General features: G+C 41.0%; 2 protein-coding genes across 13 annotated transcripts; both read right to left on the bottom strand.

The window, feature by feature from the left end:
• Positions 1-240: 240 nt before the first annotated feature.
• Positions 241-20,467, bottom strand: uckl1b (uridine-cytidine kinase 1-like 1b). Of its 10 annotated transcripts, none has more exons than XM_030733647.1 (15): positions 20,326-20,467; positions 13,355-13,548; positions 9,552-9,658; positions 8,298-8,468; positions 7,838-7,909; positions 6,941-7,130; positions 6,697-6,758; positions 5,409-5,425; positions 3,465-3,563; positions 3,250-3,343; positions 2,680-2,742; positions 2,405-2,527; positions 2,042-2,149; positions 1,791-1,947; positions 241-1,672 (listed from the first exon to the last, which is right to left on the bottom strand). In XM_030733647.1, exons 3-15 carry the CDS (start codon positions 9,567-9,569, stop codon positions 1,593-1,595), a joined length of 1,254 nt encoding a protein of 417 aa, XP_030589507.1. In that variant the 5' UTR covers positions 9,570-9,658; positions 13,355-13,548; positions 20,326-20,467; the 3' UTR covers positions 241-1,592. The 10 variants fall into 10 exon arrangements, with proteins under 10 accessions (XP_030589507.1, XP_030589503.1, XP_030589500.1 ...); XM_030733643.1 differs by lacking the exon at positions 20,326-20,467 and adding an exon at positions 18,555-18,745 and having other exon boundaries at positions 13,466-13,548; XM_030733640.1 differs by lacking the exon at positions 20,326-20,467 and adding an exon at positions 18,555-18,744.
• A 4,851-nt stretch (positions 20,468-25,318) lies between these two features.
• znf512b (zinc finger protein 512B) lies at positions 25,319-53,001 on the bottom strand. 3 transcript variants are annotated; one of them, XM_030733636.1, is made up of 18 exons: positions 52,567-53,001; positions 51,843-52,311; positions 50,346-50,480; positions 41,987-42,066; positions 41,706-41,834; positions 41,218-41,393; positions 40,849-41,132; positions 40,674-40,745; positions 36,384-36,518; positions 35,394-35,521; positions 34,336-34,428; positions 31,644-31,742; positions 30,769-31,026; positions 30,291-30,632; positions 29,927-30,028; positions 29,721-29,783; positions 28,531-28,629; positions 25,319-27,408 (listed from the first exon to the last, which is right to left on the bottom strand). In XM_030733636.1, exons 3-18 carry the CDS (start codon positions 50,476-50,478, stop codon positions 27,067-27,069), a joined length of 2,535 nt encoding a protein of 844 aa, XP_030589496.1. In that variant the 5' UTR covers positions 50,479-50,480; positions 51,843-52,311; positions 52,567-53,001; the 3' UTR covers positions 25,319-27,066. The 3 variants fall into 3 exon arrangements, with proteins under 3 accessions (XP_030589496.1, XP_030589497.1, XP_030589498.1); XM_030733637.1 differs by having other exon boundaries at positions 30,769-30,924; positions 51,843-53,001; XM_030733638.1 differs by lacking the exon at positions 41,706-41,834 and having other exon boundaries at positions 51,843-53,001.
• Positions 53,002-55,431: the final 2,430 nt, after the last annotated feature.

A 55,431-nucleotide genomic window follows, 5' to 3' on the forward strand; every position in this document is an offset into this window, starting at 1 on the left:
ACCATGTGCTCGCAGGTTTATTTTAATCAGCCAGACTGGAGAATATTTTCAGAAAAGTCGTGAGAGCTGGCAGAATACTAGATTATGAAATTCACATAAATGAACTGTGAGCAGTTTAAAAGCTGTATTGCACTTTTATTAAATGTGTAAAAAAAAAAAAGAAAAGCCCCCAAAAAGAAACAACAAAAAAAAAAAAGTGTGTAACCCAAACAAACCAGTGAGGCTACATAACACAATCAGTTCATTCCTGCACAGAGCAACTGTATTCAGCAACACACATTTAGCATACAGTGACACAGGATCAAAATTTAAAGGTAATTCAGAGGCAACAAAAGCAACTCGCTGCTGTCACAGAAAAACTGAATGTCATGTTTTTTTTCCTTTTATTGTTTTATGATTCTTTTCCTCAAAAAAGCAAATAACCGGTTCTGAAATTCTATAAAATGTAAATCAAAATAAATACTGTATAACGGTATGTGTGTACTTTTTCAGAACAGTACAAGTTTATACACAACTTTCCTCATTGTCTAGGACTCATACACCCACATGGATGAAGAAGCGAAGTGCCTCATGTCCGGCAAAGGGAACAGTTTTCAACAAGAGCGAAGGAATCTTAAGCAGACGGTGACTTTAACAGATCTTGTTCACTTTCAGCGTGAAGGTTAATCGATCAGGCACTACCAGGACTCTGTGACCTGTGGATATTTTGAGTTTGTGTGTCCGCAACTCAGCAGCCCTTTTTTAACAAACAACCTGATGTGCTGCATTAAAAAAAAAAAAAAAAAAAGTGGAGGGATAAATTCAGCTCTGAGAGACTAAAATAAACACTTCACATAAATGAAGACGACCCATTTTCACTGTAACACAAAGGCATACGAGTTGCCTGCTGACTGGTCAGGACCATCCATAGTAAAAAACTATGTAAATGAGCGACATTCTGCATAAATACGAGTACGTCCTTAAAGCCGTATAATGAAAACTGCTTTTCAACATCCTTTTCAACTGATTAGGTCAGCATCCACAGAGAAGGAAAAGAGTGAACCAGTGAGCTAAAAAAAAAGACAAAAAAAAAAAGATACACCTACACATTTTCCGATTGAATGGTCCTTCAAAAAGTGCTCATGGCGATGGAAGTTGAGCAACATGAGTTCATGTTCTGATTTTACTTTTGTGAAAGTTGTGAGAAAGGTGTGTGGTTAAAAAAAAAATATAACCTTTAAAAGTTTACTTCTTTTTTTCCTTTTATGTCACGATCTCACATTCAGCTGTGTCGTCCACAGTACGTGGCTTAAGGCTAGAGAAATCTTTTCATAACATTTCTGCAAATTTCAATAGAGATTGTCACAATTTAAGCACTAACAGACTTTGATCATATTACATTCTGTACAAATAAAAATATATTGGACACAAAATTAAATAATATAAAAAAATGATACAAAGTAACTGCACATAATATATTTTCCTGTTTTTAGCTTCTTTTCAGGGCTCTACTGTCTGTGCATTAAAGGATGCATGTTAACGGCCATGCAGAGCCAAACGGTACGTCTTCATATTGTGCAGGAGCGCAGCCCCCGAATCCCTTAAACAGTAATTTAGTAACTGGGCTCATCCATGTCTTCATCACTCCAGTCAGGCGGTGCATCTGTTCCAAAATATCGATCCCCAAAGTTTCCTTAAACACAACAAAAATGAAATCAGTAAAAAAAAATGTAAATACAGTGCAACAATGTTTTTTTTTTGTTTACATTTTAAATGACTTAAAAGCCTCCTGGTTTCCCAGCATTACTCACCTATGCCGGGTATGATGTGAAAAAGATCATTGACCTTCTTGTCGACAGCTGTGGTGATGATTTTGACCTGTGGGAATGCGTAAGCCACTGAATGGACTCCCATTTCAGCCATGAGCAAAGAAACCAGCAGGATCTTGTCTTCTTGCACGTCATGATCCTGAAAATGAAAACACACCCATGAAAAATCATCTGCACGTGGAATGCAATTCATTGCAGGCGAGGTGGATTTGTGAACAACTGGGCGCACCCACCAGCAGGACTCGTACGGCCATCATGGCAGCAGCTCCAGTGGACACTGTGCAGTCCATTAGAATCACATGGTCTTCACTGATGTCTTTCGGTAGACGTAGATAATGGAGCTAAAAATGTGCACAGACAGGATGTGGGTTCACACTAAAATGTTACACACATGACCTGCTATATGTAGATGCAAAAATCCTCCAATATTACAAACAGCTGCTGGCAAGCCAGGTCCAGCTAACTGTGAAAACATGTTGAAGTAAACATTTGTTTAGCCAAAATTATTTTTCCCACGAGTGAGCATGTGGAGGACATGCTCTCGGTGTAAAATATTTTACACAGTTCTAGCTCGTGTGTGAATTTTAGCTTTGTACCTCTGGCTCTCCTGTGTCCTGGTTGGTCTGGATGAGGATCTTGCCAATGCGGACGTCTTTGCAGACGGCCCTCAAAGCCGGCTCCATGGTCTCCCCGGCTCTCAGGATGGACACGCCTGTGATCTAAAGAAAACAAAGAGGGGAAAAAAATGAAGCAGAGGTTAATTGCATCAATTTAGGCAGAGACAAAACTCTTCTGAATGTTTTTTTTTTTCTTCTTTTAATTAAAAATAAAGCACGGAGAATACAGCAGGAAGTAAATGGAGTTCACTCACCCTCTTCCCGTGGAAAGTCCTGCCTTCATAATCCTCTCCCTGGGGGGTCTGGACTACGTGGACCTGAGATAATATTAGAAATCATAACAGCTTTAGCACAGTGCTATACTCTACCACAGTAAGGAAAATATATTGTGACAAGCTACAGTGAATGATGAACTGTCACGTGCATTTGTGTAATGCACACTGTATGTTATGATAAAGATATGGAAACTTTCCACTGTGGTAACTTGATAAGTTTCCATACTCGTGCGGCAGGCCAGTACAGTATGTCTATCTGATTTTCTTTTGAGAAAATAGATGGAGAGATTTTTTTTCCATTCAACTGTGTCTTTTCAGACTTCTCCCCATTTCAAGGCCACATACTATACCTCACTCTCTTTGTGTGACTTGTCAGCATCTTTCTATTGAGTGGTTTTCTCATGCTTTCTTTCAGCTCTCCATCTGTGGCAGTTATCTAATTGTTTAATGCCCTAGTTCATATAAAGAACTACCTTAATTAACAAAAATAATTAAGAAGAAGTGCCATGCAATACTACAATTAAAACAGTGTAGCTTTGTGTTTGGGACCTGTGAGGGGAGGAAGGAGAGGGCTCGCTCGATCAACAGGCGCATCAACCTCTTAGAGTAAAAGATGAACTCGTCGCGACTGGTCTCCTTGTTTCTAGATGTGATTGAATGGGAAAAGGAGGACAGAAGATTTATTCTGCAGCTTTCTGCAGTGCGTGTTTGCATGAAAACAAATGCAGTTATTAATGGAACAAATGCGCTTTCTTAGCTTTTACCTGATGATTGTATGCATGCCCCTGACTTGAGGTGTGCTCTCCAGAACGCTGAGGGTCTGGGGGAGGGGTTGGGCCTGGTGTGCAGAAGCCAGGGCTGCCCTGTAACCACGGCAACAAATAGCAGCACGGGGGTGGTACACGACGAGTGCAGCGGAAAGAGAAAAGATGGACAGGCGCGTGAGTACAATGCATGTGAAAGCAAGTGCAATTAAGACTGCTTTGCACGCATGTGTACAGTATGTGCAAGGTCTCACACGCGTGTGCAATTATGCACTGTAACACACTATATGTGCATGCAAAAAAACATTAAAAAATAAACAAATAAAATTAAAAAATACCCCCAATAAACCCACACAAATAAATTTTCAAAAGCAGTTAGTGCAAAGTTGATAATGGTAGTGTACCCACTGGAAGGAGAGCGCTTGGGAAGACACACACACACACACACACACACACAAAATTGCAGAGCACACAGGGCCAGTGTTGGGTATTTCAGTGGGAAATAACAACACCACAGAGACCGTGATAATGGAAAAATAGATTAATTTCAAAATTATAATTATACACATACAAATAAAAAATTTAACTGTATGATATAAACACATGCATAATTAGTTTGCCATGATGGGTCTCTACTTATAATATTCCCCATGTTTGCATGAACAAATATTAGTTCTGAATGTCTTGTTAGCCTCGCTCTCCCTTGGACTTCAGGGGAACAGACACACTGTTGCAAATCCTCAATGATGCGGTGTTGTTCACACTACAGAATCGGCAGTGCCACTGAGATACACATTAGCCAGATGCAAAGAAAAGAGAAATCATAGCATGTCTGCTCACATATCCCAGCGAAGTTTCCTCTATGGGGAGGGGGGGTTTTCGATGAAATACAACAATCACGACAGAGGGGACACAGATAGACAAAAACAAACAACAACAACAGATAAGAGGAAGAAAAATGAGAAGAGACACAAAAACAGGTGGATGAAGGGATGAAGGGATTATCAGGCACAGTGAAAAGTGTGACAGCCGGAACTGCAAATGTCTATAAGACATAAAAATGTAATAATAATAATCATAAAAAATACAATGTGAAAAAGAAAGCAACCAAGTTTTGGCTCAGATTTTGATAACTATACCCATGCATCCCTTGCGAGTACGCGTGGGAGGTGCACAAGCTATCGTGTGGCTGTCACTCTTACATTGTGTAGAACAGTAGAGGTTGGTATTTCAGCTCACAGGCCCCAGCACATCCTGTGTCTAAAGACAGACACCAAGCTCACTTCCTCTCGCTCTCTGTCTCAGATACTGTGGCCGACATTCAATGGAAAAACTCAGCTCTTTGTAGTAGGGTATTGGAAACTTTCTCTGTGGCTGAGGCATGCAATAGTCAACAATAGCTGTAGCAAGAGCTTCCTCTCTCTCGTTTTCAGTTGTAGTCACTCTCTCTCTCATTCTTGCTGCTGCTGAAAGGAGGGGTCAGTGACTTGACTCATTGGTGTATTTTTAGACACAGAAGGCAGGAAGAGTGTGAGTTGCCATTTCTTTAAAAGGTAGAGTGAAGGAAAACCAACACCTTTACACTGAATGCTGGCTGCACCACGCCACCTTCAAACGTCTGATCCGAGAGCAGATTTTAAAGGTTGACAGCAGTTTGTTTGGTCTACTCGTCCTTATTCTATGCTGGTGTGGACCAAGGCTCAAATGTGTATTATGTCCCTACTGACGGAACACTAATTAGCCATATTTGGTTCAAGATACAAGAATGCTGCCTGGTGACGTGTCACGGCAGCCAGCACATCAGTGGAAGGTAGAGGCTGGTTTTGCTCTTTGCTGATTTGACATATGGCATTTATTCTCGCTCTCCGAGTACAAAGCTGGAGCAGTAGGGGAACTGGGCAGATGTTGAGGAGAGAACGATATAAAGGATAAAGGCCACTCTACCTGACGCTGAGTTCCCGCTGTAAGCAATGGAGGGATTTGGTGGGGGTGGGGTGAGAGAGGAGTCCATCAGCAGCATATGTGTTAGAGAGTGTGTATATTGTGAGGGAACAAAGCAAACTGCACTGTAGGACAAAATGCTCAGACAGGCAAGAGCGTGCCTTTGGTGACCAGTGATTAGTGCATGTTGCACAATAAATCCAAAAGTGCGAGAGGCCACGAACTGACATCATGAACTATGAAGACGGGACGTTTTTTAGGGCTGCGCAACTAATGCTGCATAATTATGTATTAGGATGTAATGTTGCCACAGTGATTAAATGTATTCCTAAACTAAACACCTGGAGATGAATTTGGTTTGAATTGATGCGGGAAAATAACCACAGCAAGAGGTTAATATTGTTAAAACAGTGTTTGATTTTAAAATCTGATGTGTAGAAACTGCTAATTGATGCAAATAACTTCTGCTTATTTCTGTCAGCCAGCTTCTCTTTGCATATATTCCATATGTGAAAAAACGACTTTCAGCTGCTCCCTTATTCACAAGAGGTCACCACAGCTGGGAGCGCCGCACTACCTCAGTCTGATGCAACCCCAAAGGGATTTGTGTCTCCTCCCAGGATTGAACCAGGGAATCATTTGCTTGTTAGGTGAATGTATAAACCACTGCACTTATGTATGAAATGATAAGCAAAGAGAAACAGAAACCCTGCTTTGATAGACCACATTTCAGAAAAATTTCATTCAACCTTCGTCTTAAAAAGTGCTTTGGCATCAGATTCAGAAAATGACTAATAATTAAACACTTGTAGTTTTTTTTTTATATGATGTCAAGTTTTTTGAGTGTGCCACATAAGCACAAAAAAAGGAGGGAAAAAACAAAGTATCTAAAAGAAGTAAAATAGCATTATGTTCTTGACCCAAATAACTATAATCAATAATTGTTACAAGAAAGGTTTGCCAAATAACGAGTTTCTAACAGTTTTTCCACTGAGGATTAATGGTTACACTTTCCCCATTCAGCCTTTTTTAACGCTGTGCAGTACATTTTCCATCCACCAGAGGTCGCGATTTTGCTTGGAATTAGAGGCACGAACTGAAGGGCAACCTGCACCTACACCCTCATGAATGCAATAAGATGACTAGATGTAGTGAGTCAGGCACCATTAAAAAAAAAAAAAAAAAAAAAAAAAAAAAAACGAATGAAAGCTTATAATTCTCTATTGAAATGTATGTGGCATGACAGATTTTCAGCGCGTGTGTTTGTGTTTACATCTGTAAGCTCTCTTACCTCCTCCAGCTGACTGTGAACATGTTGTACAATCAAATCGATTGCCACCATGTTGCCGCCACCTGACAGGATAAAAAACAAAGCATAAAAATGCTGCTGAGCAAAAGTCCAGAGTGCAACAACAGTAGATTAAATGTTTTATACTGAAATTAAAGTTTACATTTTTTTGAGGATTGTTGCTGTTATAGTAATGGTTATGTTATACCGATCCTTTACATGTAAATATGTTGGTATATACACTCACCACGTGGCACCACAATATCAGCCAGGCGCATGGTAGGCTCAATGTATTGTTCAAAAGCTGGCTTAACAAACTTGTTGTACTGCTTGATGACCCCCTCGATATCTCGGCCCCTTTCTGTGATGTCCCTCCGCAATCGGCGCACCAGACGGATGTCAGAGTCTGTGTCCACAAAGATCTTCATGTCCAGCAACTGAAAAAACATAACACAGGGAAAAAAATGATTAGCTAAGCAATAAGCTCTATAACACACATTCACACACAGATGACATGAAGATGGCCAGTTTAACAAACCACACAATCAAATTTTTATAATTAAGTGATAGTTTTCAAACTTTGGCAGTATCAGTATCAATTCTGAAAACCAGTCAGACATTCTAGAAAATGTCTGAATGAATGAGCTGACTGCAAAAATCATCTCTGGCAATGGCAATGTAGCTATAGATGAAAAATGAATAAATATTGGATGATAATTACTGAAAATGTTTGTTTCTGCCTTGCTTATAATTATGATTTTAACAAATCTTTAAAGAATAAAATACATTAACTGCACTGCAGTTAATTAAAATACCATAATTAAGAAGCAATGATTCAGAATCATTTATGTTAAATTGATGACATTTTACAAGTGAAAAACAAGCCTGTCAGCGCCCTCAAGTGGACAAACAATGTAATGGAGATCCACTTCCTTTAAATCAGTATTTATTTTCTCTGCATGTATTAGCTGACATACAGTACATACACACAAATTAGGCTTTTCAATTTGTTTACTAATCAGGGACTAATATGCATATACCGTATATATTAAAAAAATGGCTAAACTCTTACTTCTGACTTCATAAAGCATAGCACCTTAATTTGTTCAGCTCAACATGTCAGAGGCTAATGACCTTGCCTTACCTGCAACAGTTCTTTATCTGCAAAGGCCATGATTCCCTCAAAGATGATAACACTGGCTCCATACACTGTTTTCTGTGGCAGACACACATGCATGTAATAACATGATAAAATTTATATACAAACATAAAATTTATATACAAACAATGCCACTGAAGGCTGGAAAACAGTACACATAAAGTATACAGATATATTGCAGCAATCATCATAAACTGCCAGGCCTATGTGAATGTCTGTGGCAGGCAGTAAATAAAAAATAAATACAAGTAGAACAAATTCACAATAGCGGTCTGTCGGAGACCATCTGGAGATGTACAGCTTTACAATATAGCTAAATCTATAGAAGGAAGGATTAAAACCCTCTTAGGTAAATAAGAAACAGGGATTAGTTGCAAAAGGGACACGCTACTCAATAATTTCAAAATACAAAGCCAAATGTTTGGGCATGTGCATTCATCCTTACCCAGTCCTTTTGTCTCCCATGAGTTGTAAAGTCATACACAGGGATTTTCACACTCTTGCCCAGTTTGAGTTTGCGCAGGGTGTGTGTAAGCAAATCAAAGTCAAAGGCATCTGGGTGGTCAAAGTTATAGTCGTTACTGGCAGCCAGTGTCTGCTGGTCTGGGGACAGGACCTGAGGATCGCCACAATACTGAAGTTAGAGTCTCTCACCACAGCATGTTGTTTTTCAGAAACATACATTAATGTTTGCGTATCAGAATTTTTAAAAAAGTGCAGTCAAACCTAGATACATTCTCAAATATTACTACATAACCAACAATGGGTGGTGCAAAAACACTTTGGCACAGATCACCGATCAAGAGCGGTTGAAGTTAGGGGACCTAAATTTAGGAGAACATCATGTGCCACTGTGACGTCTGTAAGAGGTGGTATGTGCACGCGTATGTCTGTCCTTAGGGTGGCTGAGCATTAAAAACCCAGTCCTGGTATTTGGCAGTTAATGAGCAGCAACACCCCCTTCTCAAATGAACTGATAACACACTTATGCAATAAACCCATGTTACAGATTCTGTACAGGCTTAAGCATCCCCCACTGAAGAAAGAATATAAAAATGCATAAATTAAATAAAAATAAATGGCAACCTTTTGTAATGTGGTGAGCAGACCAGCACTCGCTGAGGGCTACAGTAGCACTGGTCACTGGTAAATCCCTCCTACTCTGCACAGTCTGAGCTGCCGCTGTCAGATTTTGACAGGATTACACAACCAGAGAGTGGGTGGAGGTGTAGAGGGGCAGGAATGATGGCTCTTGCTATCCTGCTCTCTACATCTCTTTTTTTCTCCCCATAACACACATCCCCGTGCCTTGCTTTCAGCACTGCCTCCTTATATTTTATCTACTCTGTCTCTTCGCTCTCTAGCCAAACCTCTTTTTCTCATTTTCCCTCTGGGATCCAAAGGAAATCTTTTCTTCTCTCTTTCACACTGTCTTCTGCACTCAGTCTCACTCTTTTTTAACCTTCCTTTAGGCCCCTGGGTGGTTAACAGCCATACAAGACAGATATAAAGTGATAATAGAAGAGTTTCTTGGAGTTATCACATTTCATCTCTTGGAACTATAAACACTGATTTTGGCATGCAGCAACATTTAAAAATTCAGATAACCTTTAATAAGCTTAAACAGATGTATCATTGCATGCAAAAGGACACACACATGGTTTAGTATGTACCACACACAGAGGGTGAACATCCATACCTTGTAAAAAGAGTCCATTGAGAGTAGTACAACCCAGGGAACATCTAAAGCTTCAATGATTTTCCTTGCTACAGTTGTCTTTCCTGAAGCGCTGCCGCCACACAGACCTAAAATTGAAAATTGACAAACAGCCACTGAGTACCATTTCCTGCATGTTTCATTATACAATTCAAAGCATAGTCACAGTCAAGACGACCTGCAGAAGTTCAAAAAGTTCATCAGAACAGGGAAGAAAGGTGAAGTGACCTCAATGTGGTGTGGCCAGATGGGCTGGTCAGAGTATTTCACAAACTGCTGATCTATTAGGATTTTTCCACACAACTATCTCTTAAGAGAATGGTCCAAAAAAAAAAGAGGCAATATTCAGCGAGCGGCGGTTCTCTTGGAGAAAAGAGGAGAATGGCCAAACTGCTTTGAGCTGACAGGGAGGCAAACATAACTCAAATAACTACTCATTACAGCCAAAGTAAGCTGAATGCACAACACGTGGAGCCTTGAAGCCGATGGGCTACAGCAGCAGACGAGACATGGACAAGCATGGATCCGATCAGTCAGACATGCTTGACTTCCAGTTACAGCTCACAGACGCGCAGCTTAAAGCAGATAACCCGTCCTACCAAGTCCTACCATTAAGCAATGCTTTAATCTTAAATATGATCAGTCTATCTCTATTAATGGGCTGCGTGCAATAGGCTTTTAAGGTAGCAGTAATTAAACCATCACAAAGCTATCACTTGAACCAGTTGTCTTAGCTGAGACGAGTGATGGCATGTCTCCAGCCAATCTCCAGCCTTCCTTTTATCTGAAAAAATCTTGAAACAGTATTTGTAAAACAGCCAACTGATCATCTCCAGAGGAATTTGAAGAGTTTCAGTCAGGATTCAGAATTCATCACAGTACAGAAACAGCATTAGTGAAGGTTACAAATGATCTTGGAGCCACCACTAGGGACAAACAGAGACTACAGCGCGTTGTGCACTCTGCTGAGAAGGTGATTGGCTGTAACCTCCCATCTCTCCAGGACCTGTACACCTCCAGGACACTGGGGCGTGCAGGTCGGATCACAGCCGACCACTCTCACCCTGGGCACAGACTTTTTGACCCTCTCCCCTCAGGCAGGAGGCTACGGTCCATACGGACCAGAACCTCCCGCCATAAGAACAGTTTCTTCCCCTCTGCTGTTGGACTCATGAACAATTACCCTAAGACTGTTACCACCACCCTCCACAAACGCTGATGACCCTATGTCTATGCACCTGTCTGACTGCACTGATGTACATATTAGTGGAATATAGTCTACATTCTTTTATCTTTTAATTAGTCTCTGCACTGTATATTTTGTAATTTTGTAATATTGTGCTATAGTTATAGCTCTAATATCTCTGTATATTTGCAATTTGTATACTTGTATATTGTCTTATAGTTTTTATACTTATTTGTTTTTTTCTGTAAGCACGAAGTACCGCAGCAATTTCCTAATGCTGTGAACCTGTTCACCCATATGGCAATAAAAACCTTCTGATTCTGATTCTGATTCTGATCTTCTCATGGCCTCTGACAGTGGACTCATCTCTGTGCTTGTCCTGTTAGACCTCAAGTGCAGCTTTTGATACTGTTGACCATAACAATTTATTACAGAGATTAGAGCATACCATAGGTATTAAAGGTATGGCCCTGCAGTGGTTTGAATCATATTTATTTAATAGATGCCAATTTGTTCACGTAAATGGGGAGTATTCACACACTAAGGTTAATTATGGAGTTCCACAAGGTTCTGTGCTGGGACCAATTTTATTTACATTATACATGTATATGTAAATTAGAAAGCATTGTTAGATTATTATTAGAAAGCATTGCATACATTTTCATTGTTATGCAGACGATACCCAGTTTATCCATCCATGAAGCCAGATGACATACATCAATTAGTTAAACTGCAGGAATGACATAAAGGTCTGGATGACCTCTAATTTCCTGCTTCTAAATTCAGATAAAACTGAGGTTAATGAACTCGGCCCTACAAACCTTAGAAACACAGTGTCTGACCAGATACTTACTCTGGATGGCACTACCTTGGCCTCCAGTAACACCGTGAGGAGTCATTTTTGACCAGGATTTGTCCTTCAATGCACATATTAAACAAATATGTAGGACTGCTTTCTTGCATTTGTGTAATATCTATAAAATTAGAAACATCCTTTCTCAGAGTGATGCTCTGAGAAAGTTCATACATGTATTATTTCTATGCTGGGCTACTGTAATTTATTATCAGGCTGTCCTAAAAGCTCCCTGAAAAGCCTTCAGTTAATCCAAAATGCTGCATTAAGAGCACTGACAGGGACTAGTAAGAGAGAGCAGATTTCTCCCATATTGGCTTCTTCACTGGCTCCCTGTTAAAGCCAGAATTTAATTTAAAATCCTTCTTCTCACATAAAAGGTCTTAAATAATCAGGCCCCATCTTATTTTAAAGACCTCATAGTACCATATCACCTCAATAGAACACTTTGCTCTCAGACTGCTGGCTTACTTGTGGTTCCTAGGATATTCAAAATTAGAATGGGAGGCAGAGCCTTCAGCTTTCAGGCCCCTCTTCTGTGGAACCAGCTCCCAGCTTGGATTCGGCAGACAGACACCCTCTCTACTTTTAAGATGAGGCTTAAAACTTTCCTATTTGATCAAGCTTATAGTTACGGCGTATCAGGTGACCCTGATCCCTCCCTTAGTTACACTGCAATAGGCCTAGGCTGCTGGGGGGGGGCTTCCCAAGATGCAATGAGTGTTTCTTTTTTACTCACCTTTTTTTCACTCTCCATGTGTTCACTCTGCATTTAATCATTAGGTATTTGCATCATAGACGTGCAGCCGACAAATCTACAGCAACTGTGTGATGCTATCATGTATGGACCAAAATCTCTGAGGAATCTTTCCAGCACCTTGCTGAATGCCATGAATAATTAAGCCAGTTCCAAAGTCAAAAGGAGATCCAACCTGGTACCAGCAAGGTGTACCTAATAAAGTGTCTGGTAAGTGTACCTTCAACTAGTGCAGTGCAAACATGCTAGCACTAGTTTGACAAAACATGCTTCAGTGTATGCTGAGGTTGCTTTAGGCTAATGAACAGAGGCATGCAGAAACAGTCAACAGCATTCTTCATAAATATTCCCAGTAACAGGTTAACCTATTTTTCAGAAGCTGTCTTGCACAGAAGAATCCAATACTTCCTGGAAGCAAAGCAGACCCATCTTTAACTTAGTTAAAACAGCCACACTTCACCCAATGAGGAACATGTCAGTTAATCCCCTTTATCACTAGTATAGCAGGGGTTTCCTGCATTTCAAAACAACTCTGGCAACAACCAAACAAGAAAAGTAAACTCTCCTGTAACCAGTGTATACAGGGTTTAGGTTATTCAAGCTTACATATATTTTTTGTTCATAAATATGGCCAAAAATATCAAGAAAATGGATTGATTTCTGTTAAGTAAGGTAATATAGACCACAGGCCTGCTTGAAGTCAGGAAAAGCCTGATCGCTTACTTTTCCAAACACTATATATTTGCACTTACACAAAGTATAAGCTAGTGTAGTTTATGTTAAATTATAAGCTTCCTAAATTCAAAAGTAGAACACTAAGGTACTCAACTCTGTAACTGAAACCTTAGACTCATTACTTAATCTAATCTAGGGCTGTTCAGAGAATTCACTCAAAGTTCATAGATAGTATTTTTTATGAGGCAAAGATAAAAGTAAATCAAAGAAAGTTAGTGTTGTGACATTGCATGCATCCAACCCCAGTTTCTTACCAATGACAAAAGCCTCTTTGGACTGTGCTCCATGTTCATTGTACCAGGGTGGGCGACCAGCAGTGTAGATGGTTCGTTTGGAGGTGCGTAGCAGAGGAGGCTCTGACTTACACTGGCTGGTGGTCCTCTTCCTGGGTGAAAGGCCTGGGCTTAGTGACGGGAGAAGCCGGTCGAGCGATCCATCACCGCCTCCACTGCAAATCAAGAAACACACAAGAGGACAGCACATTACTGCCTGGAACAAAAAAAAAAAAAGCAACTTTCCTTTTTGTCAATGCATGTTTCTGAATTTTATAAAAACTTATGATTTTGTGTAAAAGCGTAACTCCAACATTCTCTATGTTGGAAATCTCTTACTTAATAAAGCCTGTTAGTTGTACCCCTTGTATCTAACGCACGCTGACACGTCAGACACACATATACAGTAAAGGCACTGTTTGTGGAATGTAACCATGGAGTGAACAGATTGACTAAAGAAAGGTGATCCAGTTAGTTAACAGTAAACAACAGTAGTCCTTCCTGTTTATGCTTCAATCTGTCAACTTTGGTCTTTTCTAGTATAACTGCTGCAGGCACTCATGTACAGACTATATAACATATAACATTTGGAGCTTCCCATAACTGTGTGAGAACTTTGTAGAGCCAAGGTGATAAATTATGCTTTGCTATTCCATTGTATTTAACTACTTGCAAGGATCGCATGTATGCCACTGAAAAACAGGTAGTTACTGTAGCTAAAAACACTTACTTACAGTATATGTTAGCAGTGGAGAAATGCTGAGTCATCTAAGTGAATACAGTTTTGTGATCGTTTTTTATAAGTGAAAAACTCGCTGTAATAATGTGTCATCACAGCTATCATAATAAAAAGGCCCTCATAAACAAATGACAACAAGCTAATTCAAAGCAGGTACAAGGTGCAGAGAATGAATTTGCAATGACTATTCAAACTAAACACGATGTCTCTCATCTGTTCTGCGAGACAGAGTAACAATAATGTTCCACTACACCCACTGCAAGAGATTTGTGTCTAAATACTAAACAGCTGTACATAAGGGCTACTGTAATAGCTTTTTAACTCTTGTAAATGTTACTTAACCTATACTGAATGTGAGTTTAATTTTGTGCCTTTACAAACACAAAGAATGAGCGTCGCCATTCAGCTGGTAGTTGTAACTAATTAAGATTCAGAGCAGAAAACAAAGTAGGTACAAAGAACTAGTCTTAACACATTGCTCAGTCACCTCTCTATTACTTCCTCTAAAACAACAACTTCACTTCTCTTACAGAACTCTAGTTTGCCAGTGTCTCAAGAATCTGCTGTGCCTCAGACTTTCGAAAAACAAAACATTACAGTGTTACGAAAAAGCCACTCGAATATCATTAGTTAAGCAATCAAAAGTAGCTCCAAGATTACCACCCAAAATCGGTCATTGTTTAACAAATACAACATAACATCTGTGAGTGATACGTCTAAGTAACAGTTGCAACACTTACTGCATAATCCGAGACATCCACACTTCACCCAGTGAGGACTGAAAAAACCCAGATGCCATTGCATATAACAGTCTGTGTAAAAAACAAGTCCTAGATGTTCCGCTGTTGTCCAGTCAACTGTCAGCCTCCACACCTTTATTTAGGCCATATACCTACCCAGGTGGACTGTCAGCAGCTCAGAAGAGGAGCAAACAAGAGAGAAAGATTTATCTTATCTCACTGGGGTCACCTGAGCTTAGATGGAGCCGGGGAGTGGAGTGGGAGACTGCATGAATATGGGGCATAGCTCACTCAAGTTGGGTTTATCAGTTAAAACCCAACCAGTGTGCAATAAAAGATTAGCCTAGTTGACTGTGCTGAATCACACCCTTGTTCTGTGGTTTCACTCATTGTACTCAACACTCCAAAACATTACATGAATGCTGCACCTTTGTGACAAGAAGTTATAGTGTAGGGTACCTGAGAAGGCACTTACGAAGCAGACATCTAAGCCCAGCAGATTGAGGGTTAATATTAGCACCAAATGAAGACACAATGTCACATCTAATGCCAGTATGCTACATATTTTTCTTTGGTTTCTGCACAGTGGCTGACACAAACTGTAAATTCACTCAACCGAACCTTACAAACTGGCTAATATTTGACATCAGATTTTTAATTTATGAAAGAAGATTTCATAAAATGATAACATGTAATACTAGCACAATACGATTGTTTCTCAACATAAAAAAAAATTGTTATTGTCATGCACATCAAATTTGCACACGACAGATACCACAGTTCCTAAAGTATTTCCTAAAGACAAAAACAAAAACCAAGAGAGCTTCAGTTCAGAGTTGTCTTTCCTGTTTATCCACACTGAAAAGAAAAACTGCAGACACTTATAACTACATACAGCCAAATGTTGTCCAGGTCACCTGAGAAGGAGAAGTATATTAAAAGAAATAAAATGCACTTACCTGCCATCAGCTCTTAGTGTCCAACAGCCAGATATTCTAGCTCCTGAGTAAGCTGGTAGAGCATTCATGACTGGAGAAAATACGAGGGAAACTTCCAGTGTGTGTACTCCAAAAAGTTGTGCTTTAATCCTGTACTACTGCCAACGGCTATGCTCAGCATTTATGTTCATATGCACTCAAACACACACTTAACAGCGCTCCCCTCTGGAACATCACACCCAGAGAGATGGCGATAGAAGGTGGTTAATGTACAGGGGAATCAGCTTGGATGAGAAACGAAACTTTAAACATCTGCTTAGCTTTCTGTTTCTTCCATTCTCTCAACAGAGCGAGAGAGAGAGAAGGCACTGCAGCTTGACAGAGGAGGCGCACTCAGTGTGAAACTACAGCTCTTCCCTCCTCTTTCACTAACTCTCTGCTCCTCCCATTAGTCGCCCAGCCAACAAACGTAAGAGGATAACCTGCCCTCCAGATTATGTTCATTAGGGTGTATTAATAGCATCAGGTTAGAACTAGACCTCGCCACTCCTGGTACACGAGCGCACACACACACACACACACCCACACCCACATATGTAAACACACACAGACACATGCCAAGCTTGGGTCATCTGTCTTTGGCAGTCGGTGCTGCAGTATGTGGCTGGAGGTGAAAGAGGGACCAGAAGAGAGCGACAAAGATACAAAGAAACAAACTGGGGGGGAGGGGGGGGACTGTGGAGCAGTCACACAGCCAGCAATTATTCTCCTCTGATGTTGACGCAGTTGGCTGAATTCACAACAGAGACACCTCAGGCTGTGTTGGGGAGGTGAAGAGAAGGAGAGAGAAAGGAGAAATAGAGGGGCGGGGTGGGGTGGGAGGTTGACAGAGAGGAAGGGCAGTGGGGAGCTGATGTGCTTTTACCCTGTGGGGACGTGCAGTGTCTCTGTGTGTCTTATACCAAGTCTAGAGATGTCAGCAGCACCACAGCAAACACACACACACACACACACACACACACACACACACACACACACACACACACACACACACACACACACACACACACACACACACACATGCCTGAAGAGCAATGTCCCCTCCCTGTCTTCACTCACAGTGAAGACTAGGGAATAAACAGCATGATGAAACCCAACACTACCTCTGCCGCTCTATCAGCTGACAGTCTTAGGAACAGCCCTGGGAAACACAAGCACACACGCACGCCCTTACACTCCTCCCGAGCCACAACTCCTGCAGACAAACAAATCATTATGCTCCGAGTTCAGAGGAGAGGGACTAATTGTTTTCCAGTGCACAGAAAAACAAGTCAAAAAGCTGTGGAGTCCACCATACGCTTAGAGCAGCTGCTAGATATAATTTAAATATGAAAGCATTTCCAAATATTTGGGGGCATAGATTTGACCAGCCCTCATTTCTGTTTACTCACTTATTAATGCTACAAAGAGACGGAGGGGAATTCAGTGTTCTCCTCTAATCTGAACTGTAATGTTTTGGGACTGTTACTGTTGCTTTAATCTTCACTGAGAGGACAGCTGCAAAGCAAGAAAGCCACATTGAAACAAGAAGCCTGAACTGGTTGCTATGCCAAACACTGAGCCATCTCTCTATGGCCCCAGAGACGACACACAGCAGGGTTACAAGGCCTTGGCTTCACTAACACTAAACCTAAAACTAATACTGTAAGCACGCTATGAGAAACATATTAATAACAGCATGTAATGCTGACTTTGCTCATGATTAATTTAAACTTCAATAATTTAATATTTAAAAATCAAATGTATTTCTCTTGAAGAGATCTTGATTGGTACTGTCTAAATAAATACGGTGTTTTTGTGTTGGATTATATTCTGGTCACCAACTAAGTGCTTTCATGCTGTCATTGTAGTGTGTGTGTGTGTGTGTGTGTGTGTTTTGCAGCTATATTAAGATGTAATAATGTGAGTATAACTTTAAAGCCTGAGTTTTGTGTCTACAAAACAGGAACTGGAACAGTGAACAGTCCAATGCAATAACGCCCTCTTGCGGATTGGTGAAGTATCCAACTGCAGCGTGATCTCACGCAGACCAGCAGCTGACCAACAACTGGGCCAACTGCTTCAGCTAGAGTCTTAGTTACCTACCCCAATGTTATTCTATTCTGTTACCTTATATATCCCATAGTAAGCTGACATTTGTCAGAAATGGGCGCTTTACTCATGCCGCAGTGCCTTCAGAAAACACCAAGGCGCTTTGATTTCCCCCTCTGTTAAATGAAAGCTCTCTTACTTCACTTTCTCTGCTTTAGCCTAGCTGTTTAATTCTCTCTAGCCATTCGCCTTATTCCTTTAGGTAAGTGAGCATATTTCCGTTAGCGTTAACTGTGTTTTAAGAGTGTGTTTGGGGGTGATTTCTTGGGTTCATAAGATTACAATTAGGTAACGGTAGGAGACAACCTCGTGTAAAGTAAGATGACAGATCGTAAAGTCAAGAGAGAGATAGTGGACAAAACGACGGATTCAAAAAGTAGGCCTCGGTTTTATGGTATATATAATAAGCTAACAATCACAAGACAATGTAATTTCCAGGCTGTTATATTATATTAGTTACACTACCATTAGGGGCGTACAGCGTAACAGGTCGTGTTTCCGTAAAGATGCTTAATACAACTGCAAGAGGAAAATGAAAAAATATATCTACCGCCAGAATAATATACTATAATGTCAACGGTTTCGAGGCAATCCCCAAACTCTAAGCGTTATACCTGCTCGGTATAGAGGAAGTTCTCTCTTCGCTGTCCATCGCTGAGCGCCTGTCTTCCACGCTAACTACAGACATCGCAGCCCTGTTGGTGATCAGGTGTTGAGAGCGCAGTCACGTCTGAGGCATCATGGGACTTGTATTTCATCAGTGTGATCGATATCAGCTTCCCGCCAGCAGATGGACTTCAAGCCCCAGAATACATGTGACCAGTTTTTGTATGTACAATATTTTAAGCATACAGGACCGTTTACAAGCCACGTGTAGGTCGGAATGATGATTTATTTTTTAAAATTATTTTAGTGTTACATTATTCAATTTATATTTATTTTATTTTCATATAATTTATATATAAATTTACAGTGCAGTGCAAAAGTCTCGAGCCACCCCTCGTTTCTTTACAGGCTTTCTTGCCACTTTTTAAAGTGGTCTTGAACAATAATTCAACAGGATTTATGAAGGTCATTCAATGTTTTTCTTTGAACATTGGCTGCTTTTTCAGTTATTTTCAGTCCACTCCTTGTAACTGCCCATTTTTAGAAGAACGTTATTTTGTTTGTTAAGCCATTTAACACTGGCCTATAAATCTTTCAAGCATAAAAAAATGCACCTAACTAATGAAATCTACCAGTGTTGTGTGTACACATAACAGAAAACTTGGCAAAGAATTAATTTTAAATTTTGTCTTTAGTATTTAGTGGTGTTGGTGTCTTATCAAAATTGTTGGAGTTATGAATGTAGAAAAGTACCAGTAAATTTTGATCCCAAAAACATTACACATGTAGTAAAAGCATATCGAAATAGAAAGCATATAATGGAACACTTTAAGTGGCCTCCCCAGAACGCAGACCTCAACATTACTGAAGCAGTGTGGGATCATCTTGACAGAAAGCAGAACAAAAGGAAGCCAACATCCAAAGAAGAGCTTTGAATGTCCTTCAAGAAGCCTGAACTATTCCTGAAGTGGTTTGCCAGTGGCTGCAGTCTTTCTTAATAACAACAATGATGAAGTTTTTCAGTCTGCCTTTAATTTGCGTCACAGTACAGAATCTGCTCGCTTAACAGTTTTTAATTACCTTATATGTATTGTTGGTGCTGATGACTCTGCTGTACTTGCACCATGACCTTGATTTCACATCTTGAGCAGTGTATCAGTATTTGTGGCACTGCCCTGAACTGGTTCAAATCTTACATAACTAATAGGTCCTTTTCTGTCAATACTGGCAACTAACACCGCCCCCTTAACCTGTGGCGTAACTCAAGGTTCCATTCTGGGTACAATTCTGTTTTCAGTGTATATTCCACAATTTCGGTCTATATTTAACGTAAATACCTTTGTAGAAAGGCGCTTTGTGACGTTCAGTCCATTCACTTGTATTAGTTCACAGCGCAGCAGGCGCCTACGTATATATGTCACATGACCTCTTTAAAGTCATGTGACAACCTAATTTGCATATGGAATGTTCACTTTAAAAAACTGTTACATTAGACTATTTGATGTCTTTGATGTTTAACCTATAAGTAGGGAAGCGATACAGTTTAGAAGTCAGTCTGTTTGCAGCTTCTATGTTCACAGCATTCGATACTTCAGCACCAACTAAGCGAGATTTGAAAATATTTGAATTGTTATCAGCCATCAAATCAAGATAACAAAATGTCTAAATGCTCAGGAAAGAGAACTAACACCGACCTCTCTGACAGGAGTGATCAGTTAGAATACCCCCGTAAATGGGATGATTACCCCGTTTACAAGGGTGATTGGGGTGATAGCTCACCTCTTCCCCTCGATCCTGAAGTCGACACTGAATACTGGGGATTTTGTAAAGATGTTTCACTTGACAGTGATGCCAACCCCGATGACCGTGATGATTATCCTGAATCCCTCAGATGTGCATCTGATCACAGTATGCAGGAGGAGGAACATCACGTCGACAAATACAGATTCAGTGATGTGTGCAGCGAGCTCCAAGTCGCAGAGACAAAAATCCAAGAGCTGCAACTAAAGCTGAACGAAACAATGGAAAAAAATGCAGAGATGGTGAAAGAGAAGGATACAAAATACTCAGAGTTAGAGTGCAAGCTCCAAGAAATGGAGAAAAAAAATGCAGAGATGGTGAAAGAGAAGGATACAAAATACTCAGAGTTAGAGTGCAAGCTCCAAGAAATGGAGAAAAAAAATGTAGAGATGGTGAAAGAAAAGGATACAAAATACTCAGAGTTAGAGTGCAAGCTCCAAGAAATGGAGAAAAAAAATAAAGACTTGCAAGAAAAGTTTGATGAAGTCCTGACTAGAAACAAGCAGCTGCTTATACATCCGGAACAACAGCACGCAAAAGGCTCAAAGCTGGAATCAAAGCTGCAAGACATGGAGGAAAAAAATGGCTTGCAAGAAAAGTTTGATGAAGTCCTGGCTAGAAACAAGCAGCTGCTTATACATCAGGAACGACAGCACGCAAAATGCTCAGAGCTGGAATCACAGCTGCAAGACATGGAGGAAAAAAATCAGACCTTGCATGAAATGCTTGATCAAGCATCAGAAAATAAAGCTGTGATTCTGAAAGAGAAGAAAGATTTGAAAATCAAACACACAGACATGAAATCAAAGCTGGAATACAGTGAAAAGAGGTACAGGGAGCTGCAGGCCACAGTAGAACACCTGAAGAAACAAATTAAAAGCCTACAAGGATTGCTTACTAAAGCCCAGCAAGGTAATACATCTGTGGTCAAAGAAAAGGAGGCTAAATACAGAGAGATTCTCCTAAAGATGGAAGCAAAGATGCAGTGCAAGCTTCATGAAGTCGAGGACAAAAATGTCCAAGTGCTTAAGGAGAAAGAACAACTGGCCAGATCTCAGGGAAAGCTCCAAGATGTTCTCCAAGACTCTAAAAAGAGAAACAGAGAACTCGAGGAGAAAAACAAAAACCTGGAGCATTGCAAGGATCAGTTGGAGAAAATGTGTGCAGAGATGCAGGGCAGGATGGACGCTATGATGAGTAAAAATGCACAACTGGAAGAGCTGTGTAAGAACGCCCATCACAAAATAACGGAACTGCACGACGAGAAGCAGCACCAAGACTTGCAGTGCAGGCTTCAACAAGTGCAGAGTCGAAGTCAGGTACTAGAAGACATGCATGGCCACTTACTGCAGTGCAATAAAGACATGCAGGAAGCTCAGGAAATCCTGCAAATGAAATATACACAACTGGAACAAAGGCATGCAGAAAAGAATGGAAAAATTGAAGATCTCGAGCTAAAGTGCAAGGAACTCAAAGAGGAGAATGCAGAAGCTCTCAGTGATCTGCACACCATCACACTGCAGTACGAAGAGCTGCAGGAGCGCTACCTCAGGAAAAAGAATCGCTTCAAGCGCCTTTTCTGCTTCTTCGGCTGAAACACAGCTCGCCTCGTCTGCCACCATCTTTGATCGATCTCCTGGACCGTGACCTCGCCTCGTCCATCCTCCAGCCATCCTCTCTATCCCTTTCTTCTCTCTCCCTCCTTATTCTTTTCCTTGCACCCCCCCAACCAGCCTCGGCAGATAGCTGCCCCTCCCTGAGCCTGGTTCTGCCGGAGGTTTCTTCCTGCTTAAAGGGAGTTTTTCCTCCCCACCGTTGCCGAGTGCTTGCTCACAGGGGATTGTTGGGGGTTCTCTATCCCTTTCCTCTCTCTCCCTCCTTTCTCTCTCTTTTTTTTTTTGTAATTTAATTGGATAATCTAAATTTTAAAAAAGGTCATATTGCAAATTCCTTAACCTGCTGTTTAGCTGAGGTTAAAACTTGGTTCTCATCCCACTCATCAACTGGCAGTTACACTTTCCATTACTACTTCAGATCTCAATCCCCTGGCAACATATCTTAAACGTCAGGTAAAAACAAAACTAAATCTTGATGTCTTAAATTTGACTTACAGTTGTTAAAACCAACTCTTTTCAATGAACACTTTTGACTAAACTATTTCAATTAATGACCTAGAGAAAGTCATGCATGCTTTTATTATGTCTGGACTGGATTACTGCAATTTGTTATATGGTGGACTGAGAAAACACTAATATCGTGCTTGCAATTGGGTCAAAATGCTGCTGCTAGGCCGTGACAGGTACATGGAAGCATGTCATATTTCTCCCATTCATAAATCATTGCACTGGCTTCCTGCATGGGCTTGTTCCAGATTATCTATCAGATCTTTTACAATTGTATATCCCATGCCGCTCATTTTGGTCCGTTGGCTTATACAGGTGACCGAGCACTCGCAGTCGCAGCTCTGAAACTCTGGAATCGTCTCCCTCCTCAGATTAGGTCATCTACAACATCACTAACAGTATCCCAGTTGAAAACATATCTCTTATCATTAGCTTTCTCCACTTCAGAGTAGTTTCAGCTTACTGTGTCATTTCCCCCAGTGCATTGCTTCTATAATTATTATGTTTATTTATTGTTAAAATTTTTATTGTTCTTAAATTATTTGTAGTTGTTTAATCATTTTTATTTGCTGTGCAGCACTTTGGTCAGTATCTGTTGTGTTTAAATGTGCTATATATTAAACTGACTTGACTTTTGCTACATAAAGAAATTAGAAAACTTATTTAAACACTTTCTACACTCCTATAAACATAATGATGAAGATGATGATTTATGTAGCTGTGCAGTACTGATGGCGATGAGATGAATGTACAGTACTACACAGCCAAGAAGAGCATTGCAGCTCTTCTGAAGGCAAAACTTCATCAGGCACTTCATCAGGTGGTGCAGTATCTTCACCCTCCCTCCGCCCTATTTCCGCTAAAGGCGTAGGCGCAAAATCCTGCAATATAGCGAAAAGTCCGCGAAACAACATTTTATATTATATATATATATGTATATATATGAAACTGTGATACAGTGAAGCCACAATAAGTGAACCGTGATGACTGAATAGAATGTCTCTATTGTCATTATACATTCATCATCTTTAAATACAGTCTACAATCCATTGAAATATGTGTTACACTGTAACAGATATAAAAAATATATATAAAAACTGACACAGATGACACATGTTTAGTCAACAAACTTTTATTAATTAGTTAAGGGATACTAATGCACAGGTAATACAACAAGTTTGGGAGAAAAAATTGTAACAGTTCAGACTCAAAGGAGGTGTTGAATCCTCCAATGTTAGGTACTATACAGCTTAATTTCAGATATGGAAATCTTTAATACATCATTAGTCTCATTTAATTTGTTACCTATATACCATAAACAGTTATGAGCTACAACATCATCTCTTAAAACTTTCAAAAGTTTCATCACAATGACCCCAACAACAGAGCTGGATGCCATTTCCTGCTTTTGAAGTAGGTAGCATACAAAACAAACCACTGTTGTCAAAATAAAAGGGTAATCTCCTTCAGTTGTCTGGGGAGATTTCTAAAGATTAATCTTGGTTTTGGAAATAACATTGCTGACAAAGGGAAGACACTTGAGCCTGCTGTTTCCCCAGGTACAAAAGTCACACCACACACAGTCCAGGTAAATAGAAAGCTCCAACAACACTCCTATTTCAAGCCTATTTCATGGTATAGTAAGTGCACTAAATACAGAAACAAACACACGTACATATGCCTTGTTGTCCCATACTGAATAGATAATAATAAAGGACTCTCTCAATGAATTTGCCATCATGAAAAAGCTCAATTTATGTGCATCATCAAAATGGATAAAATAACAGTAATAAACAGTGTATGCCAACATACAGGCCTACAATGTTGTTTGTGGTCTAAAGATTTTCTCAACCTTCTTTTGTGTAGATTTCATAATATGTAAAACGCATTTTTTTAAAAAGCAAACTAATAAAAGTAGGGGAGTGGAAAAAAAGCCATACAATTTCGAGAAGACACATCAATATCAAAATAACAGCAAGCCAACAAAATCAGCTAAATATGGTGTATTGCTGTACTCTAAACATGTTGCAGTTAGCTCACACTGCGGGATAGATATGTGTTTTCCACATCATAGGAAGACAGATAGTAAAGGGTGTGATAAAATATAAAATACCCACTGTTAAAAGCAGTGCTAAACTATCATATTGCAACACCAAAGCTCGTCAGGTAAACACAGTCAATGTGACGTCATTAATGAAACGAGTAACAAGCAGCTGATGAACTGATTCTGTGCCACAGCATAACACTCAACAAAAGTGTTACTATTTCTGACATCCAGTCATTACAAAGGTGCTAACTGTTTATTACACACACACGCGCGCGCGCACACACACACACACACACAAAGTCTGGACAACTCATATTGAAAAGGTCCAAGGACCAATCAGTGCTTGTTCATCTTATCCTCTCCATCATCTGAACCTGGATAGAAGATAAAGGTCCATCCCAATAACAGAGACACATGCATAATCATCCCCACCTGAAAAAACTCCATCAGTTGATTAGCAATGGAGGAATTCAGATTGAATCTTTGCTTTACATTATAAAAAGTCACAGCGTAGGAATGACACCGCCTGGAAAAACACACATTTCAAATTCAATGTTTTTTGAAAATGTTCTGCTGACATCAGTGCTTGATTTTAATGATGACATTGATATTTCGGTGCAAAATTTAGAGGACTTGCCGGTAAGGATAATATGGACTTGAGTGAGTTGTGTCAGGCCCTTAAGGTAGAGTGGCAAGTAAAGCACCCTTATTATCTCACCAAAATATCCTCACAACATAAGATATCAGATTGCTATCTAAGATAATACACACAATTGAATATAAAATAGATTTATGATCTGTCTTTTTTTTTTTTTTTAAGCAAGCAAGTCATTATTGTTATGGACGTAAACTTCAAATATAAATCAAATATTCATGGAGTTTACATTTCCTCAAATTGTTAATAAACTGTGGATTCAAGTATCTACTTTAAACATGTTAAAGTGAAAATATTCTCTAATCTTTTAGATTTTGAAAAGTAATTTAATATTTTGTATATATATTTATATATATTTTAAGCTAATCTAACATTAAGTGGCTAAGCAGCCATAAACTTCAATAAGACCAGTTATGGCTTTGTGAGGTGGATCATATGTATACCACTGTGTTGGGTTTCAGATACAATATAGAAAGTGTCAGACATGTTGCTTATTACCCATGTGAAGACAAATTTAGCCTTTCTCCAGTTTACACCAGAGTTAAAAAAAAAAAAAAAAAATCCCACTCCTGTACCAGACTGCCACTAGGTTAGGGTGAATAGTCCTGGAGTGCAAAACTGCAAGGGTTAAAAGTTAAAGTGCAAGGCAATAACTTTGAACGTTCAAGAATTCATTCATTTACATTATTATATGTGAATCTTAATTTGCAGTTTTTCTGTTTAATAAAAGATTATTATCCTCAACCTCTCTATAAAAGATAGTATTTTGTAAAATTCTCTCCTTATCTTTGATTCAAGCAAAAGCAGTAGCCAAAATGTGGCCTCATCATTTGATTGTGCTGCAAAGGTGCAACAAACTTCACACAGAATTCTTCCTTCTGTCAAACATTTAGCTTTGCCAGTCCAAATTTAGAATGCATCACCTTTGTGTTGTTTGTTTAAATCAATTAAACATGTCCTGTTATTTATAATTGCAACAAACTTACAGTATGCCTAGCAGATGAAAATTTCAGTCACTTTTCTGGGTATTCTGCTTATTAACATCAGTGTAAAAAAAAAAAAAATCTGGAAATCATTTCACACTTAATTATGGTTGTCAAAGCAGATGCTGTTCATAGTCATGTGAAAAAAAATATCCTTGAAAGTGACAGCTGTAAAAAATATTGCAAAACATGAAGTGACAAACATTTTAGCTTATATGACATTTGCTTACGTAAAACATGAAAAGCAAGTAACAAAAGTCAGACTAGAAAAAAAATCTATATTAAAACAACATTGCACTAAAGCACGCACACTGCAAAAAATTCTGACTGCTTATGATCCAATTGGATGTGTCAGGCTTGGAAATGACAGATGGCATCATTGCTTTGAGTATATAGATATATAGATATAGATATTGTTCATGTACACAGTACAGTATATCTGTGAAAAAATGTGAAAACACTATTATTAAATGACTTCACCATGCTAATAGAATATCCTTTTTAAAACCTCTCAAACACAACACAAATCTTGCAGAAAAAATGACTCTCCATTGGTATTTAGAATACTACCTCTGTTTAAAAAAATGCTATCTATGTAAAGGTCAGGACTTTGACTTTGATTACTACAGACACCCCTGCTGTGAGTACAGAAATTGAAAAATGTGCCTTAAACAGGAGACAAAAGTGGAATGGGGAAATAAAACATTACTGTTCTGAGTACTGTATATAACAGTATACACATTATCTCGGGGGTTTCAAAACCAAGACTTGAAGACTGTGTTTTACTTCATATTGGTTGATTTGGCTTTCATCTCAGTGCCAAGTTCTTGTGGAGCTAGAAGGGTCTTTTAGCTTCCTGGCAGAAATTTAAAGTAAGAATCCCCTCCGGCTCCTAGGTCAACAAAAGCAGAGCTACTCTGACAGCGACAGCCTCTTGGGTTTGTTTCTTCTGTTGGTGGAGGGAATCGGCTGTCTGTTTTGGCGTGAATTATCACTGTCCGTTGGGTCAGGGAACAGGGTTGGGGGCTGTGCTGTGCCAGATAACAGAGTCACGGCAGGGCTTGAGTTTTGAGTGGAAAGTGCCTCAGTTTTTGTTTGGAGAGGTGCATTCACAGGGGGGCGCTCTTTTGGTTTACGGCCCCTCTTTTTACCAGTTGTGGCGCCGTTCCTCACCTCGGCCTTTATCCCATTGTTCTCTGGGACTTTACTTTTGCTACTGGAGACAACTTGACTGGCAGCTGCACGAAACCAGTTCTAAGAAAAAAAACCCGACAGTGAACAACTCAAGATCCAAAGAAGGCAAAAGAGCACAAATACAACTGTATCTGTATATATTTTCTTCAATACTTAATTGGATAAACCACCAAATCTGAATACAAATGCTAACTGTTAACTGGGGACAAGATGGGCATGTTAAAATGAAAAAAAAATTGCTTATATGTGGTGAAAAAACTAGTATTATCACAAGTTTAATATACCACCTAGCTGGCTTTATCCACGGACAGTATAACAGACGGATGTAGCATCATGATGTCACCCGTTGGTCTGGAAAGTCTTGTTATGAAACCTGAAGTGGGTGTTTTCACCATCACTGATACCTTATGGCTCAGTCTGATGCTCACTTGTTAATGACTTGTGATTGTCAAGTTGTTAGTCAATGAGTGTAATCCTCCTATCTGACTCTGAATCATCATAACTGACTTAATGTTCAATTCAATATGACCTGAAACCAGTGATCGGTTATTGAGGTCAGGGGTCAGGCCATTTTCCCATAGACTTGCTTTACCTTTCAGATAAAAAGAAAATACTTTATTCATCCCATCAGGGAAATTCAGGTATTGCTCACACACAAACAAAAATAAAATAAATAAATATTGAAACAGTAGAAATGGGTCAATTACTGTTACCATGTTGAAAGGTAGAGTGGTGACCTGGTCATGAATCTCCTGTGTTGATAACTACATTATAAAATCTCATGGCAGTAGGAAGAAAAGGTCTTCTAAAGCATTCTGTCCTATAGTGCAGTGCACCAAAATATTATGGAGAGGGTGACTACTGTTGTCAAAGGTGGTCTGTACCTTCTCCTCCATACACCTTTCCACAACAATTCCCAGTGAGTCCACAGTCTTGCCCATTAACAAGCCAGCCTCTTACTGCTCTTATCCATCATACTGCCTCCCCAACACAGTGCAGCAAAAAAAAAAAAAAAAAAAAGTACACTGGCAACAGCGGTCTGACAGAATACATGCAGCATCTAAGATGGACTTTTCAATCTTCTATGCTGTTTATTGATTTATGATATATTAACAGAAATGAGATTCATGTAACAGGATCTGTTCAAGGCAACTTGTACAGTTTATACTGACAGTGACCCACCTGTGAGTGTGTCTTGCTAATATGATACTTGACACCACTCTCTGAGCTAAACTCCTTCTGACAGATCAGACAGGTGTACTTCCCCATTTCGCCACCACCCTGTAACACACACACAAGAAATGTTGCTATTAGCTGGTTGGACACACAAACTTTCCTCTCAGATTTTGGTCTACATTAACATGATGACATTACACACTTATTCCACATTTGTGGACAGCACCTTGGGATGAATCTCTTGCTCCACCACATCCTAAAGGTGCTCTGTTGAAATGAGATCTGGTGACTGTCCACCTGTTTGCCTGTTATGACTGATAAGATATTTGCTTTGACGCACAGTTTTTTTTTTGGGGGGGGGGGGGGGGGGGGGGTTGCCATTTTTGGCCACAGCGGCTTTTATGGGCAGTGGCGAGAGACAGGAAATGGGGGAAGGACGAGCCAGGACTCGAACCTGCGCCGCCCGCATCGCAACGCGGCATGTTTGTGGTCACCAGCTTCACCACTAAGCCACTGTGACGCACAGTTTAAGGTTATTTCATAAGGTGCCTGTTATGAAGGGGATGGTAAAAAATAAAAACTTTTTTCTTTTTAAATATGTTTAAAAAATCAGAGGCAAGCGTCACACTTTGAGACAATATATAATTCTCTCTATATAGGATCATGACCAGAGCGTCAAATGAAGACGTGAAATTACATGCAATTAATGCCAGTGAGCCAAAAACTAAGGCTTTGGACTGCTCTAAACATTTACTGTGCTTCACTCTGTATGATGTCAGTGAGAAAGGATATCCTTAATATGAGCACAGCAGCCCCTCCCACCTGCTGTTTAAATCTTTTTTTTTTTTTTTTACAGAGTGCAGCAAATCTAAAAAGGCTTGGATGAACTGAGGGACAAATAAGAATTATGGTAAATTTTTAATCATGTAAATCTATTCTAGTAGCATCTGAAAAATAATTGAGCATAATAGATCCCCTTTAAGATGCTATTTTTAGAAGTTACACAACATAGTACAGTGATTCTTATACTTCCTACTTCCTCTTTGTTTTATATTTTTATTTGTTTTTATTTTATTTGAACTGTATAATTGTTATGTGTGTTTCATTGTTGTCTCTTGCAGCAATACTGTAAATCGTGGCAGCAGAGAGAAATTGCTTCTCAGACATGGGGTTTTTGCAGCAGTGTGAATTTTTACCTTGCTGCAGTTGGCGAGATGGGCCTTCAGTCCTGACACACTGGAATAGACAGCTTCACAGTTCTAGAATAAAGCAGAAATAATCAAGGATTGAGCACACTGACTTCATTCTCATTTATGCACTCTCAACTTTAAGGCAAATCCCTATTGTTTTACTCGGATATTGAAAGTCATTTTCTGTACATGATATTCTTATATATTCTTACTTCATTTGTGCAGCAGATGAAGCCCTTCTCCTTGACTTGGTTTTTCCAAGCCTCTAGAAGCTCTGGGCTGAAACTGGGGAGGCCAGGGCGGGTGTAATTTAACTATACAGAAAAAAAAAAAATCTATCAGTATTCATATTATCTTCATGTAATTTTACTGTGTAAAAAAGTGCATGTAAACCAAAGGGAACTGAAGGCTTTTTTTTTTTTTTGTGGAGCCCTTGCATGTAAAGGTTGGCTTTTATATGTTTGAACTGTACTAGTAATATACTCTTCATTTGCTTATACAGGAAGTCATCACACATGTCTTTATGTGGTCATCTCTGCATGGAATGTGTATCATGCATCCAGTTTTTGTCCTCACCCTCTTGCTGTCAGGAACCAGGTCGTCCTTGATGCGTCGTTTTGTACCCCAGTCTTTAGCCAGCTCATCCTCAGCTATTTCTTGCAGATGGAACACTGCCACCTGAGCTGACCGCCGCCTCACTCTGCCACTGGGGGTCCTTTCAAAGTCCTCCCCCTGGCTCTCTGTCTGTGCTGCTTTTTGTTGGTTTTGTTCCCTCCCTTTTTCCTTTTCTCTGTCCTTCTCCCTAGCTTCTCTGTCCTTCTCCTTAGGCTGACTGGATGGGGTTCTCTCTTGCCACTCTTTCCTTTCGGTTTGGCTTTGCTCCTTCTTGCCTCCTGATGGACATTCTTCAGAGATCACCTGGAGAAACAGAAAGACCTTTAAGTGAAACTATAGGAAAGCTTTGCATAATTATTCTGCTCATAATTGGCATAGAATGCAAAAAAGTTCTATCTCTTATAATTGTTACTACAACTCTCTTCCAAAATGATCTCACCCTCTCCTTGCCAGTGTTGTTGTTGGTGTCAGTGATACTATCCATGAGGTTGGTGGCGGCTGCAGCTGTCGTTGTGGTGGTGGTGATGGCCGGTGAGTGTTCGGTGCGCACATGGTAGTCTCTGCCAGCCTTGGAGCGGTAGTTTTTTCCACAGTGCTGGCACAGAAACACAGGCTTCGCATCGTCAGAATACTCTCTTCCACAACGTTGCTGGTGATACTGGTAGCCCATCAGACTGGAAAAGTGGGCTGAACAGCCCTGTATTTGTGTACGTGTATGTGTGTGTGTTTGTACACAAAATGTTTGTGTGATTGAGTGACGCCAGTGACAAAAATGAGACAGAATGAAAACAAACATTAAGCAAGAGACTGGGTAAGTGGAACAAAGTGTAGGTTTAATGGAACGCTGCATTTGGTCAATACTTTGTGGTTAACGTTAAAAAGACAGAGAAAACAGGAGGAAGATGCTCATTTTTCAGTGTGAAGACGTCATTGTAGAGTTTATTCTTCACAGCTCTTTTTTATTCTTACTCTCTCTGCCTTTTGCACTCTAGTGTGAGTAATGTGAAGCAGGGTGTTGATGTGGTTTTGGGCAACATGTCAAGAACAAGGCATAAAGGAAAGAGAGAGAGAGAGAGGGGAGAGGGAAGGAAGAAAGAGAGAGAGAGAGACGTAAAAGGAGAAAGACACAAAAGCAGATCCTGAGGACAAGGGAGAAATGAAATCAAAACTGGCAGATGAGGAGGGACATAAATGTGACATAAAAGACATAAAAAATGAGACAAATGGAAATGAAGGACACAGGAAAGCAAGAGTAGTATAGAATGAGAGACAGTAATAGAGGAAAGGACCACGGAAGAAGGAAGAAGTGCATACCTCACTGGGACACTTGATTCTTCCCATCTGTTTGAGCACTCGGCGCAGCCTTTCCCTTTCCTCGTGCTCGTTGCCCGTCTGGCCTTCACTCCCTGAGGGCTGAGGGGGAAAAAAACACACCATCACACCACAACACCCCACGCTTCCTCATGACTTAAAAAAAAAAAAAAATATGATCAAAATGTGTTTTCCATCTCTAATGTTCACACTATGCCAGGATCATTAAATGGTTTCCTGGTGAGGCTGTTACTCAAGGCATGTTTATGACAACTGTCAAACTCATGTTTTCACTTGCATATTGGCTGGTGCCAAACACCAGCCAAGACCAGAACAACAGATGGTAGGGCTGCCAGAAAGGAGAAAGAAATGCAGGGACTAGAGAGAACAAGTAGACTAACTGAGGGATCCCAGTGGAACACACTTCATGTGTTTTCTCATGTGTTAACACACAGAGATGACTGACACACAACACTACAGTAGCTTTCTGTAAAGGAAGGAGGGAGATGCCACTCAAGCACTTCAATAGAACTCCTGCACAAGCCTGTGGGCAGCAGGACAGGCACCAGCCAGCCTCTGATATACAATGACAGGGACAGAAACAATGAAACTACATCAGCTTGTATTCTTAATGCTTCGATCAGAGACAGAGCAAAAAAAGCAAGCATACGAGAAAAAGGCAGCACTATCACAATAGCAACACCAAGGTCAATCTCAGTGGGTGACCCCTGTCCTTCTGTCAGCTTGCTGTGTTTCCCACACTGCATTTGGGCAAAGCCACATGACAACACTGAAAACAGCAGACCGATGGTCAGTGCAATCTCCAAATCATGCAGAAACCAATCACAGTTAACACTGCTTATAGGACACTGAAGTGCAAACCGGTTTAATACAGGAATACTGGTAAACAGTTCAGCAGAAATGGTAATAATACTGGCCACACTAACATATATAAACTTAACAGCGCTAATAAACTGTATCAGGAAAGGCCTTTTTTCATTATATGTTCATCCTTCTATACCCGTGTAAGGACACTGAACATGCTGATTCACAAACACTGGAAAATATAATATTTCAACATTTGCATAAACAGAAGCGCTGCAAATGTGTTCATGGAACGCACGAGTGTAATTCAAAGGCACAAAACACTGGCCTTTTTGATACTTTTGAATGAATAAATGCTTGAACAATATACATTGTATCCAAAAACACATGTAAAATAGCTTTAGCTTTATTGCCTACTTCCTTAAAGATATGACCCTAAAGGCACTACAATGTATAACACCAGCATCAATAAATAACATGATTGATACTGTAGAGAAGTGCATGTCTTACTGTAACACAAAGGAAACATTTGTACCCGAACAGAAAGGGAGCCAAGGGCATGTCACACTTCTAAAGATCCTGTAATTCTAAGCAATGTATTATCTACCCTGATCTTTCAATTTTCTGCCTTTTAAAATTTCACTGGAAAGAAAAGTAAAAAGAGTATGACACTAGTCAAACCCACAAACTAAAACAGCCTTTAATCAGCAACTACATCAAGTCCAGAGCACACTGAAAATGCACCAACACACAAACAGAGTTAACACAATAACGGCTTTCGTACTGTCACAAAAATTTTACTTATCTAGTCAGAAGAAAAGAAACAGCAGAAGTTGAGATGAGTAGTAGTGCTGAGGAAGAGTACCTTGTGCAGCCTTTAAGCATTTTACTCTTAACACACACACACACACACACACGCACACACACACACACATAATGCACTAATGCCTTTTGCTCTACTGGACTGGAATCCTGCCAATAAGGTCAGGGCACAACAGGTCCCCTCTGAAGACAAATGACAGCATCAAACAGTTTAACTTGGCTGACACAGATGGCATGGTCATCTATCAGAGCTCTTAACATTACACAGCCAGCCAAATCTGTCACACACATACACGAGTATGTATTTCATATACTACAAGCAAAAGTGGTCACACAAAAGCACAAATACACATGCTACATGCCACAAGGTTTGCTACTTGTAGATTCATTAATCTTTTATAATACTTTTTGAAACAGGCAGCTTTAAATTATTCAACAAACTTCATAGTGGTACCACTGCTCTAATGCAGGAGTGTCATGATAATATCTTAATGAAGCTCTCTGCTGTCAGAGTTAAGACAGCTGCAGAAAGAAATGTGAGCACTTCACTGACAAGAATACCAATCACCAGTTCAAATGAATGATCACGATCATTTAGAGAGCCTAAGATAAAACTTTGAGAGAAGGGCATAGCATCTGACAATATTTTTGCAACAGATAAGACATATAGGGAAAGATTAACTTTTTGACTTTATATGACATTCTATTCATATGTAGATGCATATAAATAGATGGGCATCTACATAAGGTCAAAAAATGCCTTTCCTTAACAGGCCCAGTGTAAACTGACACTAGCAGAAGTCTTTGTAGGATTTCCATACATACCATCACAAATGCAAGTCAAACTATTAGCACGAATTTGTTCTGTGCTTGTTCCTTGTTGGTGTTGTTTCAAACTAATTACCATGTTTGGTGACAATCTGATCACCCAAAGTATCTGAACTCATAATGAGTCATGGAAAAAATGAGCAAAGATCAGTCACAGGGTGTCATTTTTTTGTTTGACATTTTTGAGGCAGGTTTACAAAGTACAAGATCAGCGATGTACCTTGCTGCTGTGTTCAGCCATGGTGTGGTAGTTGAGGCCAGCCTTGGACCTGAACTGCTTGTGGCACTGCTGGCACTTCAGGGCATCCTGGAGCTGCATGGGTTGAAGGCCACATAAGAAGCTCAAATAACATTTTTCTATGAATGGAAACTAACTGACTCCTGCTGGCTTTGCTCTTTATTGAATCCATCAGTAAAGCAACATTTCATCTGTAACCTAATAAAGTTTATTAGTGCAGGTTCTGGTCAAAATAAAGGACACATCGGGAACCTGAAAAAGCCAATTTATCACACAGTCTTCCTTGTTGTAGGCTTCTCTGCTCGCCTTAGTATTGATTTGGAGACAGAGGTGCCTTGATGGTGAGTGACCCAGTGGTAATGTGGTGATTCTGTCATTGCTTAACAGCAGACTGTCACTTTAATAGAGTCACATAGGCCACTGGGCTAAGGAGCCATTAAAACTGGCTGCAGGAACACTCCCTTTGAGGGCTCAGACTACTGCATTCATCCACTGGAAAAGCTTGATACAGCTGAAATAACCTTTTTTCCACAGTTTAACTCTATTTTATTTATTACTACTAATAACTACAACTGAATGTGCTATGGTTGCAGTAGTGTACAGGACCCTTCCCCTTGATTTATTTCAACTTTCATATCACAGACATTGAATGCGTATTGTACACAAGAAACTGGTTGAGGTCACTCTATTGTATGATTCTGTAGAGCCTTATTATCAATATCTTTACTATAAAGGCTCCCATGCTCTCCAGTTTTAAGGCATAGACTGTGCAATCAACACATATTCAAGGTTTCTTTCCATTTGAGTTTTATACCTCCAGAATTCAGTAGTTAGTACGGGATGGTTTAATATCAGGGACATATTCAGATTTTCAGCAGGCAAACGTCTCTAGAAGCTAAAGCAGCAAAGCAAACTTGTACTGAGGTGTTTGCTACTACTAGCAAAACAGTTTTCCTGGTGTCACTTTTTCCTCTGACGGTAGTTTCGACAGCACAGCCACCCTGCTCCCAGTCTGATGAACAGATGTATCGACTACTGACCTTCTGACAAATCTCCATGTGTTTCTTGAGGCCATGGATTGTTTTCCTAGTGACGATGGAGCAAGTGGGACACACCACCTCACCTCTCTCTGAGATTGTTCGCTGCCACTGAGCGTCAAGAACAACTCCTGAGAAACATACAGAACACAGTATTGCTTCATTATTTAGCTAATTAAATTACACTGGTATGATGGTCTTATGTGCCAATAATTTGGATCATCAGTTAATAACTTCCATCCATCCATCCATCCATTCTCTTCCGCTGACCCTGTTCAGGGTTGCGGGGGGGGGCTGGAGCCTATGCCAGCTGATATAGGGCGACAGGCAGGGTACACCCTGTACAGGTCGCCAGCCTGTCGCAGGGCCAACACAGAGAGACAGGCAACCATTCACACTCACATTCACACCTATGGGCAATTTAGTGACCAATTAACATAACCGCAATAACTGCATGTCTTTGGAATGTGGGAGGAAACCAGAGTAGCCAGAGGAAATCCACGCAAACATGGGGAGAACACGCAAACTCCACACAGAAAGGCAGTTAATAACTTAACTCAAAATCACTAGCTCCTCAAATGTGAGAAATTACTCATTTTCTCATTTTCATATCACTGAAATGAATATCCCTGAGGTTTTGATAGTTTGTTAAACAAAACAATATTTGAAGACATCAGGTGGGTTCTGGTCAGTTGTGAGGTTTCTGACAATTTTGATGTGAAATTATGAAATAATTACATGTAATTGATTAATAATTATGCATGTTCTTGTGTCTGCATAGGGTTTTTCCGGGTACTCTCAGCAGTCCAAAGGCACATATGTTAGGTTAACTGGCAATTCTAAGTTGGCCATAGGGGTGAAGCGAGCGTAAATAGTTTCCTGTCTCTTTGTGTTAGCCTTGCAATTGACTGGTAACCTGTCCAGGGTGTAGTCTTCCTCTCACTCTTGGATAGATGGATGATTAATTCAAAAAAATGTGATCTGTGTATTCACCAGAGCTCGTTGGAGCCGAGTCTTTTTTTGAGGTTTGAACTGATGGAGGTCTTCTCTGAGGCTCCTCAGCAAACCCACTCCCCTCTGTTCTCTTCACCCGGCCTGCCTTCAGCTTCTCCTCTACCTTAGTCATACCTACAACATACATGTACACACAGAGACACACATATACACAGACATAGTTATGCTAGTGATTAATATTCAAACTAAAAGTATTGATGGTAAAGTGAGAGATGCGAGCAGGACAGATGTAGGTCAATGCTGAACAAGAACGTGATACTAAAAACAGAAAGGTGATACTGACTATAAATTGAAAAAAGGAGGCTGAAAATGGAAGTTGTTTTGAACTATACCAAATCAATGACAAGCAGACTAAAAGACAGCAAAAAGAACGCTGACTCCTGCAAGCTGCAGATGGATTGTCTGACAAGTGACAATAAGTAGTTTACAGCCCTCTGTAAGCTGTATCAGTCACTGATCCTTTTCAGCATATATCTGAATGAGACAGAAAGGCTGGAAAAGCTATGTGTATGTAAAGTATGCTTGGTGTATGTCACTGATTCATTTAGCCAGATATGGAACATCTCTACAATTGCCACATTAGCACTGTGTAAAAGACCAGCACCATTGATCAGTGGCAGCAGGGAGTGTTCACACTCACTTACATAACTAATAATGTAATAAAGTTCTTTGGAGTCCCTTTCCCCAGCAGTGGCACATTTGTCCTCTCAAGAACTCAGTATTTAAGTAAATTAGCAAAGGGTTCCTGAGGTCTGCTGTAAAACAGCCAGCATACACATCCATCCATCTATCCATTTTCTTCTGCTTATCCAGGGCCAGGTCGCAGGGGCAGCAGCCTAAGCAGAGAAACCCAGCTGAGAGATATAATCTCTCCAGTGTGTCCTTGGTCTACCCCAGGGCCACCTTTCAGTGGGACATGCCCAGAACACCTCACCCAAGAGATGCCTAGATGGCATCCTAGTCAGAGGCCCAATCTTCACCCTACCTCTTGTATCCGTGATCTCTTTCTTTTGGTCATTACCCAAAATTTGTGACCATAGGTGAGGGTAGGGACATAGATTGACCGGCAAATCAACAGCTTCACTTTTACACACAGCTCTCGCTTCACATAACGGACCGGTGCAGTGTCATCACTGCAGCCGCTGCCCCAATCCTTCTGTCAATCTGCTGCTTTCCTTTCCCCTCACTTGTGAACAAGACCCTGAGATACTTAAACTCCTCCACTTGTGACAGCAAGTTGTCCCTGACCCGGAGTGGGCACTCCACCCTTTTCTGAGTCAGGACCATGACCCCAGACTTGGAGGTGCTAATTCTCATACCCGCTGCTTCACACTCGGCTGCAAACTGCTCCAGTACAAGCTGCTCCAGTGTGAGTTGTCCAGTACAAGCTGGAGGCCACCACCTGATAAAGCCAACAGGACCACATCATCCGCAAAAAGCAAAAATGAGATTCTGAGGTCACCAAGGTGGAAGACTTCTGCCACTTGGCTACGCCTAGAAATTCTGTCCATAAAAATTATAAACAGAATCAGGGATAAAGGGCAGCCCTGGCCGAGTCCAACACTCACTGGAAACAAGTCAGACTTATTGCCGGCAATGCAGACTTTCGCTGCAGCTCTAGATGAACTGAATGGCCTGTAACAACAGGACATACACCCCATACTTCCGCAGCACTGCCCAAAAGAATACCACGAGGGATGTGGAGGATAAAGAGCTGGCCCAGCGTTATGCAACCAGGATGAAAACCCCGTTGTTCTTCCTGTATCTGAGGTTTAACTAATGGATGAACTCTCTCATAGACGTTCCCAAGGAGGCTGAGGAGTGTGATCCCCCAATAGTTGGAGCACACCCTCCGGTCCCCCTTCTTGAAAATGGGGACCACCACCCCAGTCTCCCAGTCCAGAGGGGCCACCACAGATCTATGTGTGACATTGCATAGATGTGTCGACAAAGGCAGCTCTATAGCACCCAGAGCCTTCAGGAACTCAGGGTGAATCTCATCCACCCCAGGCGCCCTGCCACCAACAAATTTTTTTAAGTACCTCAGTGACCTCACCCTCAGTGATGTGTGAATCATCCCCTCATCCCAGAGACTCTGCTTCATCTACAGAAGACGTGTCAGTGGGATTAAGGAGGTCCTCGAAGTATTCCTTCCACTGCCTGACTATATCCTTCAGTCAGCAGTGCCCCACCCACACTATATACCGTTTGAGTAGAGCACTGCTTTCCCCTCCTGCGTCACCTGATGGATTATGGGCTTGACACACGGGGAGCGACGCCGCTCCCTCTCCATTCATTTCCTATGGAACTTGTACAATGAGGCGACAATCGCTTGCCCTCCTCCAGCCAAGCGACCGGGGAAATTCGTGCATGTGAAATTTCGAGCTCGTACATGTAGACGTGCACACGTGGGCAGGTGACGCAACACAGCAAAGTTGAAAACTGTTCAATTTTTGTCGCTGTTGCATGGCACTAAAACCAATCAGCGAGGGTTTCATTGACTGACCAGTGAGCGGAGAGTATGCTACACGCTGCAGTCTGCAACCACTTTCAACATGGAGGAAAGCATCATTTTAGCTGTTTGACTTTCCTATATATTATATGACACTTCACACAGTGATTATTGAGATGCACATAAAAAGACAGCCATATGGAAACTTGTTGGCACCAGGGGGACCTTAAACAGAAGGATAGAGAGGACTTTTGCGATAATATAGGATGAACCCAAGGTTGTCTTTTTCTTTTGTAGAGGAGACTTAACAGCAAGATTTCTGTCAGTTCCAGTAAAATCTTCTGACTCTTCATCTTTATTGACTTGTCTGACACGGACTGCTTTGAAAATGTCAAAATCTCTCCAATTTCATAATCAATCAAATTTCTTGGAGACAAGTAACACGAGAGCACGATTCGCAATGCTGCCGTCGCTATCGCGCCCAGTGTGTTGGGTTTCACCCCAGTGGTGACGAGGGCCATTTGTCGCTCCTCGTGTGTCGAGCACATTAGAAGAATTGCTTCAAGGATGTCCCAAAAGTCTTTTTCCATGGCATCACCAAATTCCTCCTACACAACTGAGTTTTTGCTTCAGCCACTGCCTGAACTGCATTCTGCCTGCCAGTATCCAGTATCCACCAACTGCCTCTGAAGTCCCACAGACTAACCAAGCCCAAGCCCTGGCCACAGATCAGATGATATGATGACAAAATTATCAACGACTTGTAACCTAGGGTGTCCTGGTGCCACATGCACTTATGGACATCCATATGTTTGAATATGGTGTTTGTTATGGACAAACTGATTTGCACAGAAGTCCAATAACAGAATACCACTTGAGTAAAGATCAGTCACGCCATTCCAGGTCTCACTGCCGTTGCCCATGTAAGTGTTCAAGTCTCCCAGCAGGACAACAGAGTCAGTGGATGGAGCACCCTCAAGTACCCCACCCAGCAATTCCAAGAAGACTGGGTACTCTCTTTGGCACATAAGTGCAAACAACAGTCAGGACCAGTTCCCCAGCCTGAAGGTACAGGAGAAATGACCTTCTCGATTGCCAGTAAAAACTCCAACGTACAGGCAGCAAGCCGAGGTGATACAAGGATACCCAACCCAACTTGCTGCTTCTCAGTCCAGCCCCTCTATAGGAGACTGGTTCCAAAGCCCAGGGTGTGGGTTGAGGTGAGCCCAACTATATCTAGCAGGTATCGCTGAACCCCACGCACTATCTCAGAGTGCCCACCAGAGAGGTGACGTTCCATGTCGCAATAGCCAGCCTTGATAGCTGGGGTTCAGTCTGCCAGGGTCTCTGCCCTTGGCCGCTGCCCGACACCACTACAGCACTTCTTGCAAGTGGTGGGCCTACAGGATGGCGGGCCCATGTCTCCTCTTCAGGCTATGCCCGGCTGGGCCCCATGGACTACAGCCTGGCCACAAAGCGCTCTTCCTTGAGCACCCTCCCGAGGCCTGGCACCAGGTTGAGTAAACTAATCCCTTGATTTTCCTCTTAAAACAGTTGTTGGAATAGCCCCTCACTCAGGACCAATTTGCCTTGGGAGACCCTACCAGGTTGCAAACATAGCCCCTGAGATCACTGAGACACACAAACCTCTCCACCATGATAAGTTCACGATTTGCAGCGAGGCCAGCATATACAACGTTGTTTGTCATGATCAAGTTTTGACAAAAAAAAAAAATTTTTTTGTCAAAACTTTCTTTGACAAAAAAAAAAAATTTTTTTGTCAAAACTTTCTTTGACAAAAAAAAAAAAGTATCTACCTTTCAATCCAAATGTTCCAGATATTGAGGGCTGTTCACCAGTAAATTTCTTAGGTGTTTTCTGCTTTCGTCCTAAAGCACGAGAAAAAGAGAGTGAGGAATGGTCATACAAATACACTGGAAGCATATAATTGAGAACATGGAGTAAATTTCAAAAGATATGCTGGAATCTTACTGTGCTTCATTCGCTCTGGGTCTTCATCAGGGAAAGAAGGGGGAAGGCTGCCCCCCTCACTTTCACTTCCCCCTGCATCAGATGACGTGCTTTGGGACTGAGATTGTTGGGACAGAGGCTGGACTGGCTGGGTCTGGTGAATTTGCTGTGAAGGCTGGCTGTGGCTGTGCTGTTTCCTCTCATTTTTCTGGTAAGCCAGCTCCCCATTCTGAGAGGGCGTGGACACTTCATGGGTCTTTTTCACTTTGAAGAACACTGGAGAGGGGGGACTGATCTCCATGGGCCTGAATTCACAAAATGAGACAGGACAGTTTTAAGCAGTAACCTTTACGTGACTGGGTGGGAATTTGAGCTCTGCATCTCACTAACCTTTTCTTAGTGTTGGACTTGACAAAAGTCTTTTGAAGCTTAGGTTGCTCTACCTTGGTTTCTGTATTGGCTCTGTCTGGATGATTCCACAGTTTGTGTTTCTGCAGACGCACCTTTGTAGCAAACACAGCCTCACAGTAGGGACAGCCATGACTCAGCTTCTCAGCTACAGTGGCCTGAATGCAAACATGATAAAAGGAGATTCGGAGTGAGTTCTCTCCTATCCAAAATCTGACGACAGTGGATAGTTGTTACAAAAAAAGACAAACAAACAAACAAACAAACAAACAAAACCTCCAATTGATGAATTTTAGGTTTTTGAAGCCTTACTAATTGTTCAGGTTTGTAATATGATTCTCTGGAGTTAGTAAATAGTCCCTTATCGGATGGTTTTCTCCTATAAAGTGATCCAGTGTTACAAGTCTATTCTGAAGCATAAAAGGTAGAAACAGCCTTGTGGCAGGAAAGAGCAGAGGCTAGTGACTCACCCCCTGGCAGCGCTGATAGTGGTACTTGACGCCATAGATGCTGGGAAACTCTAACCAGCAGCCTGAACGTGGACATTTTACCCTGGAGCGGCGCTTAAACTCATCCTTCCATTGTACTATCATATGGGCCTGATCAGGGGTGAGGAAGAGAGAGTTGAATGCATGCCAGATTTATTGCTATATAGCACTGTATATTGTGCATATTCATGGGGAGCTGCCTACTCTGCAAGAATAATGAAGCCCACTTCAAACACCCACTCATTTCAAAGAGAAATACTCACAGGGATGCTTCTCAGTTCCTGCATTTCTGCTTTAGGACGACCTTTCCTCTTCCCCTCTGCTGGCTCATCACACACTGGACCTGGCAAAATGAGAAAGAAACCCATATTAAAGCTAGAAACAAACTACTGCCAGCACTTCACATCCATGAAATAAAAAATTCTGTAATACCTAAAATCCTTAAGTTTCATTTGTTCTTGATCTAAAACAAGCCTAGTTATATTTGACTTGCTATGTCTAGATATGGTCTTGAAATATCACAAAGCCACACACTCTGAGCTTTAGAAGAACAGGTTTTCAGACTCTAAAACTGCAAAGTAAATATGGACACTAACACTTATGAAGAAAACAAATGCACACAGTTACAGTGGTTAGGCTTAACTGTGACTATAATTCAAATGTTAGTCTCTTATGTCGAGGGGCATAGAGTGCATGTCCATGAATGTGTGTGTAAGTGACAGAAAAGGGAGGCGGTCTGGGCAAAGGCCTCATGTAGAGCCAAATAGATCAGCTATAAATCGCTAGTGCCTGCATGGACCTCTGACACAGCAGACTGCAGACCGACTGCCTCAGCTTTCTATGTGCTCTCTATTGCTCATTCCCTCCATCTCTCATGCTGCTGCTTTTCTTCTTTCTCATCCCATGTCTACTTTTCTCATTTTTCTTCCCTTTCTTTGCTCACACCCTTTCCAATCTTTCTCTACGGTTCCACTGGCTCATCACTGCTCTCTTCTCAGCTGCAAATTAGACCTCCACACTATCAACCCTGCACTCTATTCCCTCTATACACTGCTACTTGAAGAAGGAGAGAGGGAAGGCGGAAAGAGATGATGAGTGTATGCATGTGGAAGAAGGGGATGGGGGTGACAACGGAAGAAGAGGAGAGCAGAGGATGTTGAGGAAGAGGTGGATGACTGAGCAAGCATAACACAGAATGATAGTGCTGCAGGTAGCTGTACTTTGCACTACAGAATGATATATCTTTACAAGTTTTCTCAACTTAAGTCTGCATTAATCTGATAAGACCGGATAGCACTAGCAGAAACAAGCAGGAAACAAAGATGTTCAAGAGCCAATTCAGTCATATAAAAAATCTATTTACAGTAGAGAAGATGGTATGTTGCTGTGAAGTGGAATGCAGTGGAGGATTTTTTTGTTGTTGTTTTGTCAATCGGTTTCACTTTACCATAACATTTTTTCTGTTAACTATTTTCTTCTCCTGGAACCTGATAAGCAAAGGCAGCATGCACATATGCCTAGAGCTGCCCATTTCTGGCAGGTCCCAAACTAGATCAGAGCACACCGTGTGCCTACCAGGATTATGGAATGGTTGGATAATTTTTCATCAGATAAATGAATTGCCCCTACTGCAATCATTTTGCATATAAAAACAGCTTGTGTTAGCAAAAGCCACCCTTTGACCCCTTCAAAAATATCTCTCTATATCAATGTTAATGTGTATAAGGAACACACCAGGACTAACCTACTATGACCTCCCCTTCTCGTTTCCCTCTGTGTTTTATTACACTGTATCAGCTCTCTCCCTTTCCCCTCGTTTGTCTTCTTTTTCTCTCAGTCAGGAGCACAGACACAAACACATGCAGGCAGATTATATGTAATCTTTTACTTCACACTCACAATAATAAGGTAGATTGAAAATAAAGCAAGACTGAATAAAATGTAATAAGAAGCAGCAAAGCAATACTGGCTGTGTTTCTGAATAGTTCATGACACGAGGTGTAAACACACACATCAGGGCACATTGACACACAAACAAGAACACAAAACATTACTAGTGAGTGTGAGCAAGATGTGGTTGCATGAATATGAGTGTATTAATATTCTCCAGGCGACGGAGCATTTCTCTATTAGCTGTCTGGGTAGCAGCTGGAGAGGTGATGCAGTTGGTGGTGCAGCTCTTTTGCTGAGGAGGAAATTGAGCATGCATTCTAATTCCTGTCTTAGAAAATAAAGGTCTTGTAAAAGAAAGGCATAATTAATGAATTCTGCTCTTGGGAAAGATATGTTCTTGTTGCTATGGGAATAAGATCCACTTGTCTTAGTTACCACTATCAGAGGCCTCTTTACAGCAAGCAGAACAATTAGGCTCACATGCAGCAGGCTACAGTGCAAACAGACAAAAATCACACACAAGTCACAGCAGTGCACGTGCTGGCAAAACTTAGTAAAATAAAATATTAAAAACAGTGTGATCTTGGTTTTCTGGGGGGAACTGTGCACACACAGTAAAATCTTTTCATATATTTTACTTTGTTTGCCTGACACTTGCGCTCAGACATTCGGGCAATCACAACCATTGTCTTGGTAGGAAACAAAGCAGGTCTGTTGTGTAAAATCTAAACCCCAGTTCTCAGGCACAGCCATAGGGATAAAACAGCTGTTCAACTAATGTCAGAGTGTGACTCGCTCCCAGCTGTCTGCAACTGTTGCTGCAGACTGGTTAACACTGACAGAGGAGAAGAGAAGGGAGAAGAGAAGGGAGAAGAGAAGAGAAGAGAAGAGAAGAGAAGAGAAGAGAAGAGAAGAGAAGAGAAGAGAAGAGAAGAGAAGAGAAGAGAAGAGAAGAGAAGCGAAGCAGGAGTGTTGGCAGCTGTCTAATGATCTCAAATAACCTCTGAGTTCTCCTAGCTACGCCTGCAACCGCTCTCCCTGAGTGCAAGGGTTCACACATTACCCACAAATGCACACACACACACATACACACACAGAACAGTCATTTGTTTTCCTTGACAAACAGTCACACAGGAGCCTTTGTCTGTGTCTTCACAGTTGGTTTTAGACATACTGTAGTTTAGAAAGACAACACACAAATAACACCACTCACCACTGATACTGCTTCATGAAAAAAGACAGTATCAGTACTTCCTCAATCTCAACAGACACTAGATGTATAAACTAATACACCTGGACTCATTGCAGAGCAAACACACCAACAGACAAATATATGTGCAGCTTTTATAGTGAATGCAACCACAGGATCTTACTAACATCTCTGTTTCTGCTATAAATTTGACCTATTGTGCTTTAACTTCTACTTTTTCAGTGTTTCCTTCTGACACATTCTGTTTAGCAACATGTTAGCAGTTCACACACACACACACACACACTTATATGCTATTTTACATTATGTTCTCTCATTTCCTCCCTCCCTCTTTCTGTCTCACTGTCTTGTACACACACACAAACACACACTGCAATTGTTCCGTTCATATACACACCTCCTTAAGAAGACGTCCCTATATTCCCTCACAGTCAGGCCTGATTCCAGACAGTGAGTAAGAAGGAGTGAGGTGGAGCAGCACAGGCAAGTCTTACTACCCTGATACAGTTAACTGAAAGAAACCCACAGTCTCAGTGAGTCTGGCTCTCACTTTCCGTCTTAGTCTTTCCTCCCTCTATCTCTCTCGCTGTCTTTTTCTGCCCTCCCTCATTTCTCTCTCTCTTTCTCTCTCGCTCTGTGTAGCCATCTAAGCTTAATCTTTTACATACATGAACTTGTTGACACACACAAGCATGCTTGAACTCATTTTTTGGAATTATTTTCATTTGAAAGGGAATAGCAGTTCTTCAGTAGCAATGTTTATAACTCTGTATATGATATAGAGCATTGCAAGAAAACATACCTTTGCTCTGGGTTGCCATAACTAAAAACTGGGCACAACCACAACCACAAAATAATCTGTTGGAACTGCACTGGTTTATTTGCAAAATAAATTAAACCTCCAGTTGGCAGAAATCTAGGAAAGGGAAAGAATTTGAAAATAGATGGGCCTCCTTCCACAGCTCTTCCTTCTTTCTTCTAAGCCCCACTCCACTCTGTGAGTACAGCCATTCGCATGTGCTTGATATGTATTAAAATACTATGTGAACTTTGTGAAAACCCTCTGCAGCACTGTGACCTGCCTTCTACTTGGACTTTTTCCTCATACTATCCCATACTACTTGACTGATCTTTTCCAAAATGACCTGATTGGCAAAAGCTTCCCTGTCATGGGGTAAAACAGAGCTAATAGGAGCTGCAGGAGTATAAACTCTTCTCAGATAACTTGATTATAATATGCTGAAACGTTATTTTGGATTTTTGTCCAGTGGCACCAAAGACATAATGCGTTTGATATTACTAAACGTCCTGTGCAGCGCGGACCCTAGATAGTTGGGACAGGCTCCTGCCACTCTGAATTGTATAAGTGGAGGAAAATGGATGGATAAAATTAGTCGATTTGTTTCTATACTTGCACTACTTTCAATGTCTTAGTGAAAAATAGTTAGACTGGGAGATCCTCCAATGACATAACTTTTAAATTAGCACCTAGCGTGAGTGAGCAAGTGTCCTGATGAAAGCCAATTTTTACTGCCCGCAGACTTACTGTATGGGGAATCACTTTGTGTAAGAGGCCAGGGATCACTACACAGACATGTGGTAGAATATCAGTTTACTTCCACCACTAAACCACACACAAAGCAGCCAAATCAAGAATAGAGCTCAGGCTTGAGATTTCTGCTACACAAGCTGGTGACTCATTGTACCTCAACAGCCTCCTCAGACCTGTATTGATTTTACAGCCTTCCACATCAACAGCATGTTTCATATTCTTGGAAACTCAATGGATTGCCTGATGCCTATTTGGCTCATAGCCAACAGCATGTTTAGCGACATCAAACCACAACAGTTTTAGATGACACCCAGGGAATGATGCAGAACTGACCAATCACAGTGGAGTTTAAAACTGATGCACAGCATATACAGATACACTCGAAAAAAACAACACAGGCTTATGCAACAGGGCATCCAGCACTTTATATGTGAGCCAGAGAGACAATGCCTGCTCCAGACTGTTTTCAATGCCCTCCTTATGGACAGTGACTCACCAACTCAATCTCTCTCCTCTCCCATTTCCCTGTTCTCCTTCTCATCTGCCATCCACAAGCCTGCCAAATAAAGGTGTGACAAAGACGACAAAAGACTCTCCTCAAAACAAGGTACAGCATCAGGCTGAGAAAAGTAACAGAATTCAATTTCAACCCAAAACAAACATTCTCAATCTATAGCTTTTTATTGATTTTATCTTTTGCTATTTCACCAATTTGATAGACTCCAGTCATTAGCAGAAGGTACCTAGAAAATGTAACAAATATGAAACGTGATTGGAGTGAAGATCAGAAGCGAGGGTAGTGGGTGGGAACAGGTTGAAGAAGGTTGTGGGGATGGAATGGAAAGTGCCAGGAATATTGAGGTTAAGTCACTGCTACTGGCTAATGAGTTACACAAGAAATAGTTGAACTGGCTGAGGAAGGCCAAAACAGTGAGCACTGACAGTCATGTGGAGAACTGGACGACAAGCAAGTGAGAGAAAGCGTGAAAAAGCAGTATATTTAGAGGAAAAGCAGGAGACTGATGGTCAGATACTGATGTGGATATACCAGGTGAGCAGATAGCAACCGTGAGCCTGAAAAGAAGGTCCCCGCAGCCAGAGGAGAGAAATGTGACACAAGAACACACATGCTTGGGTACACACACATAGACATGAACAGATATGTAAACACAAACAAAAACAAATGGTGCAAAATAGCACATTATCATTCACACATGGCCACAAGCATCAAAGTTATCACACTCTCACTTCCCCTCCCAACCCACTTATGTTACCATACAACAACAAATCTGGAGCACCCATCTCCCCTTACACAGAACATGCCGAATGGATGGTGTGTTCTGGGGGTCAGACAGGGTATGCTACACCTCTTCATGAAAGAAGGAGGTAGGTCTTTCACACACATCCAAGCTTCATTCATTTAGAGTTGTGTTAATGTTTGCTGAAAGAAGCCTATTCTCAGAGCTTACAGCGCTTGACAAAACAGCATTAGTTCTGTCTAAATACAAAAATGACTTCGCTTTAGAATCAAATAAGACATTAATAGAAAAAAAAATCTTGAAGCACAAAAGAGAGAAACAGAGTGCAAGTCACCCTCAAGGACCACATTCCTTCCTGTGACTTCTCTGGTGTGGCAAGGTGACAGCTCAACCACAACACTCTAGGAAAGCACACAAACCCAATTTTCAGGTTTTGTCATCACATACAAAAGCACATAATGATTTCAGGAAACCGCCAGTACAACAGCCAGACAGGATTTCTCCAGTGTTACATCATGCAAAGTTTCCAGCTGGAGATTTATGGGCCAACATGAGAACTGATAACACAACATAACAGCCCAAATTCTCCATGGACATGAAATGAAAAATGAAAAAGTAACCTGTAGGATGAGGGCAGATAATGAGGTTATCAGAAGAGCACACTGCGTACAGTGGGCCTGGACTGAAAAACCTCCACAGGGAGCCTTAGATATTGATGCCTTTGTTTCCCCAAACTGAGGTTCATATCCCCCCCGGGACAGACAAGCCAAAGCCAGGTCCATTATATTAGCACTGTTACATTTGTTCTCATCACAATGTCTATAAAATTTCTGACTAATAAGTTAAGGAGACTGAAGATTTTAAAAGAAAATATATTTTGGCATATACGTAGATAGTGTTTTGCTGATAGAAAGAAAGCACAGCCAGTCAATGAATATCTTAATGGTTTAGCTTCTGCAACATCTGAGTGAATCATATAACAAAACAGTTACTTTGTAGTGAATACAAAATTTAAGTTTGAAACTTGAGTACCTCTCTAAAATCAACATGTAAAAGTTCTGACAGATTTCCTGTGCTGCATTTTGTGTCTATATTCATTTTTTATTAGTCAGTACAATCTGTGTGTGCTCCAGAAAAGGGTTTCTCCTTGAGGTTGCTGCATGTTCTTAGAGAACAAAAAATTCAACCAACTGGCAACGTTAACAGCGAAGCTTCCTTAGACATAGTAGAATGTAGATTGCTAGCTTCTGCACTCAAATTGTGCCAGAAGACAACAATAGCACAGTATCAAAAATGATCTAACTGCTACTAGTATCGTTCAGAAGCTCGACATAATTGCAAGTCAAAACAGATCGGCTGTGAAAAAAGAAAGTGAAAAAAGACACACAAAGTAGTAAAGTCTTAAGTAACCTGAAAAAGTCCCATAAAAACCAGGACCAATCCATCACCTGTTATAGTATTACCTCAAGGCAAACACACAATAAAATGCACAATCATCAATGTCACTCATTAGTGAACCTAAGCCAAAAATGTGTCTCTCATCTCATCTTTAGTCTCACATCGATCAAAGCAGAGCCCAGCACAAACTTTCCGCTGATTGATTTATAAACTCCTCTTGTTTACTGAGTAATAAAGTGTAAAAAATATCTATAAAACATGAGGCTTTGAGAAGCTGCAGAGAAAGCCCTGTCAGTCAAAAAAAGGACTTCAGCAGCAAAAACGTCCAATCAGCTGCCAATACAACAAGAAGATGAAGAGCAGTGCTTTGCTATCTATTACAATATGTTGCAGTCATATATACAGACAATAAGGATTTTTAGTAAAGAGATTCCACATTTTTTGTGTCCCATGTTTTCCTGAACTCTCATTTCTTGCAGCATAAGCTTCGCATTTATATCCACAACAAGCAAACATGCACAGAAACACATGCACGCATCCATAAAGGCATAAAACTCTGGCCTACGGGGCTGAATAATAACATGAAAAGAAAATAAACTGAAGCACCTAGTCTAGTGTTGGTGCTCTGTGTGTCTGGGAATGAGAGGCTATTTTGTAGCAACCAAAACAACTGGGTCATATTAGAACAGCCCCAGTTTTCCAAGCCTGCCCAACGCTATTAACAAAGTCATGATGATCTGCTGGTTATTGGATTGAAAAATAATTCCCCAGTCTGGCTCTCTCTTTCCAAAATCTTCCATTTCCATCCAGATGGCTTTAGGTTTCACTCGTGTCAGTGCTTGGCAATACTTGTTTGTTTGGTTTTCTCACTGTAAAGCAGTCTCAGGAAAGTTGCTGGAGTTTCCAGGCCCTTCTGTGGTGAGAGGGGTAGAATTACACTGAACCTGAAACCATTGATTTCTAATAAAATATAATCCATTCAAAAAAAAAAAAAAAAAAAAAGCTACAGAGACCCCTGCGTGCATGGTATGCTAATCAAATCCCTGAGAAGGCACACTGAAGTGCTCTAGCTGGAATTACAAAACTTTAGCCAGCGCAAACCCAGTGAAACATAGAAACAAATTTCCAAAACCAAAATTTAGTTGCCATAGTAGGTCATGCTGTATGCAACCAGTACCTAGTCTTCACACTGTATCACACTTCATGAACTTCATCCTAGAATTAGTCCAGGAGCAAACTTGGGTCATACCAAAAAAAGCTGAACTCACACACTGTATTCATTCAACAAAATGTAACAGCTCATCACTCACTATGTTTGCTGTGGTTTTCAGGGCTTGACATGGATCTAACTTGCTCCTGGGGATGTCCATGCTTGGGGGTTCGGCCCCTCGACAGCCCTGATGAGGACAGCTTCCCAAACTTGGGCCCACTTGGGCTCTCCATGCCTGAAACGGTAGATGGGGGGGGGGGGGGGGGGGGTACAAACACACACAGGAGAGATAGCTGAGGCAATACTGGAAATGCTTCTGCTGCTCATTAACCAATTCGTGTTTGTCAAAACATTATTAGCGAAGTCTGCTACATCAATAGTTTGTGATGATGCTGTCTCCTTGTTCAATAATGCAGCTTCTTTATGTTGGCCATCAGTGCTATTGGCCTCAAGGTTATCTTAGTGGAGGCACATGTGTGGTAATGAGGGTGCGACCTTCCATGTTTTCATTTCAAAATCAATACTCTCACTTGCACACTAACTTCATGCTCTGCCCATTAGACAAAAAGTGAGTCAACGAGAGGGTGGGGATACAAAGCAACTGTGCAATCTTTCTTTACAATGAATATCAGTGTTCTCTCAATCAGGTCAAGTAATCAGCAGAAAAGTCGTCTTTTCTGCAAGATAGATTACATCCATCAACCCCAGTGCCTTCATCGTATAAAGTATATGTCAAATTCAGGCTCTCTGTGTTTAACAGTCACTCACCATAAGGAAGGGACAGCCTACTGAATAGAGGCTGACAATTGCTAATTATGGTGAGTGGTACTGATTACAATCCAACATGGTTTCTCTTAACACACATTCATGTCACTCTCCTAAAGAATTACAAAGCACACAAAAGGGTCACTCAATGGGGGCCACTCAGTGTCCGTTTACATGCTGTGCAATTCACTGCATATTGAGGCTCATCTATTACAGAGACAAAATGCTCAGTTTGTTATATTCGCTCTCTGATTTTGACTATAAAATGCATGGTGAACTTCCTGCAGGATGCAACTTGATAAAATCTTGTACAGATTAACACTAGACATCTTCCTTTTCCGGTATGATGTGTCAGAGCATGAAGAGATGGTCTACAGTTCAGCTCTTAACTAAAAATAAACAGAGGAGGTGAGAAAGATATCACTGACTGATTTTGAGTCTTACTGTGCAAGCCCACAATAATTATGTAGGATAACCCCTTTTAGATTTGCCCCAGTGTTTGAACAGCATCCTTCAATGTAAAAAAAAAGAAAAAAAGAAAAAGAAAAATTGCAGCTAGGGTTTTCATACATTATTAATTCTACATGTAAACACAAGCCTGCTACAGAAACTTTATTACCATACACTTAGCTAGACACAACACAACCTGGTGACACCCACTCACATCTCCTCTCGCAATCTGCTGACAAACCAACCTAGAAATAAGTATTTAACACCGCACGTGGCACACTGCCATGCTGTGTTTGACAACTACAACAGGGTCTAAGTTGCCTATTTATGTGGCTAACGAAAATAATGCTCTACTTTCTTTCTCCTCCCCGGCCACACCTACCTTAAACTGTCTAGCAGTCACCCAGCACCAGAGCCCGGGTGGCCCCGGGTCATCCACGTGAGGTAGGAGGAGGTCAGGGGCAGGAGACAGGTACCTAAGTGGGCGTTTTTCCTCCAATGTTATGTTACATGGCAATCACACCTGCTGTGCGTCAAGGAGCGGTCAGATTGAGGTTGGGGGGCCTGAAAGGAAGCGGACAGTCGTCACCGTCGTCCTGTCCCCCCACTCTGCAGACGACGACCAGGTGGAGGGGAAAAAAGAGCAGTGCAGGAGAAGAGAAATTACAATTTCGTCTGTACATGAAAAGAAATCCAGGATACTTTCACCTTATTTCCAGTTTCCAATTGCCTTGCCCCCCTCCTTTCGTGCATTAATATGTATACCACGAGGCACTTCTCCAACCCGTCTTCTCGTTAAACACTCCAAAATTATTAGAAATAGCCAGGAAAGACAGACAGGTCCCCGACTCCTTGAGGAAAAATATTAGAATACGGGATGGTTTATATAGGCAGTGAAGCAAAATGGCGACTTTATTACGAAGGAGGAGTAAAAAAAAAAAAAATCCTTGCGCTGGCTGGAGCTAAAGGGAGGCACAAAAATATGTTTAGTGCAGTAATTTCGACGGCTGTGAGACTGTTGGTTAGAGTAAAAGAAAACGAAGCGAAGGAAAATAAGCAGAAGCGCCAAATCTCGGTCGGGTTTGGTACACTCCTCGGCTCCTTACCTCGGGATTATTCGGTTTTTTTATACGGATATTATCTCGGCGGCCGTGTACAGTATTACAGTAATGTGTGTTGGGTCATGCGCGTATCCACTCCACCTTTGACAGTTGCAACTACAGTCTTGAGGCAACTTGCAAACTCTCGCGTTATTATTATCAATTTTCGAGCAGAATAATAGTGGGCTTTCTGGCTAATAAACTCGCTGCAATACCGGCTCGTGCTACTCTTCCGACGTAACGGCGCCCGTTCCTGACGAAAAAAAAAAAAGGGTCAGGGCTTAAATTCCGTATGCAAACCCTCAGCGAATTATTTTAATCTAGCTGCTGCTAAAATGCTCTTCCCATGCGTCCTCCAGCGTAGCCGATAGAAGCTTCAGCAAATAAACAAAATCATTCTAGTCCGGTCTATGGCAGGCTATTCTAGCTGTCATAGGCCGGTGCTGTAGTCACTGCAAGTAGCTCTCTCCAAAAAACCCCCACTGAAATATCAAGTATGCCTGTAATTTGCTGAAGATGGGAGCAAAAGCGTCCACATAACACATGTAAATTAATTTGTTCAGCATTCTACATTTAAAAGCAGACTTTATATAAGTCTTTCATACTATGTCTTAAATTCAAGGTCAATATTTAGTCATAAGTCATTAGTCCTTTTGATGTTAATGGCAGCTTAACAGCACATAGGCTTGCAGTTAATAACATTGTTGGGTGTTTAATTGCTGTACAGCTGCAAGCTGGTTACGGGCTATATGCACAGGCTGGCATTTCCCCCATTTAACACAGAATAATAAATGCTTCACATATGGTGTGAGCCCACATCTTTTTTTTTTTGGCTCTCTAAATTAATCATTCACAGCATCACTGCCACGTCACTCAGTTCCAGTAAAACAACAGAGGGTCCCTGCTAGTCTTTGATTGGTGCCAGTCATCATGACCCGATATTTCCTATTAGTGGAAATCATCAGAAACCATGATGTAATTTATGTGGCATTATCATTGCCAGGAGAGGGCAGTAGATCCTCATCTTTTGCAGCAGGTTTTACTGACGTATAAGCCAGAGCATTACTGGTATTTCAATAATGTTTAATAAACATTTCTGAGAAGGAGAGAGATTAGCAATTAAACTGTTTTCTTAATTAAAATATATATATATAAAAAATCATGACGCCGATACCCCCACGCACTTGCGCATGAGAAAAGGAACACTAGTATACATTAGGATACTTTTCAAAAAAAAAAAAAAAAAAAAAGTTCAAGGTAAAATTTACCTCTTGAATACAGTTTCCAGCATTTTTGTTAACTCCTATGCTGTCTCATTATACCTATATATATATATATATATATATATATATATATATATATATATATATATATATATATAGAGAGAGAGAGAGAGAGAGAGAGAGAGAGAGAGAGAGAGAGAGAGAGAGAGAGAGTCAAGATGAACTGCTGAAGTTCAAACTGTATATCAGAATAGGGAAGTAAGGTGATTTAAGTGACTTTGAATGTGGTGTGGTGTTGCTGTGTTGTTGCTGGCCACATCCATCCCCTTATGACCACAGTGGGCCCATCATCTGCTGACTGCTTCTAGCAGGATAACACACCATGTCACAAAGCTCAGATTATCTCAAAATGTTTTTTTTTAACATGGCAATGAGTTCATTGCATTCAAATGATTTCTACAGTCACGAGCTCTCAATCCAATAGAGGACCTTTGGGATGTGATGGAACGGGAGATTCGCACTGTGGATGTGGATTCCAGCACCTCTTTGAATCTGTGCCAGGAAGAAATAAGGGAGTTCTGAAAGCAAATGGAGGTTCATCCCAGTAAAACCAGTCCAACGAATAGCAAGGTGTGCCTAATAAAGTGGCTGGAGTTTATATATATGAATTGAACCCCAAGTTGCTCTCCAATGCAACCGTCAGAGTACGAATGTGTGTGAATGTTAGATAGAAAGCACTTAGCCGTGGAAAGAAGTGCTTGTGTGAATGGGTGAAAGAGGCATGTTGTATAAAGCACTTTGAGTGCTTAAAGTAGAGTAGAAAAGCACTATATAAGAACCAGTCCATTTACCTAGAAAGAATGGGTCGAAAGAACTGTGCCAAGTGTAAAATTGTAAAGGGTGGGTTATCGTGTGGGGTTGTTTTTCAGGAGTTGGGTTTGGCCCCTTAGTTCCAGTGAAAGGAACTCTTAATGCTTCAGCATACCAAGACATTTTGGGCAATTTCATGCTCACAACTTTGTGGGAACAGTTTGGGGATGGCCCCTTCCTGTTCCAACGTGACTGCACACCAGTGCACAAAGCAAGATCCATAAAGACATGGATGAGCAACTTGAACTTGACTGGCCTGCACAGAGTCCTGACCTCAACCTGATAAAACACCTTTGGGATGAATTAGAGCGGAGACTGTGAGCCAGGCCTTGTCAAACATCAGTGTTTGACCTCACAAATGCACTTTCAGAATAATGGTCAAAATTCCCATAAAAACACTCTTAAACCTTGTGGAAACCCTTCCCAGTTCAGATGTCGTCTGGGTTTACCGAGGTCCACATCAGATGTCGAGGAACCATGACAAACTGATAAGAAGTGGGCTCGTGCAACAAGAAACAAGTACTGAAAGATAAATAGTCACCTTTGTGGCCTTTAACACAAAGCGGTTGGATTTCTGTGTTTTTTCATGTTTCTGTATGTGCAATGAAGAGATAAACCCATGAGGTGAGCTGTCTTAAACTTATTTCACATTATTACGCTGTATAACATTAAGTTATTACCAGTGAAAAGATTTCATACAGTTTCATTACTATCCACAGCTAAGGGTTGTCTGCATTCTTCCACAAGGGAGCAGTGCAACCCTGCTTTCTGTCGGGAG

The sequence above is a fragment of the Archocentrus centrarchus genome, chromosome 7 (assembly GCF_007364275.1).
Source record: "Archocentrus centrarchus isolate MPI-CPG fArcCen1 chromosome 7, fArcCen1, whole genome shotgun sequence".
NCBI classification, from domain to species: Eukaryota; Metazoa; Chordata; class Actinopteri; order Cichliformes; family Cichlidae; genus Archocentrus; species Archocentrus centrarchus.

Excerpts from the sequence above, each read along its gene's own strand:
- uckl1b (XM_030733640.1), bottom strand. The coding sequence starts at position 18,628 with ATGTCTGTAGTTAGCGTGGAAGACAGGCGCTCAGCGATGGACAGCGAA. Across the intron at positions 13,549-18,554 it reads ACTTCCTCTATACCGAGCAG|TGGAGGCGGTGATGGATCGC; the intron begins GTATAACGCTTA and ends CTTGATTTGCAG. Across the intron at positions 6,759-6,940 it reads TGATATTGTGGTGCCACGTG|GTGGCGGCAACATGGTGGCA; the intron begins GTGAGTGTATAT and ends TTATCCTGTCAG.
- znf512b (XM_030733636.1), bottom strand. The coding sequence starts at position 50,478 with ATGGAGAGCCCAAGTGGGCCCAAGTTTGGGAAGCTGTCCTCATCAGGG. Across the intron at positions 31,027-31,643 it reads GAATCAAGTGTCCCAGTGAG|GGCTGTTCAGCCCACTTTTC; the intron begins GTATGCACTTCT and ends ACACAAATACAG. Across the intron at positions 30,633-30,768 it reads ACAACACTGGCAAGGAGAGG|GTGATCTCTGAAGAATGTCC; the intron begins GTGAGATCATTT and ends CTGTTTCTCCAG.